This window comes from Myotis lucifugus, unplaced genomic scaffold (genome assembly GCF_000147115.1).
Source record: "Myotis lucifugus unplaced genomic scaffold, Myoluc2.0 scaffold_60, whole genome shotgun sequence".
Classification (NCBI taxonomy): domain Eukaryota; kingdom Metazoa; phylum Chordata; class Mammalia; order Chiroptera; family Vespertilionidae; genus Myotis; species Myotis lucifugus.
Genome location: NW_005871108.1, coordinates 4946253 through 5017783, shown reverse-complemented (window position 1 = coordinate 5017783; position 71531 = coordinate 4946253). Strand labels below are relative to the sequence as shown.

General features: G+C 43.3%; 2 protein-coding genes and 2 pseudogenes across 2 annotated transcripts; 3 read left to right on the top strand and 1 right to left on the bottom strand.

Annotated features, from left to right (window-relative positions):
• Positions 1-6305: 6305 nt before the first annotated feature.
• On the bottom strand, positions 6306-12738 carry PROCR (protein C receptor). Its single transcript, XM_006089449.3, has 4 exons — positions 12470-12738; positions 9617-9868; positions 9004-9282; positions 6306-8760 (listed from the first exon to the last, which is right to left on the bottom strand). Exons 1-4 carry the CDS (start codon positions 12546-12548, stop codon positions 8645-8647), a joined length of 726 nt encoding a protein of 241 aa, XP_006089511.1. The 5' UTR covers positions 12549-12738; the 3' UTR covers positions 6306-8644.
• Positions 12739-19080: 6342 nt separating this feature from the next.
• Positions 19081-27839, top strand: LOC102422677 (annotated as a pseudogene).
• Positions 27840-36072: 8233 nt separating this feature from the next.
• Positions 36073-66436, top strand: EDEM2 (ER degradation enhancing alpha-mannosidase like protein 2). Its single transcript, XM_006089447.3, has 11 exons — positions 36073-36272; positions 36493-36603; positions 38676-38715; positions 42098-42203; positions 47546-47671; positions 53249-53460; positions 55326-55467; positions 56975-57099; positions 61159-61303; positions 63708-63829; positions 65871-66436. The coding sequence occupies exons 1-11, from the start codon at positions 36166-36168 to the stop codon at positions 66369-66371; spliced, it is 1737 nt and encodes a 578-aa protein (XP_006089509.1). The 5' UTR covers positions 36073-36165; the 3' UTR covers positions 66372-66436.
• Positions 66437-70009: 3573 nt separating this feature from the next.
• Positions 70010-71234, top strand: LOC102434606 (annotated as a pseudogene).
• Positions 71235-71531: the final 297 nt, after the last annotated feature.

Sequence of the window (71531 nt, the reverse complement as noted above, 5' to 3'; positions counted from 1 at the left end):
AAAACTACAACTAAGCCGAAACCGGTTTGGCTCAGTGGATAGAGCGTTGGCCTGCGGACTGAAAGGTCCCAGGTTCGATTCCGGTCAAGGGCATGTACCTGGGTTGCGGGCACATCCCCAGTAGGAGATGTGCAGGAGGAGGCAGCTGATTGATGTTTCTCTCTCATCGATGTTTCTAACTCTCTATCTCTCTCCCTTCCTCTCTGTAAAAAATCAATAAAATATATTTAAAAAACAACAACAACAAAACAAACAAACAAACAAAAAACTACAACTAAAAGACAAAATGGTTATCATCCAGAACCACGGGAAGGCTGGCTGAGTGGAAATTCTACAAGGAAAGAGAAAAGCACATTGAAACTGGTAGGAGGTTCAGAGGTGCGGAAGTGCGGAGGTACAGAAGCGCGAGAAAGGGGCTGGCAGCTGGGCACGCTGTTGTCTTTTTCAATCAGGAGGGAAATACAAGCTCACAATTGCTCTGAACTCCAGTTCCAGGCGAGACTCTGGGGAACCAGACACATACGGGGTGAAACTGGACTGTCTGGCATCGGGACAGGAATGCGAGGGCGGCTTTCTCGCAGAGGTGCTTGCAGCGATCACTGTTCCTGCACAGGGCCGCGGGAAACAGAGACCCCGGGACCTCTCCCAGGCAGAGCAGACTGGCAGTCATTGCGGTTTGCTCTGCCCTGATGATTCCCTGAAACCCTGCCCCACCCAATTTACAACCCCACCCACGCTGTGAGCAGAGGCTTTTGCATATGAATGGCCTGTTCTTTTGCAATCTAAAATCTAACAAACTGCAGCTGGGGTCAAAGAGCGCCAAGCGCCAAAGCTTCCAAATGAAGACTTAGACAGCAGCCTTCATTGCCTCACAGCTGCGCCTCATCTGGGCACTTCAAACCCCAAACAAAGAGGAGGAACTTGCAGATCTCTCTGTAGCTACTGCTGGGTGGCCTCAGGCAGTAGCTGACTTTGCACCTCCTTGGAGATCCAAGAGCCAGTGGTCAGTGTGAGACCATACCAGAGTACAACTCTTCACATCCATAAGCGACACACTCAAGGGGCAGACTCAGTGAGCATCAAAGCCCCACTGAAGCAAGGCCTGCTCCATAAGGGTGTCTCCAGCACAGCAGTTCTCCCATTGTAGACACAGCTGGTCCTCACAGCCAATTGGCCTGGTGGTCAATTCCTCCCAGTGATACCAACAGCAATCAAGACTTAACTACAACAAGAATGTGGACACAGCCCACAAAGGGGTGCACCAAGAGTGTCAGGTAATTAGGGAGGCTGAGCCACTGGGCCCTATAGGACACCTAGCACACAAAGTCACTCTATCAACACAGGGAAGCAGCCAAAATGCAGAGACAAAGAAACATGTCACAAACTAAAGAAATGGAGGAAAGCAAACTACTGGATATAGAGTTCAAAACTACAGTTATAAGGTTACTCAAGAATCTTCTAGAAACCTCCAAGAAATTTAGTGAGACTCTCAAGGATATGAAAAACGACCAATTAGAAATTAAGCATACACTTACTGAAATAAAGAATAATATACAGAGATCCAACAGCAGACTAGAGCAGAGGTCGGCAAACTGCGGCTCGCGAGCCACATGCGGCTCTTTGGCCCCTTGAGTGTGGCCACGAAGTTTCAATCGCACTGGACGTGCGCACCCGCAAGTGGTATTTTGTGGAAGAGCCACACTCAAGGGGCCACAGTTTGCCGACCACTGGACTAGAGGATTCCAAGAATCAAGTCAAAGATTTGAAATACGAAGAAGCAAAAAACACCCACTGGAAAAGCAAAAGGAAAAAAGAATACAAAAATATGAAGATAGTGCAAGGAGCCTCTGGGACACTTCAAGCGTACCAACATCCGAATTATAGGGGTGCCCGAAGAAGAGAGAGAGCAAGATATTGAAACCTATTTGAAGAAATAATGACAGAAAACTTCCCCTACCTGGTGAAAGAAATAGACTTACAAGTCTAGGAAGTGCAAAGAACCCCAAATAAGAGGAATCCAAAGAGGACCACAGCAAGACACATCATAATTAAAATGCCAAGGGCAAAAGATAAAGAGAGAATCTTAAAAGCAGCAAGAGAAAAACAGTTAGTTACCTACAAGGGAGTACCCATATGACTGTCAGCTGATTTCTCAACAGAAACCATGCAGGCCAGAAGGGATTGGCAAGAAATATTCAAAGTGATGAATAGCAAGAACCTACAACCAAGATTACTCTACCCAGCAAAGCTATCATTTAGAATTGAAGGTCAGATAAAGAACTTCACAGATAAGAAAAAGCTAAAGGAGTTCATCACCACCAAACAAGTATTTTATGAAATGCTGAAGGGTATTCTTTAAGAAAGGGAAGAAAGCCCTAACCAGTTTGGCTCAGTGGATAGAGCATCAGCCTGCGGACTCAAGAGTCCCAGGTTTGATTCCAGTCAAGGGCATGTACCTTGGTTGCGGGCACATCCCCGGTGGGGAGTGTGCAGGAGGCAGCTGATCGATGTTTCTCTCTCATCAATGTTTCTAACTATCTATCCCTCTCCCTTCCTCTCTGTAAAAAATCAATAAAATATATTTTTAAAAAAAGAAAGGGAAGAAGAAGAAAAAGGTAAAGATAAAAATTATGAACGACAAAGTGACAACAAATACATATCTGTCAACAAGTGAATCTAAAAATCAAGTGAATAAAAAATCTGATGAACAGAATAAACTGGTGAATATAATAGAATCAGGGGTATAGAAAGGGAGTGGACTGACAATTCTTGGGGGGAAGAGGGTGTGGGGGGAGGGAAGAGACTGGACAAAAATCGTACACCTATGGACAAGGACGGGGGGGTAAGGGCATGGGGTGGGGTAGGAACCGGGTGGAAGGGAGCTATGGGGGGGAAAAGAGGAACAACTGTAATAATCTGAACAATAAAGATTTATTAATTAAAAATGTTTATTTTATTTATTTACTTACTTATTTGATACTAGAGGCCCAGTGCACAGATTCGTGCACTGGGGGGGTCCCTTGGCCTGGCCTGCGCCCTCTCAAAATCCGGGACCCCTCAGGGATGTTGGACTGCCAGTTTTGGCCCGATCCCTGCAGACCAGGCCGAGGGACCCCACCAGTGCACGAATCTGTGCGGGGTCTGATGGATTAAAAACTTTGGGGATATTTTCTTGGTTTTCCCTCTTTCTTTTTCTTTTTAGAATTTAACAAACTGTTTTCAATGTTTTCATGCCTGTTCATTGGACCATCTTCCCCCCCTGGGGGCCAGGGGTGCATCATAGCCTACAGGTGGAATGGGCCAAATGGTCAACTTAAGGCTTTTTATATTTTATTCTAAAAGGGCCCGGGGGGACAAAAAAATTTTTGTCCTTTGGGGGGGGGGGGGGGGCCCCCTGACCCGCCCGTGGTCCCCTTTTGGGGGGGGGGCCCACCAGCAGGGGGGCAACCCCCTGGCTTAGGAACGCTCCCCTCCCGGGTGGGCCTAAGAAGGAAATCAAAAATACCTCTTGCCACCTGGCAGCCCTCGGGGGAGGGCAACTTTCCCTGTGGGGAGGAGGGCTAAACTGCAGATGGACATTCTTTAGCGCTGCTGAGGAGGCAGGAGAGGCTCCCACCACCACTGCTGTACTGGCAGCCATCAGCCTGGCTTGTGGCTGAGCAGAGGCTCCCCCTGTGGGAGGTGCACTGACCACCAGGGGACAGCTCCTGCATTGAGCATCTGTCCCCTGGTGGTCAGTGTGTGTCATAGTGACCAGTCATTCCCAGTCGTTCTGCTGTTAGGGTCAATTTGCATATTACCCTTTTATTATATAGGTAATAAGGCCTGGTGCACAGGTGGGGGCCGGCTGGTTTGCCTGAAGGGTGTCCAGGATCAGGGTGGGGGTCCCGCTTGGGTGCTTGGCCAGCCTGGATGAGGGGATGATGGCTGTTTGCAGCTGGTTACACCCCCTTCAGGGTAGGGGTCCCCACTGGGGTGCCTGGCCAGTCTGGGTGAGGGGCTGAGGGCAGTTTTCAGGCTGGCAGGTGACTGAAGCTCCCAACCTCTCCTTTTTTTCTTTTTTTTTTTATTCTGGGATTTATTTACCTTCTATGGCTATCACTGGAGCTGAGAGTCGGCTTTAGCTCTGAGGCTCGGCTCCAGCTCTGAGACCTCGGCTGCTGAAAGCGGGTATTTGGGTTTATTTGGCTTCTATAATTGAAATACTGTTGCAGCTCCTGCTCCGAGGCTGGCTGGCTGAAAGCAGGTTTCTGGGGTTTGTTTACCTTCTATAATTGCAACATTGTTTCTTAGAGTGCAGCTCAGAGGCCGGCAGCGGCAGGCGGGGAACGTTGGCTTCCTCCATCACTGGAGCAAGCAAGCCTCCTGTTTGCTTCAGCTGCCTGGCTGCTGGCTGCCATCTTGGTTGGCAGTTAATTTGCATACCTTGATGATTAGCCAATGGGAAGGGTAGCGAAGTTACGGTTAATTACCATGTTTCTCTATTATTAGATAGGATATATATAGAGAGAGATGTTTTTATTAATTTTTTAGGGGGAGGAGAAGGGAGAGCAATAGAGAGATAGAAATATCGATGAGAGAGCAACATCATTGATCTGTTTCCTCCTGCATTCCCCCCACAGGAGATTGAGCCCACAACCTGGGTATATGTCCTGACTGGGAATTGAACCTGTGGCCTCTTGGTTCCTGGGTTGATGCTCAACTGCTGAGCTACACCACCAGGCAATATGTTTATTTTAATTGATTTTGAGAGCAAGGGAGAGGAATAGAGAGAAACATCGATGAGAGAGAAACATCAACCAGCTGCCTTCTACATGCCCCCTACTGGGGATTGAGCCTGCAACCTGGGAATGTGCCCTGTCCAGGAACCAAACCTCTTGGTTCATGGGTTGACACTCAACCACTGGGCCATACCCACTGGGCATACTTTGTAGTATTCTTATTTGTGTATGATTCATCTTCCCAAGTAAACAATGAGCTCCTCAAGAAGCATGTCTTAATCATTTTGTATCTACAAAAGTACACAGTATAAAACCTTGTATATGGAAGTTACTGGTAAACATATACTGAATGAATAGAAAATAAACTGATAGTCAGAGACTTAGTGAAAATTTAGGATTTGCTTTTGTTTTTTGTCTTCCCAAGATCTGAAACCTCTTCCTTTGTGTGAATCTTAATGGGAGACAGGGTTCCACAATCCACAAGAAAAGCCAAAGACGCCTTAACCGGTTTGGCTCAGTGGATAGAGCATCAGCCTGCAGACTGAAGGGTCCCGGGTTCGATTCCGGTCAAGGGCATGTACCTTGGTTGCAGGCACATCCCCAGTTGGGGGTGTGCAGGAGGCAGCTGATCAATGTTTCTCTCTCATCGATGTTTCTAACTCTCTATCTCTCTCCCTTCCTCTCTGTAAAAAAAAAAATAAATCAATAAAATATATTAAAAAAAAAAAAAGAAAAGCCAAAGATACCTGAAGTTTCCCTCCCACTCTCCTTGCAGCAAAGGCAAATGGCTTGGCCATTTGAATCCTCCCACCAGGACTCTGAGTCTTAAACAAAGAGTGTAAAGATACTAGAACAGAGTAGAATTCATTTGAGATGGCAGCCTACAGTGGTGATTGAGGTATAGTTCCAGCTGTGGTATCCTTCCCTAGACCATTCCTATGTTGTGACTTTGGCTGTGATCCCTGGTTTTATTTTCTGAGTTTGATTAGCTGGCCTTCCCATCAATTCTGAGGATTTCAAATATTTATTTCCCCTTTAGTTGGCAGAGTTGGTTTCTGTTGCTTGCAACTACAAATCTTAGCATAACTTTAAGTTATGGGTTTAGAGAGATGGCAAAAGCACAGGTCTTTCACTTTTTTCTTTGTGAATTTCTGTATTGGTACTGTTGTGGTATTACTTCTGTCATTTAAAAATATGCTTTTAAAATCAATAACCCAAAGCACAGTTGGGCAAAAAGAACTACTAAGAAATAAAATTTGAAAATTAGGATGGAACCAGATTGCACAAATTCTTAAATATCATTTTGAAGATTCTGAATTTAGCTCAATAAATGTGGGAAATTTATAAAACAGAATAATGAGCCCAGCTGGCATGGCTCAGTGGTTGAGCATTGACCTACGAACCAGGAGGTCACGGTTCAATTCCTAGTCAGGGTACATGCCTAAGTTGCGGGCTTGATCCCCAATAGGGGATGTGCAGGAGGCAGCCACAATGATTCTCTTTCATCATTGATGTTTCTGTCCCTCTCTCTGATATCAATATAAATAAATAAATAAATAAATAAATAAATAAATAAAACAATAATATGATCAAATCAATGGTTTTTTATTGTTATATAGAAGGTGAAACAGAACTCAGAGAAATTAGAGACCAGGAGAACAATTAGGAGGAGGCTATTGCCATGGTCCAGACAAAATATTGAGAACATTTCTCAGTTTGTAGACAGAGTGAGGTTGTCAATCACAGGTTGGGTGTTTTGGAGGCAGATGCTGAGATAGAGTTTGAGGTGCAAGATATTAACTAGGGGGAGGAAGCAGGATTGAATAGAGGGAAAAGTTAAACTGCAATATAGATCAGACATAGACCCAGTCAACTTGACAAGGAGCTCTGGAGTGACTATGGCTCATCAGAATTGTCCTGCAGTAGGCCAGAACGGCTGCACCTTTACATCCCTGCTTTGCTCAGTCAACAAATGAGGATGGCCCTTGTGTAGGACTGTTCTCTGTAGGTGAGGCATACCCTGAAGGAACTGAAACAGCAAGAAGCTATCTCCCTGTAACTGAACAGCAAGTTCCTTGAAGGTAGAACTGGGTGGCACACTTCCATGCCTACCACAAAGAAAGAGATGAATTATAATACCTGAAACAAAAGCAATGGAGTGGAAAGGAGGGAATGGATTCTACAGATATTGTATTTTGTAGGTGGGGGATGAAGAGGGAGTAAACATAAGTTAACTCTGAGTCTTTACATTGATATGATTTGATGGTAATTCTGTTTAATTGATAGTAAACCACAGGAGAAAAAGAATAGGTTTGGGGAGAAATATGTTTATTTTGAATATGCTGACTCTAAAATGTCTACAGAATATTATGGTAGAGATGATTTTCAAGAATGAATGCATTTGGGGATGGTCTGGAGATCAACAACAAGTGCTATACAGGGTGGGGCAAAATTAGGTTTACAATTGTTCATATGAAAAATAATACAATAATTAATAAATAATAATATAAGAATAAACTCTGCTTTACATACTCATAATTGTAAACTTACTTTTGCCCCACCCTGTATTTGAGTATACATATATCATATATATTCTTATTTAATATGCATAATGCCTCTATGAAGTAGGTATCTTTATTATACCCTTTTTGTATATTTTATCATACCTTTTGTTTATGAAGAAATTGAGACTTTAAGAAGTTAAAATGCCTGGTGAAAGAAGTAAAACTCAAGTCTGTCTGATGACAAAACACATGCTCTCAGAAACAAGATTATATTGCTTCCCCATAGAAATCACCACAGATAGATGGTATTTGAAGCCATGCAAGTTAATAGGTTGCCCAGAAAGATACAGTTTAAAGGGAAACACAAGGAGCCCAAAAATGGAATTCTAAGGGAGCTAAAATTTCCAAGATAAATGGAGTAAGATGGTATAGGCAAAGGGATTGAACAGTTTTTAAAAATTAGAAGTATGGTATTTCAGAAGTTGGGGTAAAAATAGCTCTAGTCCACAAAGTGAAATGTACAGATATCATGGAGGATGCAGTTTCCACAATTAGAGGTCATTGATGAGTTTGGAGCAGTTTATTGAGATGTCAGACTGCAATGGCTGAAGAGCGCATCTATAATAATAAAAGTGTAATATGCAAATTGACCAAACGGCCGAACAGTGGAACGACCGTCCGGACGACTGTCTGGATTACCTTCCGGACAAAGCCGGGGCTGCGAGGGCTGAGGCAGCCGGGCCTGCGAAGGCCTACTCTTGCATGAACTTCATGTATTGGGCCTCTAGTAGGAGATAAGGACATAGAAGCAAGGGATATAGGGTACTTTTCTAGAAAATTTTCAAAGTAGAGGAAATAATAATGCCTTATACATAAATAAGGAATTTATTACTATTATTGACTGATTATTTAGTAACTCCTTGTTCCCATATTACTTGGATTTTACACTCCTACCATTTCTCTTGTTATTTCTTTCTACCTCCTTCATAGCATTGTCTCTTCCTATGGCTGACACAGCTGCAGGCATTGAATGTTATTTATTTTGGTTTTGTGATGACTTGTTTTACTTGGTTATGTGATTCTGTCTGTCTTTGGAGGATGGGCCATAGACCCCACCATCACCACCACAACTCCATCATCTGTTTTTCACAAAGATAGACAAGCATTCACTTCTCAAACCAATGCAATGAAGCATGCAAGTTCTTAGTTTCCTAGTCAACCAAGTACTCCGTCTATCTAGCCTTCTCCCCTTCCCTCGCCCCAACTCTTGGTGGGCAGATCTGGAAGAAGAAAGCCGGTACTCCAAACATGGGATATCATGTCCCAAATGGGGAATATGTTTGGCTTTTCAGTGAGCTGAGGTTTTTCTTTGTCAGCCCCCATCAGTCCAGCCCTTCTCCAGAGCGGACTGGAGAGTAATTAACACAGCCGTCCACCTGTGCACAGGAAGATGCCTCCAGCCACACCACCGATGATGAAAGTGCCCAGCAGGATGCCCAGGACCAGCGAAGTGTAGGAGCGGCTTGTTTGGCTCCCTGGAGAACATGCAGAAAGTTAGCCTTAAGAACATACCCCCAAGGAATCTATGGTTTGAATCAAACCCCAAGGGATTTCTGCCCCAAAGGTAGGGGACTAGTGCACCAAGTGACTTAAGCTGTGTGACTCTGTCCCAAACTCCCAGCCCTGGGAGTCCTGTTGCTCAAGGTCTCCATCCTTCAGGTCCATCCATTTGCCTGGAACCTACCCAACATACAGGCCCATGGCCAATCCCACCGTACCTTTCAAGGTTTTCGTGGTGAGGTGTTCTTTCACGTACTGCACACAGGTGTTCTGCAGGAAATCCTGCAGGTCATACCGAGTACGATTGTAGGCGTTGAGCTGACGCAGGGTGTAGGTGACCACTGTAGAGCTGACCTGGGACCCTGCCACCCATAAGGCAGCTTCTGGCTGGAAACTCACAAAAGAGCTCCCATTCACAGCCACTTCAAAGAAGGTACGGGCCCTAGAGCCCTCAGGAGGCAGCTCACAGCCCAGGAAGCAGCGAACGGTCAGAGGAACTGTGGAGGGGGATTCAGGGTCAAGGGGATGTGTGGAGAGGGTGCCAGGTGTAGGGATGTTCACCTGGGGGAAGTGAACTTTAGGGTTTCAGGGTGGGTCTACCTCAAGATCATGCCAGCAGGAGGAAGGCCTGACAGAAGGCTCGGACTCCTCTCCAGCCTCAAGCTCTTACCCAGCAATCAGTAAATGCCGGTGCCAGGGCACCACTGGGCTCCTGAGAGCCTCCCGTCCCCACAGGACCACGCCCATGTGTGCCAGGTCCATCCACAAGACCCCTCTGGGAACCCACAGGTCCCCTCCCCAGGCCACGCCCCCCAAGCGTGACCCACTCACAGGCCACGCCCCGCTCCTGGTGTACTAGCTGCACTATGCCTTGGAAGTTGCTCAGGTAGAGCCGCACGCTTCCCTCTGTGTGCGCCCAGCTCTGGGGCTCCTGCAAGGGGTGCAGCTGAAGAATCGTGATGTTGGAGTCCTGGCCTTCCAGCAAGTGCGTCAGCTGCCCCCCCAGCGACGCGTTGCCTTGGTACAACACTTGACCAGGGTGTGGGAAGTAGGAGATCTGGAGCATGTGGAGGTTCTGAGCACCTGGGGGCGGAAGTCAGTGCGTTGGTCCCTGGCTGGCCTGAGAGGGGCTGGCGTGGAATGGGTCGGCGAGTAGCCGGAGTTAATAACCCCGTCTCCAGAAGCCGGCCGCCCACCTTCTCGGCCCTTCATAAACTACAAAGTGTCCGCCCACCCTTCCTCCCATTTAATGCTCACAGTAACCCTGCCAGGAGGGGAGGACAGGGATTATTATCTTCATTTTACAGAAGAGGAAACTGAGGCCAGAAGAGGAGAAGCCACTTGCCTGAGGGTAAGCCAGGCAGTCAGTGGAAGACCCACTCTGATCTCCCTTCTCTCTCTCACCCCCGCCCCCTCATTTCCAGCTGGTCAACAATTCCTGACCTACAATAAGAACCCCGATTCTGTCCCCTCTGCCACTGCCCTACTTCAGGCCTCATTGGTTCTCATCGGGACTGGGGTAGTAACTTCTTTCCTCATGCCCCTGCCCCTCATTTTTCAGTTTCATCCCTCTTAATCTGATCTCCACCTGACCCGGAAATAAGATTATGTCCTTCTGCTTAAAATCCTCCAGTGAAGCCCAACCTGGTTTGGCTCAGTGGATAGAGCGTCATCCCGCGGACTGAGGGTCCTAGGTTCGATTCCTGTCAGGGGCATGTACCTCGTTGCAGGCTCAATACCCAGCCCTGGTCAGGAAGCATGCGGGAGGCACCCAATTGCTGTGTCTCGCTCACATCGATGTTTCTCTCTCTCTGTCTCTCCCCCTCCCTTCCACTCTCTCTAAAAAAAAGCAATGGAAAAAACATCCTCAGGTGAGGATTAACAAAAAAATAAAAAAATGTAAAGTCCTCCAGGGACACACTCCCCTATCAATAACAACAACTACGGCCCACGGGCCACATGCAAATATAAATATTGTATTTGTTCCCGTTTTGTTTTTTTACTTCAAAATAAGATATGTGCAGTGTGCATAGGAATTTGTTCATAGTTTTTTTTTAAACTATAGTCCGGCCCTCCAACGGTCTGAGGGACAGTGAACTGGCCCCCTGTTTAAAAAGTTTGAGGACCCCTGAACAACAACAACAATAATAATAGCTATTGGGCTTATAATGACCTGGGCACTGTACACACATTATTATGTTATTTGTGCCTTCCTTCCTTTAACTTAATACAGGAGCTACTATTATTAACCCCAGTCCATACGGGAAACAGGCTAAAATGGTATAACAGAGCCAAGATTTGAATGCAAGCAGTCTGCGTCTAGCATTCTTCGTCAGCCAGCTATACTGACTCCTTATAGGATATCTGTCCACAGAATCAAGTCCAAAGTCTTTAGCAAGGATTTTAAGGGGACCAGGCCCCTGCTGCCTTTTTCAGTCTCTGCCCAGTGCTTGGCTGAATCAAACTCCTCATGCTGCCTTTTGACTGACATGTAAATAACATGTCCGGGTTGCTCTGCTTCCTGGCAAACTTCTATTCATGCTTCAAGACCCAACATGGTTGTTCTCTCCTTGGAGGAGTTTTCCTGATGCCTCTTCTCTTTATCCTTCCAGACAGTGGACCGGTTTCAATGACCCGAGATTCCACATACCTGTCTGTAAACACACAGGCTACCATGGGCTCCTCTAGGCTACAGGTTCATATGGTTATCTCTACCTCCTACGCCTAGTAGGGGCCTGGCACAGATTTGGTGCCTAGAAAATGTCTGAGGAGGGAATGAGTCTGGGGTTGCAAATCTGTGCTGTGACCACGTTTGCATTTGAGAAGTGCTCTGTGTCTGCAGGTGTGAATAAGTACATCTGTGTGGATAACCTTAGACAGGTTCTTCACTGCTGTGTGCCCCCGTCTCCTCCTCTGTGAAATGGAGATATTACATCCCTTGTAGAGAGTTTGTGGGGGTTAAATGAGGCAACACATGCTTTAACCATAGTGAACACTCATTGAATTCTGGTTATTATTCACTCCCTCTCAGAAGGGGAGACTAAAGCTATAGAGATTGTGGGAGAAAGAAGAGGCCCTGTGCAATTGCAATGAAGGGCAATCACCCCCCTTCTGTGCTTCCCTCACTTCAGGCAGCTGATCTCCTGAGTTCTCCCGCTGACAACAGCTTCTTTTTCCCCAGCTTCACCTCACCCACTGTCCCCAGTTTTCCTCCACCTTCTCTATTCTCCTTTTCTGCCTCACATACCTCAGCCCCAATCTTTCCCCAAGTATTCCCTCAGTTCTCCGTGTCCTCCAATTCCTTTCATTTCTCATCTCATCTCTGGGTGTCTTCCCATCGTCCCTAGATTCACCCCCATCCACCATCACCCTCAGCTCTCCTTCTCCAGATTTTACTCCATCCCCTCTCCCTGAGGCTAATTCCCTCAACGCTTCTACCAGTCCCTTTCCCATCTTTCCGGTGTTGTCCACCCCCACCACCAGCCTGCTCCGTCTTCCCCTCTCTCACCTGGCTTTGGAACACACACCAGTCCCCGGAGCCCTGCCTGCCCTATAGAGAGACCCAGCAGGCCACAATACAGACACGGTGAATAAGCTCTCCTCTGGTCTAGCCCACATACCCGAAGAGCCATCCTGAGGCAGGAGATGTGACCTCCCTTCCCCTCCACCTCGGCCCCCACTCACCATCGGAAGTTTCCTGGATACAAAGGGCCCTGCCGGGCAGAATCAGTAGAAGCAGCAGTGGCAGCAATGTTCTCAACATCCTGGGACCTTGATCCCACCTGTACTCCTGGCTTTGGCAGGCTGGGGGCTCCCACTGACTGCAGCCTGGGGGAGTGAGGACCGCCTGGGAGGGGAGAAAGCTGAACGGAGGAGCTGGGAGGTGACCAGGGGGTGGGAGGAGGAAGAGGGCGTCAGGCCTTTAAAGTGTTATTCCAACCCCGGCTCATTTCCTACTAGGGGGCCGGCCTCCTCTTGCCCGCCCCCGGCCCCGCCCTGCATCGGATTCTCCTGCTCAGACCTGCCTTTTCCCTTTTCCCTAAACCGCTTCTGAGGAACAGGGAGAGGCGGAAAAGGGGGAGCAGGGGCTTCCAGAAGTCCTGCCCTCGCTGAGTCAGGGGGTGGGGCATCTGTTTTCAATCAACTTAGAGCAGACTCTAGGGTGTAGGGACCAGCAGGTGACTGTTGAGGAGACCGAGGTCCAGAGAGGTTCAGGGACTTGCCCAAAGTTTATGCCTCATGGTGGTCACAGATCGGGAATTAGAATTGTTTTCCTGCATGCTGGCTACATTTTTATAAGAATTTGAAGAAAATAGTAATTACACAATCAGGGATCTTGCACTCAGAAATAGTCACGAGATGAGTATAGAGGAGCTCATTTATTTGTAATAGGAGATAATTATGACCAATATAATTCTCAATAGAGGATTGATTATTTAAAGCAATAGTTTTTAAACTGAAGTCACAATCTTATTAGTGTAATATGCTAATTAGACCAGTCATCCTTCTGGATGTCCTTCCAGACCACGCCAGGGCTTCGAGGGAAGCCTGGGTCCTGGGCGCCAGAAGGAAGCCGGTGCTGGCAGCCAGGGGGAAGGAAGGCCTACTATTGCACAAATTTTGTGCATCAGGCCTATTGTATTATAATTAATATCAGCTAATGGATGACTGAATGAGATAGTTATGATGTGCATAAATCTCCAAGAGTAAGTTGCAGGACGTTATGTTCAGTTTGGAACTATTTATATGTCAACTACACACACAGCAACTAAACAACCTATTTCTTTATGGGAGTAAGTGAATCTGGAAGGACGTACTGTAAATATAGCAGTGGTTTACCTCCAGGGAGGGGCCTGAGACTAAGAATGTGTGTGTGTGTGTGTTAGGGGTGGCAATCTTGTGAAAGGCTTTACACTCTAATTTGTGAAGGGTTTTATCACTCTATTGTTGGAGAATTTTGCATCTAGAATGTGATCATATGTCTCTTGTTGAATTAAAAATAGATTTTAAGTAATAAATTATTGCAGAAGAGAGTAGCAGATCATTATGAGCTGATGTACTGAAATGAGCCATTGATAAGTAAATAAAGGAAGTGTGGCAAATACATATAGTGTAATTCCATCTATTTTTACTTTAAAATTTTTCACAGATGTGTATATGTCTGGAAGGATTCTGTCAATAGAAATGATCTCTGGGGATGGGATTAGAGAGAAAGTGCTTGGGGGAGATTTTAACTTTTTATTCTATGCACTGTTTCTTAGAGGGAAAGTTGATGTCATAGTAGAATCGGGGCAAACCCTGGACACATACCAGGTTCCTAGTCTCTAAATTGATTATATGTAAGAATGTCCATGCTCACCTCCTAGTTGTTGCAACATCACAGTCCTTTTCCAGCTTACCAAAATAGTCTACTCAGAAGAACTGGGGCCTTGTTTTCCTGGTCTCAAGAAAAGTGGAAGAACTTAAATCAATCAATGCGAATTATAGTCTTGAATTTTTTAAAAAAACTAGTGGCCCGGTGCACGAAATCCTTGCACGTTAAAAGGGAACTAGAGGAAATATTTTAATATTGCTATTTGCCCTTTCTCTGTAATAGAAGTGTCAGAGATGAAAGAAAATTAGTAAAATGTGTATGAAAATCTTCTTCCTGTCAGAGTCTGGGGCACTCCGTGGGACCCAGAGTCAAGTCCCTGCCCACCCATGTGCACCTCAAAATCACGCGAGACCCAGACCCGGATGGCCCCACCCCCACTGGGCAAGATCCAGACCCAGCCAGCCCCACCCCCGTCAAGCCCCGCCAGGCTAGGGGCGCAGTTTCAGGTCCCCTGGTCCGGCGCCGGGTATGGGGCACAGCCTCAGGGCCCCCGTCAAGCCCCACTGGGTGGGGGGCACAGCCTCAGGTCCCCCAGCACAGCCTCAGGTCCCCTGGCCTGGTGCTGGGGCGGGGGTGCGGCCTGAGGTCCCCCATCAAGCCCTGCCGGGTGGGGGGACACGGCCTCAGGTCCCTGCTGATTGCTCATTATGGCTCGTTACAGGAACCCTGACTCTGCTGTGGGCGCAGCCATCTTGTGTTACAGGAACCCTGCCTCCACTGTGGGTGCAGCCATCTTGTGGTGGTGTGATGGAGTGAGGGTCAATTTGCATATCACCTCTTTATTATATAGGATATTATGAAATATTTTATATGTGACGAATTATTTCATGCTTGAAGAATTTTATTACAAACATACACATCCCCACCACCCAGCATAAGAAATGAAATATTATCATTGAAACCTCCTGTGTACTCCTCCTCAATTGCACATCTCTCCCCTCTATCATCAAAGTAACCACTAATCATAAATTGCTATTTTTCATCCCCTTACATTTCTATATACTTATACTACACGTATATATCTCTCTAAGTAACATATAGTATTTTGCATATTTTGAATTTTCTATAAATGGTATTGAAGTGCACAAATTCCTATGTAACTTGCTTCACCTAACATATAATAAAATTCATCCTGTCATTATGTGTAGCTCCATTAATCTCCACTGCTTTATAGTATGCCTTTTTATAAGTATGCCACAATTCATTCATTCTCCTACTGTTAATCATTCAAGTTTTTTCCCAGTTTTTTGCTATTACAAACAAGCATGTCAAACTCAAAGGCTAACATGGGCCAAATAAACAAGATTTAAGTTTATGTGGGCTGTAATAAAACAAAAGCTTCAATTGTCATAAAAATGTAGGTTTATTTCGATGGAGACATGCTGAATACAATGGGCTGAAATAAACGAGTAATCGTTAACAAATAATAGAACATTTTGCCCTGGCTGGTTTGGCTCAGTGGATAGAGCATCAGCCTGTGGACTGAAGGGTCCGGGTTTGATTCTGGTCAGGGGCACATGCCTGGGTTGCGGGCTTGATCCCCAGTGGGGGATGTGCAGGAGGCAGCCGGTCAGTGATTCTCTCTCATCATTGATGTTTCTGTCTCTCTCTTCCTCTCTGAAATCAACAAAGATATCTCTGTATATAAAATATATATAGCTAATATGCAAAGTGTCCCTGCGGGAGTTCAACTGGGAGACTGGGAGTTCGATTGCTCACTATGATGTGTGCTGACCACTAGGGTGTGGTGCGGAATGAAGGAAGGCCCTGGCCTGCAGCCGGCAGCCAGGGAAGGGAGGCCCTGGCTGGCAATCAGAAGGAAGGCCCCAGCTGGCAGCCAGAAGGCCCCAATTGGCCCTGATCGCTGGCCAGGCCTAGGGACCCTACCTGTGCACGAATTTCATGCACCAGGCCTCTAATATATATAAAATAGAACATTTTAATAAAAATTAATATATATACACACATATATATTTTATGTCAGAGAGGAATGAAGAGGGAGAGAGAGATAGAAACATCCATGATGAGAGAGAATCATGGATCGGCTGCCTCCTGCAAGTCCCCCACTAGGGATTGAGCCCGCAACCCGGACATGTGCCCTTGACCGGAATCGAACCTGGGACCTTTCAATTCACAGGCCGACACTCTATCCACTGAGCCAAACCGGCTAGGGCTTAATATTTTTTCTTGAACGTTAACTTACCAGACACTGAATAAATGCACAAATTAATAAGAATAATGCAGGTTTTGGGTTTTTTTGTTCTCCGAAAGTGAAATATTTCCTGTTGCGCACACCAAACAAGTCAGTCAAAGACTAATGATGTGGCAATCGGCTGCTAAAATATTTGCTGCTAGTATTAGTGGAGAGAAATGGTGCACAGTAAGGCATGTAAGGGAAATGAATGCAACACGATTATAGCAATCAGTCATTAGCGAACGTTGTAGTTTGTTATTAATAATTATGTATAACAGGATATTATAAAAATAAAGTTACAAAATTTTTATTAAAACCTTTCTTACATACCATTATATAGGCTGGGCCACAAAAATATTGGTTGTGGGCTGCATGCAGCCCGCGGGCCGCGAGTTTGACATACTTGTTGTACATGTTTTCTTGTGTATTTGTGGGAGAATCTTTGTAGGTATAAACTTGGAAGTGGAATAGCTGAGTGTTGGGGTCCTGCCCCATCAGGTCCAGGGGTTCCCAAAGGTGTGGACGGAGTCAGCGAAGGAATGACATGGAGACAGCGTTCAGTTGATCAGTTCTCTTTTTTATTGTCCTGTTACATCTATATTTATACTATTTGATCCCATAAGCATGCCTCTATAATTACATCATGGTATGTTTTGGGTAACGTTCTACAGTTCCTTGTTTCTTATCTGACCTTTGCCAAAAATCCTGTCTCTAGTTCTGTTGATTTTAATCTTGTCTAGGTTAATCTCTGTGTTCCATTACAAGGGCTATTCCAAGGTCACTGCTCTACTGATAGGCTACAAGGAAGTGACTGAAGGAGATTATTCTACCCAGTAAAGATTATGTCCTCCCAGCCTCACTGCTTGCCTTCCCTGGGACTGCCCTGTGTCGGTGGATCTCCAGGAGTATAGGCTTTGGTGCTTTCCCTGGTAGGCAGACCCCTGGGGATGTGGGCCCAACAAGTCCCAAATTTATTGCCAACAGTCTTAGTCCAAGTTCTTCATAAGTAGTACATGGTATTTCTGTAACACTAGGGAGATTTACTGATTTATTCTCTTCCTTAGTCCTGTTAATCCCTAACCTGGGGAAACAACCTTTCTCAGGGAGGTGGTCCTGTTTAAAACACATAGCACTAAGAGGGGGAGCAAACATATGTCATATACGCCAGGTCCCTTGAAACATAAGCTGTGCAGATGTTTCTTCCCTGCAGCGACTATGTCAAGCAGCAAGGGTGGACCGGCTTCCGGCAGCTGAATCATGGGGTATCTGCATCTTCAAGTTTACTAGATACTGCCAAACTATTTTACAAAATGTTTCGGCCAATTTACATTTCCAGTAATGCACATGCATGGCCTTGCTCCAAACCCTTGCCAACTCTTGGTATTGTCAGATGGCTGGGTGCAAAATGGCACTTCATTTTGGTTTTGCTGATTCCTAGTTTGTGCATCTTTTTGCTTTGCCTTTTTTCTTCCTTGAGTGCTTGAAAGGTGCTTTGGGACAGAGGGTGATAAAGTATATGATTGAACCAATTTGAAATTCAGTGTTGTGAGTCTTTGATCTATGCAGGTAGGGCCTGGTTAACGGGTTAAATAGGGGCCACACCACCATCCACAGAGCTAGTTACAGAGAAGTATCTCAAAAATTTTGGGGGATCACAATCCATTAATATATTTTTGAATATATACATCCAACATGCTTGAGTATTTATGTTATGCATAATATAAAACATGCCCGCCATAACCGGTTTGGCTCAGTGGATAGAGCGTCAGCCTGCGGACTGAAAGGTCCCAGGTTCGATTCCAGTCAAGGGCATGTACCTTGGTTGTGGGCACATCCCCAATAGGGGGTGTGCAGGAGGCAGCTGATCGATGTTTCTCTCTCATTGATGTTTCTAACTCTCTATCCCTCTCCCTTCCTCTCTGTAAAAAAATCAATAAAATATATTTTTAAAAAAATGCCCAATATTCATGCTAGTCCTTTCTCAATTCCTCTGGGGCAGAGAGCACAAGGATCATTTTTTCCATGTTACAGATGAGGTCATTAAAGCCCACAAAGTTTAAGTAACTTGCCTAACTCAGAGAGGAAGGGGATATGGGATTGGGTACAGGGAGTGTGAAGAGAGTACTGGGGATAGGGAAGCTGGTGAGAGGGGGCAACTTGAAGGGTGTCCCCCTTTCTTCTTCTATCCCCAGGGTTGGGGATAAGGAAGAGAAGAGAAATGCTGCAATTGGAGCCAGAGCCTATGCTGCAACTTGGAGGGGCAGATATCCACAGAGCAGAGTGGGAACAGGGCCAGCAGCTGAGATTTGACAGAGAGCTAAAGAATGAAGGTCCCACTGAGCAAAGGGAAGGAAGCAAGTGGTGGCATTTCCCACACCAGAGAGCACATGCTGAGGGAAGATAAGGGAGACAGGAAGCTGAGCAGGGCCAGTGGCTCGCAGCACCAATGAGTGAGGAGAGAGGCCTTATCGGGGAGCCAAGCTGAGCCAGGGACTGGCAATGAGCCCAGCTGAACTTCAGAGGACCAGCCCTCTCCCTCTCCTGCTAGCTAGTGAAGATACACAGTTTAGCCAAGCAGGGCCCAACTCAGATACCAACAAAGTGTGGTCCACAGATCACCTCCCCCTTAGGATGTGGAATAACAATAACGCGTATTGAGAATTTACAATGTGCAGGCCACAGTATTAAGTAAGCAGAGTGCATGTGTTTTATTCTCACTTGCGCCCTATGGAAAGTATGAAAAACAGCCATTATTCCCATGTTACAGATGAGAACACAGAGGCACAGAACACTGAACTGACCCAACTAGTAAAAAACACAGTTGGGCCTCAAACCCAGGTGAGTGGACTCCAAAATATGCTTTCTTAATTCTTAGACCATCTTTTGAGGATAGATGAGATGACTCATACAAAGTGACAGAACACAGTACACATTTGGTGTGTGAGAGAGATAAGAAAGGAATTTGGCTTTGGGGCAGCAAACAGAACTGATCCTGCAGCAGGAAGAATGGAGGGTAGACACTAAGTACAAGTTTAATCTTACTCAAGATTTTCCCCTGTGGACACTAACACAGCCCAAGTTAAGAAACTTGACAAGAAGCCTCATAAAGTTGGGATGATTCCAGCTCTTGCCTGTCCAGCACATAGTGGGAGCCTGGTACTCCAGACTTGACTTCTGCCTATCTTTCCAGACTTATCTTCTCATGTATTGCAGTCTCAGCCAATTCTGTTCCTCCTGGTTTCCTGGGCACAGAGCACATAAATGTTATCTCTTCACTTTATTTATCTTGTTTTTAGGCATGGCACACAGAGGTTCCTAATTTAAGAAGTTCCCAATTTTATCAGTCTTTTCCATTAGTTCATGCTTTTTGTACCTTGTTGTGGATGAAAGGGGCCACATGCTAACCTGACAAGCTCAGGGAAGGCCTGCATGGCAGTCTTGCAAATTCAGAGACCTACAGTAACCACAAAGGATGGTCTGAAATTAAACTGTAACTAAAAGCAGTTAAGGTGGGTAGTTTCATCCTAGGCTGGTATCTTCACTGACGAGGTCAACCTTTACCTTTACGTTAGCCTGTCTTTTTGTATCTATGATAATATATCCTTGAAATGTCTGGGTAAGTTGTAACTTCCCTATTTCAGGACCCCTTGGGGCACAATCTAATGTGTCTGGGTGCCAGGACAGACATCACAAATTCCTCCATTGTTATTGTTATCACTAGAGGCCCAGTGCATGAATTCATGCACCAGTGGGGTCCCTCGGCCTGGCCTGCACCCTCTCACAATCCGGGACCCCTTGGGGGATGTCGGAGAGCTGGTTTTGGCCCGATCCCCACAGGCCAGGCTGAGGGACCCCACTGGTGTAGGAATCTGTGCACTGGGCCTCTAGTATGCATATAAGATCTTTGGTTAATCTCTTCCTGCCTTTCCCCCTCCCCACTTCCTTCTTACGATTCATCAGTCTGTCCCATGTTTCCATGCCTGTGGTTTCCACTCCTGCATTGAGCATCTGCTCCCTGGTGGTCAGTGAGCATCATAGCTACTGGATGGTCGGCTAAAATTAGATGAAAAACTGCCATTCTCTGGAGCATTATCCCAATCCATTGAGATACTGCTTCTGGGCAATTGTCTACAGTTTGGCTCAAATAAACTCACAAAAATTCTTTACAGGTTTGAATGTTTTTATGTTAACATTGTTTAAGAAATCTCTCTCTACCCTGGGATCCCCCTGCGACCATGTGTTGTGCATTGGCTTTCCCTTAATCACATCAAAGTTCATAGTATTCAAGGCCCACTCAGCATCAGTGGCTGGAAGCTGACTAGGTGTAACCCATGGAGCGACGAGAAGACATTCTCCTATTTATCTTCAAAAGCTTTATAGTTTTGTCTTTCACCTTTAAGTGTATGGTGTGAGGTAGAGGTCATGATTAGTTTCTCTTACGTGGATATCCAGTTGTCCCAGCACTGCTTATGGAAAGTCTGCTCCTCTTTCATGATCTCAGTGGCATCTCTGACTTACAGTGAACGTGTTTATTCTGCTTCAATGGCCTGGTTGTCCCTCCCTGCACCAATGCCACATTATCGCAATTAGTATAGGTATATAATTCATCTTCAAATCTTACGGATCACGTCTTCCCACTTTGTTCTTAAAGAGTGTTTTGGCTGGCTCTCTCCGCTCAGGGTTGCCACAGCCTCTGCCACTTTGGCTCAGTAGCCTAAAGAGGAAAAAGATAAAAAAAATAAAAGAAAGAAAGAGAAAAAGAGAGAGAGAAGGAAGGAAGGAAGGGAGGGAGGGAGGGAGGGAGGGAGGGAGGAAAGAAAAGAAAAGAAGAGAGAGAGAGAGAGAGAGAGAGAGAGAGAGAGAGAGAGAATCCTCCTCAGAGAGCCCGCGGGGAAAGTCACTTTTGCAGCCTGCCCGCGCCTGCTGCAGCCACCGCCCACCCTGGGCGTTCCGCCTGTCTGTCGTTCCCATCGTCTGTCTGTGGTCCCCATCGTCTGTGGTGAGCTCGCCTGTCCACGTGCCTCTGCCCGCCCCCGCCCGGCGCTGCCCTCCCCGCGGCCACGTGTCCGCGCCGCCCTTGGTGGCCCTGCGTGGAGGTGGCTGCGTGTGGCCCAGGCTGGCCGAGCCGGCACCCACTAATATTTTGTGTCTCTCTTCACTGGCTGCTTTCATCTTAAGCCGCCAAAAGCCTGTATTTGAAGAGAAACCCATGTCCTGAAGGCCGCGTGGGCACCGTTTGGTTGGCTCTTTAAGATTTTTTTGTAATTTAGAGGGAAGTCCCCATTTTCATACATTTGTTTTGGAAATTTGGCGCTTCAGACCAGGACAGCTGAAAATTACAAACTCCCGCGGGAGGGGGCCGGGGGGTTCCGGGGGGTGCCGGGGAGGAGGGAGGCCGTATTGTCTCTGCGAGCCTCTTGTCTGCGGCCCTGCAGCCTGGAGCCAGCTGCGCCGAGCTCCGAGCTCCGAGTGCCCTCCTGTTGCCGAGCCTGCGCCAGCTTCTGTCCCCTTTTGTCCGGTGTGGTCCTGTAAGAAGTCCTCCTGGCGGGCCTTGGGGTGGTGGGGGCTGGGGAGATGAACGCTGCGGCCGCAGCTACTCCCTGGCCTCCCTGTACGTGGCTGCCTGCACTCCGAGGTCACCGAGGCCGGGCTGTATGCACAGTTCAGCCCGGCGGGCCCTGTGCTGTCCATCCAGGTCTGCTGCCCTCAGGGTTACACCTACGTCAGCTTCCAGCCCCTGACGCTGAGCACCCGCGTCAGCTTCCAGCCCCTGACGCTGAGCGGGCCTTGAATACTATGAACTTGGATATGGTTACGGGAAAGCCAGTCCGCAACATGAGGGATTCCTCTTAGAGAAAATCTGGTGTGGGAAAGATCTTCATCAAGAACTTGGACAAATCGATAGACGGCAAGGCACTTGTGGTACTTGTTCTGCTTTTGGACATTGTTAGGGTGAACTACCCCGAATCTCTCCTGCTTGGACATGCTTTCTGGAATACGGACGGTTATAAGCCTTTTCCCCTAGCTTGGGGCAGAGGGCCTGCATCTGCAGAAGCAAGATAAGAATCCTCTCCGCCTGACTGACCAGTGCACTCTCCTCCCTTGACTGACCGGTGCCCTCCCTTCCACTTGACCAACTTGCGCACTCACAGCCTGACCCTACAAGGCATACTTTTACCCTATATAAGAGAACCTAGCCATCCCCTTGGGGCTGACACCAACGCGCTGGTCTCAGCCCCGCTGTGAGAGTGGGCAATGAAATTTCTTAAACTCTCACGTCTCTTGGCCTGGCTCCTTTCAGAGCGGACCTAACAAAAACATTCTGTCCTGCAAGGTGATGTGTGATGTGGAGACCCGCTCCCAAGGGGTCCCGCAGGGTAGAGGTGGCGTGGGATGAAAGAAATGCAAGAGACCGGGGTTAGGAGGACTGGCACAAGGCACCAGCACCAGCAACTTTATTTTTTACACACACTGTTTTATAGCTAAGCTGTGGCTGGTCATGCTCATAGATCACTGCTAGGGCTTGGCCTATCATAGGGAAGTAGCAGATCGTTACAGACTGGGCAAGACTGGGCAAGCTTTGTCTAGTTCCATCTATGTTTGACAGTTGCTATGACAAACAGTTGCTATGACAAACAGTTGCTATGACAAAATGTCTGCTTGCCTAGATCACAAGAACTGGGGTGCAAGCCAAGTTCACGTTCTTCACATGACTTGGAGTGGGGTCAGGCCTTTCCTGGACCCTCACTGTCTCTTACATCTCCCCCTTCTTTGTGTCTTAGGCACAATTCATGCACAGGGGTTTGCAAGGATTGGAGGCTTCCTCCAATGGCTCGGATGCAGACTGGAAGTAGACAAAGCAGAATGGTTATGCATATAAGTAGCATAATCCCGGAACCCAATCACGAGGTCCACCGGGTAGAAGAAAACCAACTTTCAATCTCATTAAAAATTTTTGCTGCTACTTCCGCAGGCGGAAGCCAAGGTCCCTTTGTACTTATTATAGCCTGAATTTTCTTTAAAGTTATACAATTAATCATTGTTGCTAAGTGCAGTTACTAAAACATAAATGAATTATATAAAACCATAATTAATTAATGATGCCCCGTTACCACGGTACTTATTAATCAACTTTGCCCTATTGCTTTAGCTACTAATATAAACTTGCCCCGTTTCCTAGTTAGAGGCGAGGTTGTGTAATCCACTATCTACTTGTTGGGCTGTAAGGATAGAGGTTTTTAAAGCAAATCCTGATGTCATAGCAGAAGAGATAATTACCATAGTAGACATAATAAAAGCTATTAAGGAATATACAGAAGAACAGTGGGTACATTCCAGGTGAGGGTTTGGTTAAACAATGCTTGAAAATGAGAGTCTCCCAAATGTCCATTAGGCCTCACCCAAGTCCCTTGAGTATAGTACGAGTCCTTGGTAGTTAAAGGAGGATCAGGATTAGTCCAAGTCTGCAGAGTGAAGGTTGGTGGATTAATCATATGAGTCCACCGAACCTCAGCCGAAGTCACTGGCAAAAGTCCAGTCAAGGCGATCAAAGCCAAAATTAACTCCTAGGAAGAGTTCCGAGTGAATGCTTTGAGCTTCCGTATCCAGCCTCTTCAAAGAGCCCCAGGTGAGGAGGGGCCACCTCCGTCCGAAGGGTCTGCTAAGAACGCCTCCGCTGGAGCGTGTCCTGCCTCTTTCTGCATCTGGAACTTAAACACAGCATACCCTCTTCCCCAAGTTAGCAACTCCACCAGGCCTTTCGACCTGATCCCGGTACATTACTTTAGGATTAGACTTATGTTCTTGAGGAATAGAGTGTTTTTCAGCAGCCATTTCCTCATGCTGCTGATTTTAAAAAATTTAAATACTGAATGTTGTAATATTTGGTGAGGAGAGTAGGGACCCCCTAGCTCCCCCTTCTTTGTGTTTTAGGATCTGATTTTTTAGGGCAACGATGTGCCCTTTTAACTATGTTTTGTCCTTGGGGATTATAGGGGATGCCAGTAATATGAGTGAAGAATTTACTTTACTAGGATTTAATTGCTTATAAAGATACTGGCTTCTTATGTTAGGTATCTTTATTAATAAAGTTAGTAAATTTAGTAAAGTTTTATGTCTGATTTATGAGGTGTAAATACTGCCTATCTCTAGCCTAATTTAAAATGTAGTAGCGAGGAGCTTTTGTTATTTTAAATTATATCCTAAAATTCTATTGCTGTATTTTAAGAAATTTTAAATAAAATAACTTGTTTTGCTCTTTCTTAGAGGCAAAAACGTAAAATATATATTTATTAATTTTTATTTGATAAAGCTTTCTATGTGATTTTAAGTATATTAAATTGGCTTTATTAAAAAATCCTTTAAGAAGAGAGAATAAACTTTTGAAAAACATTTCAGGGCCCATGAAATGTCCCAAAGTCATTCCTTGGTTATAGTTTTGAAATCTAACTTGAAAGACTATTAAATATATATGTGTATATATGATTTAAAGATTATATATTTTTATAATTATTAAGAGATATTAATTATTACATTTGGCTTACTGGCCTGTACTATTTGATTAATTTCCTTTTAATATCTCTCTTCTCCTTCTTATAATTTCTTATTCTTAGAAACTTCAATCCTTTACCCCTAGTATTTCTTAGATTATTAAGAGCAGGTGCTTCCTTCCTTATGCAATTTTTAATATTTCTCTTCTCCTTCTTTTCTGGCTTAAGAGATGGTTGATTATGGTTATGCTTGGGATCTAAACAATCCCGTATTAAATTCCATAAGGAAAATGCATTAACCGGTGTCTGAGTGGGAGTTGCAGAATGAAAATCACGTAATCTTTGTCCGACCTTCTGCCAAACTCCTATATTTACCGTCCCTTCCTCAGGGAACCATGGGCAGACTTCCTGTACAAAATTTAAAAAATGCTCTAGCTGTGAAGTTGTTACACGAGCCCCTCTTGCTTGCAGCATGTTCTTTAACATCTGCGCATACAGAGAGCACTCTTTGGTCTCTAATTGCCCTATGTTTTACTCCTAATTAACACAAATGACTTATTACTTGATTGATTGCCCCAAAACTTACTTATTACTTGGTTGATTGATTGATTGATTGACTCGGCCGACTGTGACTCCGGGGTCCTCACGAAGCCCACCTTCAGTCCCTGTTCGGGCGCCAATTGTGGAGAGCCACTCCCAAGGGGTCCCGCAGGGTAGAGGTGGCGTGGGATGAAAGAAATGCAAGAGACCTGGGTTAGGAGGACTGGCACAAGGCACCAGCACCAGCAACTTTATTTTTTACACACACTGTTTTATAGCTAAGCTGTGGCTGGTCATGCTCATAGATCACTGCTAGGGCTTGGCCTATCATAGGGAAGTAGCAGATCATTACAGACTGGGCAAGACTGGGCAAGCTTTGTCTAGTTCCATCTATGTTTGACAGTTGCTATGACAAACAGTTGCTATGACAAAATGTCTGCTTGCCTAGATCACAAGAACTGGGGTGCAAGCCAAGTTCATGTCCTTCACATGACTTGGAGTGGGGTCAGGCCTTTCCTGGACCCTCACTGTCTCTTACAGTGTGATGAGAATGGCTTATGAGAAGGGTTATGTCTTTGTTCACTTTGAGACCCAAGAGGCTGCAGACAAAGCCATCAACAAGATGAACGGCATGCGCCCAATGACCGCCCAAGTGTTTGTGGGCAGATGCAAGTCTGGAAAAGAGCAGGAAGGCGAGCTTGAAGCCAAAGCCAAGTTCACCAATGTGTATATCAAAAACTTTGGGGAAGGAGTGGATGAAGAGAGTATGAAAGAGCTGTTCAGCCAGTTTGGTAAGACCCTAAGTGTCAAGGTGATGAGAGATTCCAGTGGGAAATCCAAAGGCTTTGTGAATTACAGAAAACATGAGGATGCCAATAAGGCTGTAGAAGAAATGAATGGAAAAGAAATAAGTGGGAAAGTCATTTCTGTAGGCTGTGCACAGAAGACAGTGCAACAGCAGGCTGAGTTAAAATGGAAATTTGAACAGCTGAAGCAAGAGAGAATTAGTCGATATCAGGGGGTGAATCTCTATATTAAGAACTTGGGCCAAAACCGGTTTGGCTCAGTGGATAGAGCGTCAGCCTGCGGACTGAAAGGTCCCAGGTTCGATTCCGGTCAAGGGCATGTACCTTGGTTGCGGGCACATCCCCAGTAGGAGGTGTGCAGGAGGCAGCTGGTCGATGTTTCTCTCTCATTGATGTTTCTAACTCTCTATCCCTCTCCCTTCCTCTCTGTAAAAAATCAATAAAATATATTTAAAAAAAAAAAGAACTTGGATGACACCATTGGCGATGAGAAGTTAAGGAAAGAGTTTTCTCCTTTCAGATCCATCACCAGTGCTAAGGTAATGCTGGAGGATGGGAGAAGCAAAGGGTTTGGCTCTGTCTGCTTCTCATCTCCTGAGGAGGCAACCAAAGCAGTCACTTAGATGAACGGAGGCATCATGGGCTCCAAACCACTGTATGTCACCCTGGCCCAGAAGAAGGAAGAGCAAAAGGCTCACCTGACCAACCAGTATATGCTGCGGGTGGCCGGAATGAGGGCACTTCCTGCTGATGCCGTCTTAAATCAGTTCCGTCTGCACCTGGTGGCTACTTTCTGCCAGCAATTCCACAGACTCAGGGAAGACCTCCATATTACACACCTAACCAGTTAGCACAGAGGAGACCTAATCCACACTGGCAGCAAGGTGGGAGACCTCAAGGCTTCAAGGTATGCCAGGTGCTACCAGAATATGCCAGCCTGGCCCTCGTCCAACTCTTGCCATCTGGCTCCAACTGCTCAGAGAGTTGGACCACTTGGCTATGGACTTTGGTGGTGCTGGTGCCGCCCAGCAAGGGCTGACTGACAGGTGCCAGTCTGGAGGTGTTCCCAAAGCTGTACAGAACTTAGCACTTCACGCTGCTGTGGCTACTGCTGCTCCTCAGACTATGGCATCTTATAAGTATGCCTCCCGTTTCTGCAGCCCTCACCTTGCCATATTGCCTCTGCAGGCACCCCAGCCTGGGGTCCATGTGGAGGGGCAGTAGCCCCTGACCGCCTCCATGCTGGCCGCAGCATCCCCCCAGGACAAAAGCAGATGCTGGGAGAATGTCTGTTCCCACTCATCGTTTGAATCTGGCTGGAGAGATTACCGGAGTACTTCTAGAGATCGGCAACTCCGAGCTGCTGCACCAGGGGGATGAAGCTGTGACGGTTCTACAGGCTCATCATGCCAAGAAAGAAGCTGCCCGGAAGTTGGGCACTGTTGCTGCTGCTACCTCCTAAGCAAGGAAAACATGATTCAAACGCCAAATAAACCCTCATGGAATTCAGCTCAAGATTTGAAGACTTCCTAGCTTGTCCTATGAACCTCAACACCAAGAACCACAAATTGCAAATTTAATGGGTCATTTTATATCAAAAGGTCAATTATGAAGCACCTAGAATTTTTCAATTGAAAGAATATATTATCTGGGTTCAGCTATGGCCCAGTGTTAAGTTGTTTTTTTTTCCATTGTGGGTTTGATTCCCCACGCCCCCTCCCCCCCGCAAAAAAAAAATGGTTTTATTTGATGTACCCAAGTCTTAAGCTTCTCAATAAAGAAAAATATCTCCATAAGAAAAAGGAGTGGCTCTGCTGTTTTTGTATATTGAACTTTTACACATGAACTTTAGAATTATTTTATCAGGTTGAAGAGACTGACATCTTCACAATACTGAATCATCCAATTCATGATAGACAAATATCTTTTTATTTATGTACATCTTCTTTAGTGTCTGTCAGAATTTTATATATTTTTCTCTAGAAATCTTGCACAGCCTGGCCGGCATGGCTCAGTGGTTGAGTGTCGACCTATGAACCAGGAGGTCACGGTTTGATTCTGGTCAGGGCAGATGCCCGGGTTGTGGGCTCCATCCCCAGTGGGGGGCATGCAGGAGGCAGACAATTGATGATTTTCTCTCATCATTGATATTTCTATCTCCCTGATTCTCTGAAATCAATAAAAATATATATATTAAAAAAAATCTTGCCCAGCCTTTGTTATATTTTCCCCAGGTCCTTCATATTTTGAAATAGTATTTAAAATTGTATTTAAAAGACATTTCACGTGCTAACTCAGTGGTCAGCAAACTCATTAGTCAACAGAGCCAAATATCAACAGTACAACAATTGAAATTTCTTTTGAGAGCCAAATTTTTTTAAACTTAATTAGGGTACTCCTAAGTCTTAGGAACAGCCACACTCAAGGGGCCAAAGAGCTGCATGTGGCTCGGGAACCACAGTTTGCCGACCACGGTGCTAACTGATTATTGCTGGTATATAGAAATGCTGATAATTTTGTTGCATTGACTTTTTATCTAGAAGCCTTAACAAACATTCATTCTAATAATTATTTAGAGACTAAAAGCTTGGTGCATGAATTTGTGCATGGATGGGGTCCAGCCGGCCCGCCCTGATGGGGGCCCATTGGGCTGGGCCGGCCAGGGAGAGGGGCCACGGGAAGTTTGCTGGTTGGCCCTGTCCCCAGTTGGGGTGTTGAGGGCCAATCAGGGGTGAGGTTGGCCGGGGTGCAGGTCAATTGGGGTCCGGATCAGGCTGGTTGCCTGCCGCAGTGCACATCATAGCCACCGGTTGTTCCAGTCATTCTGGTTGTTCCGCCATTCCAGTCACTGGGCTTTTATATATATAGATTCTGTTGGATTTCCTATATGCATGGTCATATTGCTAGTAGATAGTGACAGTTTTATTTCTTCCTTTCTAATTTTTATAGTTTTTTCGTAACTATTGTTATCACTACAACCTCTAGAACAATGTTGAAGAGAAATGATAGAAAATATAGAGTATTCTTATCATTTTCCTTGTTTAAAAAGGAAAGCTTTCAGTTTTTTACCATTAAATATGATGTTTTCTGTATGTTTTTAAAATAGATACCCTTTATAAGCCTTTTTTCAGATTAAGGAGGATTCCTTTTATTCTTAGTTTCCTGAGTCTTAAAAAAATTAATTTATTTTCTAATCACAGATGATATCTATTAGCTTCCAGTATACAACACAGTGATTAGACATGTATATACCTTATGAAGTGATTACCCCAATAAGGCTAGTATCCATCTGACACCATACATGGTTACTACAATATTATTGACTATATTCCTTATAGTTTGCTAAGCTTTTATAGTAAATGTTTTGAGTTTTTCAATTCTTTATCATTATCTAATGAAATTATATGATTTTCCATATTTAATTTGTTAATGTGGCAAATGCATTAAGTTTCTAGTGTTAAGCTCACTGTGGAGATAAAACAAACTTCTTATGAGTTATTACATATATTTTACTCTTCTGCTGTTTTTCTCTAGACCTCTCCAAATCCTTCCCACTCCTTCAAAGCCCTGCTTAGATACCACCTCCTTCTGAAAGCCTTCCCTGATGCACCCAACTAGAAGTGACCGCTCACTGTTTTCACAAAACCAATAAAATTTTGTCTCCCATGGTAGCTACATTGTCACATTCTATCCCCGTATCTTCTCTTCTGGACTATAAACTCCTTCAGGGCATCGTTGTGCTGTCTACTCAGCCCACTCCCTCCTCCCAGGCCCCAGAGTAGAAGTGGTATAGGCCAGGGCCATGGGCTCTGGGGTACAGCTGTCCCAGTTCACATCTCAGCTCTGCCATGTGCTAGTTGTGGATTTAGAGCATGCCACTTGGCCTCTCTGAGCCCATCAGACCAGACTATGAGACTATCTGTGGTCACTTCTTGATTCTATACTTTTGCCTGAATATACCCAGGCTGGCTAAGTTTCTCTAGGCAGATGTGGCCACAGATCCAAGTTCACTTGGAACGTGAGCATTATAATACATGTTCTGGGGCTCTGACCAAGGAATCAGTGCTCTAAATGTTTACATAAGCTGTGGTCAGGGGAAATGAACGCATTTCTACAAAGCAGTAGAGGGGAAGTTTCTCATGGATAAACTAGTTATTTTTTGGCAGTCCCAAAATATGTAGCATGCAAACTTGGCTCTGGGAGTTGGGGGAATCCACTTGAACCGCACGATCCCCAGATGCTAGGAAAGGAATTCTCAGATATTTCCCTGCTGGAAGTAGTCAAGAGTACTCAGTTAAAGGGGAACTACTAGTAAAGTGCCTTGGCTTCCAGCTTCAGTGAATTCAACTTTCTGCTCTGACTTTCCAGCGAAAAAGAAAGAAGGGGATATTGAATGTAGAATCATGAGAAGGTAGAGCTAGAAGGCATTGCAGAAGTCAGATTTCCACCTCTTTTAAAATTCTGTATTTGACTTTTATTCACACTTGTCATTAATTTCATCAATGCAGTCGTTATAGATTGGGTCCAAATCTTGGCTCTACCACTTATTCAGTGTGAGATGCTGGTTATTACTAAGCCTCCCTTCAGTTTTTAAAATCTGGGCTTCAATTTTTTAAATCTGTAAAATGCTGTCTCATAAAGTTTTGGAAAGGATTAATGGTGTTGATATATGTGAAGTACTAAGAACAGTGCCTAGAACAGCCGTGGGCAAACTATGGCCCGCGAGCCGGATCCGGCCCGTTTGAAATGAATAAAACTAAAAAAAAAACCAAAAAAACCGTACCCTTTTATGTAATGATGTTTACTTTGAATTTATATTAGTTCACACAAACACTCCATCCATGCTTTTGTTCCAGCCCTCCGGTCCAGTTTAAGAACCCATTGTGGCCCTCGAGTCAAAAAGTTTGCCCACCCCTGGCCTAGAACATAGTAAATGCTATATAAATGCTTGCTATTATTGATACATTTTGGCCATTTCCTTATTAGCATTACTGATATGATTCATTTGGAAATAGTCAAACTTCACTTGTAATGTTGTCCGACCATTTTGTTCTGCTTTATGATTGTTTCTAGGGGAAAATTTCTGCAGTGAATGTATGTTGAATTCTGTTTTCTGATTTTATTTTGCAATAATTCTGTTAATATTTTCCTTGTGCTGAGAGATAGTCCCATGCTCTCATTTTCCAGATATGGAAACTGAAACCTCCAAAAGGAAAGTGACTCCTAAAATCACACAGAGAAAGTGGCTAAACCTATAACAGAACCTAGGGCTTCTGACCACTAGTCCAAGGCTTGTTCCACTCAGCACAGAGTCCAAGAGTATTGACCTTGGGTATTGATACAATCTGTGCATCCTCCAAACCGTATTGACCCATAGGAAGACTTGAACGCTCTGATTCCAAGTATTCACCAATAGATGTCTTTCTATCAAAATTTCAAGCACTTCCAAGGAAAAGACTGTGGCTTGACTACTTTGGAATCTTTGCTGTGTGTTCAGCACTATGTATCAAATTCTGAGGGCAGGAATTATTGCCCATAAAACCTTGGATTTCTAGGGGAAGATGCTCAGTAAATAGAAGTAATAAATGCACCCCCCCCCATTTTTTAAAAATAAGAATAAATGGGCAGGGAAGAGAATATTTGTCAAGAACTTAATATGTGCCAGTCACAGTACTGAGAATTTTGACTACTGTCCCATTTAATCCCCAGAAAACTTTTATGTTATTGTCAACGTCCACATCTCAAATCAGGAAATTAAGGTGTAGAGAGGCAATTGACGCTGAGTCTCTTCATAAGTAAATGTTCAAGTCTGACTCTTCTCTGGTGGACTACAACCTTCTAGAATCCAATATAGTAAACAGAGTGAGAGGTGAAGTCAGGAAGAAAGAGTCCTAATGCTTTCCAGAGGGTAAAACAATATTTTTTTCTCATGAGGTAACTATGAAACAAACCACATAAACTGTGAAAATGTAAGTCATGGTTGTATTTGTTCTGTGAAGTTTGAAAAGTGCATATTTTCATCAAGCTAGAAAAAGAAAAATAATGAGTATTTCAATCTTGCACATAAAAAGAGACCTGTCATTACCAAGCAACCTGGCTCCACTCTCCTGGCAAAAATCTTATCCATACTAGAGTTTTGAATGGGAGACAAAAAGACAAGCTAAGGACTCATATGGAGAACCATTAGGCCCGGGTGAGTTTCACAGCAGGGAAAGGCCCAGACCTGAAACCTGTGCTAGGCTGAACAATGGCTCCCTAAAGATAACGAGGTCCTAATCCCTAGACACTGTGAATGTTACCTTATTTGGAAAAGGGGTCTTTCCAGAGGTGATTAAGGATCTTGAGGAGAGATTGTCCTATATTATCCATGTGGGCCCAAAATGCAATCACAGGTGTCCTTATAAGAGAGGGGCAGAGGGAGATGTGACACCCATACCCACAGAGGAGAAGGTGGACATTGGAGCGATGCACCCTGAACAGGCCAGGGGATGCCAGCAGCATTTCCTTCTCCAGGAGGAGCTGGCGAGGCCGGGCCAGATTCTCCCCTGGAATCTCCAAAGGGAGTGTGGCCCTGCCAGCATCTCGAATGTGGCCAGTGAAACAGATTTTAGACTTCTGGTCTCCAAAACTATGAAAAAATAAATTTCTGTTGTTTAAGCCACCAAGTTTGTGGTAATTTGTTACAGTAGCACAGGAAACTAATACAGTGCCCGGTGTTATCTAAGTCTCAGTTTCCCATCCATTTGGCACCTTCAAGAAGAGTTCCCAAAAACATCCTAATATTTTTTTAGTACCTCTTCTGGCAGGCACTATGACAAACACTTCACATGAAATAGCTAACTAACTAAATCCTCATAATACCATTAGGTAGATAATAGTATTATTCCTATTTCACAAATAGGAATGAGGCTCCGAAGAAAAACTGGTGGGGCCACACTCCTAATAGGTGATGGAGCTAGTATTCTGTTGTACTGTACCCCGCGAATCACACAAGGACTCCTCAAGAAGTCGAATTAAGGAGTCACATTTATTTCAAAGCTGGGACTATGAGGGGGCTATGCTCTCCAAATCTCGTAGTGCTAAGATGGCCGCAACACCAGATTTATATAGGCAAAAATCACAAAGGTATTGATTACATCTTGGGGTTTGGAATGAGGAACCTGGTTTGCAAAAAAGCAGTTTGTTACAGAAGCTAGATTGAGCCGATTAGTTATCTACAAAGATTAATTATAGTTTCGGGTCTTGGGACCTCTGAGTCAAAGGAAACACATTATCTGGAGCCATCGGGTCTTGGGACCACTGAGTCAACGGAAACACATTATCTGGAGCCATGGGGTCTTGGGACCACTGAGTCAACGGAAACACATTATCTGGAGCCATCGGGTCAATTTAGAATAATTGGTCAGTCCTGGTCTCCAGGTACAGAGGAATGTGTTTTCTAAAACCAGTATGACCACAACCAATGGGGTATTCAAATTACAATCAATAGGGTATTTAATCAGATGGGATGATTCATATAATTCAGAAAATCAAAATAACTTTTCTATTATTTTAGCAAGCAAATAATGACAGAAGCCAAGTCAGCGGGATTAAAATATTAAACATTTACCCAAACATGGTTGCTACCATGCTTCAATTCCAACTCAGGTCTGCTCAAATTTAAAGCCCACACTTTTAATACTGTACTGCACTACCTTAAGCTCTCTGGGTTAAGTCAGGGTTTTAATTCTCATATCAACTGATGGCATTTAGGGATATTTTCAAGGATGCTTGACCAAAGGACATTTGTCTGCATTCCAGTTCAAGGAACTGAGTGCCACTTCCATCTGACCTTTTCACCAAAGAGGGAGGATGGCCAATCCTAGTGTTAGCGGTGGAAAAACAGGTGTTAGGTCCTTTGGAGTCAGACCCAACCTTGGTTCAGCAACCTAGGTACTTGAGTTCTGGCTAAGAAAGAATTCATAGCCAAGACTCAAACTGTAAAAGAAAGTTTATTTAGAATGTCACAGAAGTAGAGAGAGTTGTAGAAGAAATGGATTCAGGAAACAAATTGGGAGGGGGGGAAAGAGCATGTGTGTGGGGGGGGGGGGAGAGGGAGGAGAAGAGGGTGGGGAAAGACATGCTCCATAGAGAAAGAGCAGGGTCCTCAGTTCTGAGGGCTTTTATCTGGAAGTCACAGGGGAGGATCTCAATAAAATATTCATCAGCTTTCCCAGTGTCTCCTGAGGGTGTGGTCTTCACTAATTGGTTGGTCGCCAGGGGGTCATTAATCATTGCAGCTGGTCCTGATGTCAGCCATTATGTTGCTTTGCCTTGTTTTGCTACTCCTAAGGGCCTGGGGCTGAAACACAGCTGAGGCCTATAAGTCATTTCCAGGCGTTAATGCTTAAGGGAGTGGTCTGCAAGGGCTTGTAGTTTTGCCTGTTGCTAGGCAACTGAGGCTCTCTGCCCTGGTGACCCTCAGCATCTGGCCTATCAGTTCTTGCTCTGCTCATACCTAACTGCCTGCGAGTTCAAGGACCTCAGAGGTTCATTTGTTCAAACCTCTCATTTTGTTTTATTTTATTTTAAATATATTTTCATTGACTTTTTACAGAGAGGAAGGGATAGGGATAGAGAGTTAGAAACATTGATGAGAGAGAAACATCGATCAGCTGCCTCCTGCACACTCCCCACTGGGTATGTGCCCGCAACCAAGGTACATGCCTTTGACCGGAATCGAACCTGGGACCCTAGAGTCCACAGGCCAATGCTCTATTCACTGAGCCAAACCGGCCAGGGCTCAAACCTCTCATTTTATAGATGAGGAAGCTGGGTCCAGGGAGGGAGAGGCAATGTTCAAGGTCACACTTAGAGGCTTTGCATGGACTTGAAGTTAGAATTGAAGTCCAGGTCTCACTTAAAATCCAGGGTTGATTTTACTGCACATCACACTGCTCAAAGTCATGAGTGTTGCTATAGTCTAAAAGGATGACCAAACTCTGGGAACTTGCAAGAAGGAAAATGGAAAAATGTGCTCCAAACCTTCTGAACGCTATAGTGCCCCAGGGTCTTCATTCTCACCTGGGATACTCTACAGGGCTGCAGCCACTGAGATGGTCCAGTGGATTGGATGGGAAAACTTCTGCACTGGGCTGGAGACGGAAGAGACCATTAGAATGTAACCACATCCCAAATGGCAGGAGAGAGAGCCCTGGCCTCTGGCTCAGTTGGTTGGAGTGTCATCCCATACACCAAAAGGTTGCTGGTTTGATTTTCGGTCAGTGCACATGCCTAGGTTGTGGGTTGGATCTTGGGTCCAGGCACATACAGGAGGCAACCGATGGTTGTTTCTCTCTTACATCCATCTCTTTCTCTCTCTTTCATCAATTAACATTCTCAGCTGAGAATTAAAAAAATAACAACAATCCAAAATTCATGAATTTTTAGAAATGGTAAGATTTCTGGAAATCTCGAGAGTGGCAGCTTTGGACAAATAAATGGAAGTAAGTTGTACCTTACACAACGAGCAGGGAACTGGTCTGGGAAACTCAGTATGCCTAATGGTAAAGGCTGAACATTCTTCATCCATCTTTATATATAAATACATACACTCAACAAATGTTGAGTCCCTGCCTTCACGTTTAATAAGGTGATTTTTAAAAATGATAATGTATTTAAGTGCTCTATACAGTCTTAGTACACAATAAGTGCTCAATAAATGCTGTTACTAAAACATTAATTAATTACAGTAGTTGTAATAGCCACTGTCTTTAAGACACGTGGACCTGCGTCCCAGACTACATATATTTCAGGATGCTCTTTGCCTCGGTTCCGCTACCAGTTGCATTCTGGGGCTTGTAGTTCGGAAGTGAGTGACTGAGTCATCAGCACGCAGGCGCAGTGACGCGGATTCCGGAAGAACCCCGGAGGCTCGCAGGATGAGCAGCTGGTGGTGGCTGCTGCCGCGGCGGCGGTGTTGACAGGACACGAGCTCTATGCCTTTCCGGCTGCTGGCCCCGCTCGGCCTCTTGTGCTTGCTGCTGCCACTGCACCGTGGTGCGCCGGGCCCCGATGGCTCCGCGCCCGACCCCGCCCACTACAGGTGAAGCGGTCAGGCTCCCCGCCCTGACGCAGTCGGGGAATGGAAAGCACGGAGCGGGTTCCTTCCTTTCCCTCTGCCCCAGGACCCCCACCCTCATTTGCTCGGAATCCGCCTCTGGGCTCCCGGCAGAATCGGGGTGATTTCCACTTTCCGCCTATTTCTTGTCCTTTCCCCTGCTTGATTTGGTTTTCTGCCCCTTATTTCTCCTAATCCTCACCAGGGAGCGAGTCAAGGCCATGTTCTACCACGCTTACGACAGCTACCTGGAGAATGCATTTCCCTACGACGAGCTGCGGCCTCTCACCTGTGACGGGCATGACACCTGGGGCAGGTAGTGCGAAGGGCTGGCCGGGGTCTGGCAGTCCGGTTCTAGACGGGTGGGACTCTGGGAGTGGTGGCTTGATGGCTTCCTTGCCGGATCCGGAAAAGCTCCTAGCCAGGGCGAGGCCGTGACCCCCCCCCCCCTTCCTCCCCACCCCCATTCAGGCCAGCACCATCTGGATCCCGGAGTAGAGTAGCCTGGGTTAGCCTGGTGGGCTGAACCTTTGGGCTCCAGCCACAAGAGTAACAGGCACTGGTCATGGGGGCTTGGGCAAATCTCTGGAGTTGTGGAATACCATGGAAAGGCTCCAGGAAGTCAGAAGACCCAACCCCTTCATTTTATAAGTGGACCAACAAACCAGGAGGGGATGTAACTCACCCAGCCATGACACTTCAGAGCCTTTGTTGTTAGTGAAACTGAAACACACTTCCCCCATTATCCTCACACACTGACTGCTTCTGGAGATTTCAGCCCAAAATGTCACCGCAGCATCAGCTTCCCTGACGACCCACTCCTTCCAGGTCACTCTCACAAATCACTTATTCTTCTTAGCACTTCTCACTCTCTGATACTATCATTTTCACTTGGCTGCTAGGTTGTCTTTCTCACACTAGAATAAAAATCAGAGATGGAATTCTCTGTCTTGTTCTTTTTGAGTAAAGAAATCATTGCATTTAATTGAAGCTGACATTGATGAAACACTGTGCTAAGCATTTTACCTTTGTCATCTCATTTAATTCTCTTAACACTTATCTCCATTTTACAAATGCGTATGCTAAGGACTGGTCAAGTTAAGTAAAATCAACAAAATTTGTGTTGGTTTTTGTATTTTAGTTGAAAAAAAGTAGTACAAGCAAATGGTAAATTCAAGCAGCACAAAATCATATAAATAAAGGAAATAATCTTTCTTGAGTATCCTTCCGTAAATATTTTCCGTTTATATAATCATATAGACATCTTTTAAAATTAACTTTTTAAAAACATGTTTTTTAAAAATTTATTTTAGAGAGAGAGAAAGGGAGAGGGAGAGAGGATGGAAACATCCATGATGAGAATCATTGATCCACTGCCTCCTGCACACCACTTACTGGGGATGAAGCATGTGCCCTGACTAGGAATCGAACCTCAAACCAGGGACCTCTTGGTTCATGGGTCGATACTCAACCACTGAGCAACATCAGCAGGGCTCAAATTAACTTTTTAAAGGCATAACTTACACATGATAAAATACACCCATTTTAAGTATATAGTAACCATTATCACAGTCAACAAGTAGAACATTTCTGAGGTTCTGATATCACAGTCAAGTTATAGAATACCCTAAAAAGTTCCCTTGTGCCCCTTTATAGTTAATCCGTCTACCACCAGCAGCCCAAACAACTAATCTGCTTTCTGTCTATATGTCTCTTTTTGACAATGCAGATATACTAGTAAACATATCACACTGCCTATTCCATACCTCGTCTTTTTCATTTAACAATTAGAGTACCTTAACATTAGCCAATAGAACTCTTTTTGTTAAAGATCTCGATAACAACCTCTATAGTTTTGTGTTCTTTGAGTGTACTACAGTATAATCACTTTTCAACTGGTGTGCATTTGGGTTATTTCTAGCTTTTTGCTGTTCTGAACTGACATGAGCATTCTCAGGCATACAGTTCTGTGTACTGAGAGATAAGTTTTTAGGTGTGGAAAAGCCCTTACTCTTAGCTGCAATCTCATCCTGTCTACCTATGGCAGAGAAGAATGCCAGAGAATATAGGCAAGTGTGTAACACGTTAAGTGCCCGGCCTGTTTTGTCTTCCGGACGGAAAGTATAATGTCAGTCACCGGTGACTGACTGGGCACTTAACGTGTTTGTTAACGACAGTTGGGCTTATATCAGTCCCTTATCCCAGGTGCATTAAATGGGTCAGAGGTTCCTGGCAATTTTCACTATGGCTTTTCTGTTGTGACTGAAAGTGGGATAGGCAGAGGCATTGCTGTGCCTCATGTATTAGGTTTTTGGGTACTGATCTGGGGCAGTTTTGACATGTGGTGTTTGATTTTCTTACTAAGCTGGGATTTCTGTCCTTTCACAGCTTTTCTCTGACTCTAATTGATGCTCTGGATACTTTGCTGGTAAGTGTCTCCTCTATTCCTTTTCCTCTTGGCAGTTTGACTATTGGTGAAAAATGAATTCTTCACCTAGGTCTTTTATTTTCAACTCATGATTCTGAACCATCAGTTTCTGGTTACCTATCTAGATAGAGGAAAATGATGAATTTCGAGTTTACTCAGGCTCATTTATTCAGCACATGTTTGTAGAACACAGAACTATGATAGGCCTGTAGAACTCTATTTAGTGGGGGATACAGAGACCTTGATGCCCTCCTTATTTTCAGAGGCTTACATTCTGATGGATATGTTCAGTGGTAAAAATAATAGCAGTAATTAGTTAGTGTGTTATGTATGTGCTAAGCACTTTACATGTATTATCCTGTTTAATCCTTCCAGCAACCCTTTGAGGTAAGTACCTTTACTCCTTAACCACTGGGAGAGCTGATGCTTAAAGAGATAAAATGACTTGGCCAGTGTACATAGCTCTGAAATGGAAGAGCAAGGACCTGAACCCAATTCTGTACGATTCCAGGCCTTAACTGTCATCCTCAAAGAAGCCACAAGAGAGGATTTAACCACTTTCCCCTATTTCACTATTTCTGGTTCTTTGTCAACACCTTTCATTTTTATAAATTAATAATATTTACATGATTGTGATTACCTTGTAGATATAATTTAGCTTTTTTTCACCTTAATGTTAATTTGTATGTACTCCTCCATTTAATGGCCAACTGTAGCCAAGCATAGTACTAAGCTCTGAAGTTACAATAGTGAGTTTTTAAAAAAGTATTTTTTTTATTGATTTCAAAGAGGAAGAGGAGAAAACAAAAAAATTAAGAACAACAACAAACAAACAAACAAAAACAAAGAGGAAGGGAGAGGGAGAGAGAGATAGAAACATCAATGATGAGAGAGAATCATTGATTGACTGCCTCCTGCACACCCCCATTGGGGATCGAGCCCGCAAACCCAAAATTGAATCGTGACCTTATGGTGCATAGGTCGATGCTCAACCACTGAGCCACACAGTTGGCCACAGTAGTGAGTTTAAATAGACACAGTCCCTGCTTTCCTGGAGTTTCTGATTTTAGTGAGAGGGACAAAGAATAAAAGACTAACCCGAAAGGATGTGTAATTACAAATTGAGGAGAGTGCACTGTGGGAAAGGAACATGGTTCTTTGAGTGGTGATAACTAAGAGAAGTTGACCTAGACTGAGGAGGTCACAGGGGACTTCCCTAAGGTAATGAACTGATACTTAAGTTGGGATCTGAAGGAGAAGCAAGTTTTGACTTGGGAAGTGGGAGGTGGAAGGAGTATTCCAGGCAGAGAGAACAGCCTGTGCAAAGGCCTTATGGCAAAAGAGAGAGTATGGCAAGTGCAGTGAACTATCGGAAGGCCAGTGTGTATGAGATGTTGGAAGGAAAAGGGAGAAGCAAATGGGGCTGGAGGGATAGATGGGGACCGGATGAGGTTCACAATGTTAAGGGTTTTGATCTTTAATTTGAAATAATGGAAAGTCACTGAAATTTCTTAAGTAGAGGGCAGGAAATGATGAAATATCTGTTTTGAGCAGATCACTAGCTTCAGTGTGGAGAAAGATTCATGTAATCATTCAACAAACATTTCTTGAGTAATTCCTTCATGGGCCATGTGCAGCACTCTGGGGGAATGTAGGAATGAGTGAGGCTCCTGTCCAGTCAAAGATACTCTTAATGTGGAGAGACACAGACGCCTAGAGAGTTGTGTGGATGAAGTTACTGGAGTCTTTTAAAGGAAGAACCAAAGGCTTCCTAGAGAAGGTGGCATTTACTTCTCCATATAATGGCCAACTGTATGCCAAACACAGTACTGAGCTCTGGAGTTACAATAGTGCGTTTTGGGTTTTTTTAAATATATTTTTATTGATGTCAGAGAGGAAGGAGAGGGAAAGAGAGAGATAGAAACATCAATGATGAGAGAGAATCACTGATTGGCTGTCTCCTGCACACCCCGTACTGGGGATCGGAATTGGGCCCACAACCCAGGCATGTGCTCTTGACTGGAATCGAACTTGGGACCCTTCAGTCTGCAGGCCAAGGATCTATCCACTGAACCAAACCAGCTAGGGCAGTGAGTTTTTTTAAAAATGTATATTTTTATTGATTTCAGAGAGGAAGGGAGAGGGAGAGAGAGATACAAACATCAATGATGAGAGAGAATCATTGATTGGCTGCCTCCTGCACCCTCCCCCACCCCCCACTGGGGATCGAGCCCACAACCTGAGCATATGTCCTGACTGGGAATTGAACAGTGACCTCCTGGTTCCTAGGTTGACGCTCAACCACCAAGCCACACTGGCTGGGTCTCCCTTTTTGTTAGGAAAACAGAAGCTTTCCTAGAAGTACCCTCAGTGGTCTTCTCAAGGCTCCGAATTGGCTGGGTAACACAATCACCTCTAGCAGCAAGAGTCTAAGACAGCAAGTATCTGGATTTCCAGCCTCTATGGTGGGAGGCTAAAAGGGTAAAGAAGATTGGGAATGATTGTTGGGCCAACCAACCTGCAGTATTTTCTACAAGCATGAATGTGAAGAAAAGGTTAAAAGCAACAGACATTCACTGCAAATAGCAAACTAAGATGTCCTTAATGTGCTCTATAGTCTATATTGTTTTTATACAGTTTCACATTGTTTAAATGGGTACTCTTGAATTGGTACCTAAGAATTTACCTAGCCCTAGCCAGTTTGGCTCAGTGGATTGAGCATCGGCCTGCAGACTGAAGGGTCCCAGGTTCGATTCCAGTCAAGGGCACATGCCCAGGGTGTGGGTTCAATCCCCAGTGGCGGGTGTGTAGGAGGCAGATTCTCTCTCATTGATGTTTCTATCTCCCTCTCCCTTCCTCTCTGAAATCGATAAAAATAAATAAAAAAAAAAAGGATTTACCTAACCAGTCTCTTGATGTTGGGTCTTTGTGAATTTTAGCTCTCCGTGTTTTTTCACCTGTCATCAGTCCTAGAACAGAAACTGCAGGCCTTCAGTTGAATAAGTGAGGGCCACTCTGGCATAGGATCTCAGACTCTTTCTTTTTGTTAATCCTCCCTCACCTGAGGATATTTTCCCATTGATTTTTAGAGAGAGTGGAAGGGAGAGGGAGAGACACAGAGAGAGAAACATCCATGCTAGAAAGACACATCAATTGGTTGCCTCCTGCACACGCCCTGACTAGGGCTGGGGATCTGGGGATCGGGTCTGCAACTGAGGTACATGCCCTTGACCAGAATCGAACCCGAGACCCCTTAGTCTCCAGATTGAGGCTCTAGCTATTGAGCCAAACCAGTTAGGGCAGATCCTAGACGCTTATTCCAACATTTTCAATGCCTTCAATCCTGAGATATCTTCATTGTCATGTCTCTCTTTCCTCCTAGATTTTGGGGAATGTCTCAGAATTCCAAAGGGTGGTTGAAGTGCTCCAGGACAACTTGGACTTTGATATTGATGTGAATGCATCTGTGTTTGAAACCAACATCCGAGGTAAGGGCTGTCTTCTATGGCCTTTGGAAGAAAACAGAGTGTGGATTCTTTGCCTCTGTATAAACCAGAAGGTGGTAAAGCGGATCTTAAGGGCTGGCCCTACCACTTGGCCCAAACCAGTGACTGACAGCTCTTCTTCCCTCTTGGAGGGTAGGGTGGGAAGGCCTCAGGATTCCTCATCAGTTTCAGACATGAGCAGGGGACAGAGAAAAGAATGGAAAGAAATGTGCCAGGTTTACTCACATAGTTAACATATATTTGGTGCTAGGCATATATATATATATATATATATATACACATACACTAGTGGCCTGGTGCACAAAATTTGTGCACATTAAAAGGGAATTAATTAGAGGAAATATTTTAATATTGCTATTTGCCCTTTCTCTATAATAGAAGTGTCAGAGATGAAAGAAAATTAGTAAAATGTATATGCAAATATCCCTCCTATCAAAGTCTGGGGCATGCCGCAGACCCAGAGTCAAGTCCCTGCCCACCTGCGTGGGCCTCGAAATCGCACAAGACTGAGACCGGACTACCCCACCCCTGTCAAGTCCCACAAGGCGGGGGGCACAGCCTCAGGTCCCCCGGCCCCGGCGTGAGGGTGCGAGGGCATGATGACCATTTGCATATTAGCTCTTTATTATATAGGATATAGTCATGAGCAAGAAAGATGTAATCCTTTGTTGCTTTCTTGGAGTTTATTATCTAGGAAGCACTACCGATATCTGTGATGATGGAAATGTTTTGTCTCTATGTTGTCCAGTGCGGTAGCCCCGAGCCACATGTGGCTATTGAACATTTGAAATGTGCCTACTGCAACTGAAGAGCTGAATCTTTAATTTAATTTTAATGAATTTAAATTTCAATAGTGACACCTGGTTAATGATTACTGTATTATACAGTGCAAGTCTCAAGTATTAAGTTCCAAACCTGGTAGTCCATCATAACCACTTGGGACCTTTAAAAAGTTCAGATGTCTTGGCTCCACTTTAAACCAATGAATTGTGATCTCTGGGTTGAGTCCTAGAATCAATTATTTAGCAGGTTTCCAATGACTCTTATGAAGCTAGCACAGTCCTTATTTCCAGTGAACTTCTGGACCTCCAGTGGCTCAACAGCTGTCACCTCTGGATGGCAGTTATGTTTTTTGCCCCTTATTGTGCTCATCTTTATTTTGGATCTTTTTTTTTACAATGAAATTATAGAAAGGTGATAAATAAATTTTTTAAAAGATCAGGTTGCAGAGGGACAGCATGGTATAAAATCCTGATTTAGGAATCAGTCCTGAGGCCATATTCATTGCTGTATCACACAATTCTGAGCCTGATTTGTCATCTGGAAATTAAGGTTGTCCTCATACCTTTGTTTCAGACATGAATATAATTATACCAGCTTTTTTTTGCTTGGCATTTGCCCTATATATGTTTTTCTACCCTCTTACTTTCGATCTTTCTGTTTTTATTATTAGCTATATCTTTTGTAAATTATCTTATATAATAAGAGGGTAATATGCAAATTGACCCTAACAGCAGAACTACCAGGAATGACCAATCGCTATGATGCACACTGACCACCAGGGGGCAGACGCTCAACACAGAAGCTGCCCCTTGTGGTCAGTGCCCTCCCACAGGGGGAGTGCCACTCAGCCACAAGCTGGGCTGATGGTTGCGAGTGCAGAGGCAGTGGCAGGAGCCTCTCCCGCCTCCTGGGCAGTGCTAAGGATGTCTGACTGCCAGCTTAGGCCTGATCCTCAGGGGAGCGGGCGTAAGCTGGCAGGTGGACATCCCCCGAGGGCTCCCGGACTGCGAGAGGGCACAGGCCAGGCTGAGGGACTTCCCGCCCCCCCAAGTGCACGAATTTTCATGCACCAGGCCTCTAGTGTATTATATTTTGTTTATCCATTCTGAGAGTCTCTTAACTGAAATGTTTAATCCATTTATATTTACAATAATTACTGATATATTTACATTCATTTCTGTGGTATTAATTTTGTGCTATTTGTCATTTTCCTTTTACTAATTTAGATATTATGCATGATATCTAGCTTTTTTTTAAAATATATTTTATTGATTTTTTACAGAGAGGAAGGGAGAGAGATAGAGAGTCAGAAACATCGATGAGAGAGAAACATCGATCAGCTGCCTCCTGCACACTCCCCACTGGGGATGTGCCCGCAACCCAGGTACATGCCCTTGACCGGAATCGAACCCGGGACCCTTCAGTCCGCAGGCCGACGCTCTATCCACTGAGCCAAACCGGTTTCAGCGTCCCTTTTTTATTATTATGAACATATTTTTATTAATTTCAAAGAGGAAGGGAAAGAGAGATAGAAACATCAATGATGAGAGAGAATCATCGATTGGCTGCCTCCTGCATGCCCTGCCCTGGGAATCGAGCCTGTAGCCTGGCCATGTGCCCTGACCAGGAATTGAACCGTGACCTCCTGGTTCATAGGTCAATGCTCAACCACTGAGCTACAGCAGCTGGGTGTGTGGGTGTATTCTTGGAAAACTTTCTCAGCTTTTGTCGATGTCTTTCTCACTGCATTTGTTTGGCCTTTGGGGGGTATTTTTGTAGGACATATGGTTCTAGGTTGATAGTTATTTTCTGTTAGCACCTTGAAGAAAATTTTGTCTTCTGGTTTCATTCCCATTGTTAAAAAGTAATTTTCCAATCTAATTATTATGTCATTATAGATAACTGGTTTTATTTATGCTGGCAGCCCCTTTTAAATAATTTTATTATGGGAATTTTCAAACATACATAAAAGTAGAGAAAATAGTATAATGAACTAGATGTACTCGTCACTGAGCTTTAACAATCATGTTTACATGGACTCTGCTTTTGAGATATTTTTTTTCCTTTGGTGTTCTGTAATTTTACTGTGATATGTATAAATATAGATTTCTTGGAGGGAGGGTTTGTTTGTTAATATTTTTCCATTGATTTTTAGAGAGAGTGGAAAGGAAGGAGAGAGACAGAGCAAGAAACATCGATGTGAGAGAGACACATCAATTGGTTGCCTTCCACACACACCCCTGAGCGGGGCCAGGTATTGAACCTGCAACTGATATACATGCCCTTGATTGTAATTGAACTCTGGATTCTTTAGTCCAAGGGCCAACACTCTATCCACTGAGCCAACCAGCTAGGGCTCTTTTATTTATTTATTTATTTATTTATTTATTTATTTATTTATTTAAAATATATATTTTATTGATTTTTTACAGAGAGGAAGGGAGAGGGATAGAGAGTTAGAAACATCGATGAGAGAGAAACATCGATCAGCTGCCTCCTGCACACCCCCTACTGGGGATGTGCCCGCAATCGAGGTACATGCCCTTGACCGGAATCGAACCTGGGACCCTTCAGTCCGCAGGCCGACACTCTATCCATGGAGCCAAACCGTTTAGGGCCAGCTAGGGCTCTTTAAAAAAAAAAAAAAAAAGAAAAAAAAATATATATTTGTATTGATTTCAGAGAGAGGAAGTTAGAAGGAGAGAGATACTAGTAGAAACATCAGTGATGAGAGAGAATCATTGATCGGCTGCCTCCTGCACACCCTCCACTGGGGATTGAGTCTGCAACCTGGGCATGTGCCCTGACTGTGAATCAACGATGACCTCCTGGTTCGTAGGTTGATGCTCAACCAGTGAGCCGCACTGGCCGAGCAATGTGGATTTCTTTTTATTATCTTGCTTGAGATTCCTGGATCTGAAAATTGGTGTCGTTCATTAATTTTATAAAGTTTGTAACTATTTTTCTCCTCGAAGATTGTCTCTCTTCTCTTTTTAGAACTCCAACCAGATATATATACCTTCTTAATGTATCCTCTAAATCCCTTCTGTATTTTTTAAAATCATTTTGTCTCATTATGTTGCTTTTTGGATAATTTTTGTGAGTTTGTCTTTAAGTCCACTAATTCTTCAGATAAATCATATCTGCTATTAGACCTATCTATGTAATTTTAAACTTCAATTATTATGTTTTTTCATTTTTAGGAATTCTACTTTGTTCTTTTATAAATAGGATTGCTTATTTTTATAATTTCTGCTACTTGTTCATATGTTCTAACCTTTTATTTCTTTAAACATGCAAGGTGGGGCAAAAGTAGGCTTACAGTTGTTTACATGGAAAATAATACAACAATTAATAAATAATAATACAAGAGTAACTCTGTGTTTCACATACTCACACTGTAAATCTCCTTTGGCCCAACCCTGTACTACACACAACAATTTCATATTCTGTGTCTGATAATTCCATTATCTGAAGTGTTGGTAAGTCTTGTTCTACTGTCATTTCTGCTAACTCTTACTCATAACACTTTGTTTCTTTGTATGTTTTGTGATTTATGTACTTTTTAAAATGTATACTCATTCCTTAGATTTCACCTGTGGGATTCTTTGAGGCCTGGGTGATGGTGGGTTCTTCCAGATACATTTGTTCACTTCTGCCATGTAGCTGGAGGTACTATCTTCCAAAAACCACTTTATGCCAAAGATTTGAAGTTTTCTAGACTACCTGGTTAGTATAAATTCAGGCTATAAAACTTAGTGAGTACCAGCTTGTAGTTACTAATTCTTAGGAGAAATATTTTTTCTTTTACTTGGCATCAAGAGTTGAGGCATGAACAGTATGGGAGGTGTGCAGAGTTTGTTTCTAATTTTTCCTTACACAGAGTATATAGTTCTTTCAGATCCCAACTTTATGGAGGGATCTTTTATCACCCTCCCCACTTTGGGTAGTTCAATTCGTTGTCTTTTACTCCCCCTCTACCAGAAGAGGGGAAAACTGAAGCTCAAGGTCACCAGGTTTTGTCACTGAGCCATTTAGGCTACCTATCTAGCCATATTTCCAAATACAGAATGTTTGTGTCTTTTTATAGGTCCTAAAATGTTATGTTATAAATTGATATAGATAAATTGATACTACTCCCCCCTTCCCCCCCTTTAGGTCTTGGTGGGGGATTGGGAGACAGAGCAACCAAGTGGAGTCAGACAGACCTGGCCCTACCACCTACTAGATTTTCCAGGGAAAGTCTCTTTGCTTCTCTTACCCTCAGTATCTTTATCTAAAGAGGGGACAGTAGTACCTAGTGTTTGGTAAATAGTAGGTACTAAAAAAACACCAGATAGCCATTGTCTTTTGTGGCCCACCAAGAGAACAAAACTCTGTAAACTTAACCCTGTACCAATATGTGGGATTAAGGAACTCGTCTTTCACGATGGCTCTAGCCCCTTCCCAGTGAGTCAGCAGTGAGAGTGTTTAGGTTTAATTTGCACAAGGGAAACACTGGTCCTTGGGACTCTGACATTTACTTTTTGTGCCATCGGTAGTGGTAGGGGGACTTCTGTCTGCTCACCTGCTGTCGAAGAAGGCTGGGGTGGAAGTGGAGGCCGGATGGCCCTGCGCTGGACCTCTCCTGAGTATGGCTGAGGAGGCAGCCCGAAAACTCCTCCCAGGTAAGACCCACACTGACATGGGGAAAGATGAAGTCCTGCTTCCCTTGCTGGAAATGATGTATCATTGGCGAATGTGTTCTCCCATTCAGTGGGTTGTTTTTTCATTTTGTTGATGACTTCCTTTGCTGTGCAAAAACTTTTTAGTTTGATGTAGTCCCATTTGTTTATTTTTTTGTTTGTTTGTTTTCCTTGCCTGAGGAGATATATCAGAAAAAATATTGCTCTGAGAAATGTCTAAGATTTTATTGCCTATGTTTTCTTCTAGGATTTTTATGGTTTCAAGTCTAACATTTAGTCTTTCATACATTTTGAATTTATTCTTGTGTATGGTGTAAGAAGGTGGTCTAGTTTCATTTTTTTTGCATGTATCTAATTTTCCCAACACCATTTATTGATAATTTATTGATAGACTGTCTTGACACATTGTATGTTCCTTCCACCTTTGTCAAATACTAATTGACCATAAAGGCATGGGTTTATTTTTGGGCTCTCTGTTCTCTTCCATATATATATATCTTTTTATGCCAGTACCATACTGTTTTGATTACTGTGGCCTTGTAGTATAGTTTTATATCAGGTAGCATGATTCTTCCAACTTTGTTTTTCTTTCTCAAGATCACTGTGGCTACTCAGGGTATTTTGTGGTTCCACATAAATATTTGGAATATTTATTCTAGTATTGTGATAAATGCCATTGGTATATTGATAGGGAATACATTGAATCTATAGATTGCTTTGGGTAGATGGACATTTTAATGATACTAATTCTTTCTATACATGAAAGTGGTATATGCTTCCACTTATTTGCATCTTCTTTAGTTTCTTTGGTGTCTTCTGAGTACAGATCTTTTACATTCTTGGTTAAATTTTTTCCTAGGAACTTTTTTTAAATGCAATTGAAATTGTTTTCTTACTTTCCCTTTCTGATAGTTTCATTATTGGTGTATACAAATGCAACCTTCTTTTGTATGTCATTTGGGTTGTTGTGATTTCTGGGTACTTATTCTATATCCTGCTACTTTACTGAAATCATTTATCAGTTCTAATAGTTTTTAGGTAGAATCTTTAGGTTTCTCTATATACAGTATCATGTCATCTGCAAAAAATGGTTTTACTTCTTCCTTTCCAATTTGGATGCCTTTTATTTCTTCTTCTTTCTGATTGTTGCTGCTAGGACTTCCCGTATTATGTTGAATAAGAGTGCTGAAAGTGGACATCCCTGTCTTGTTCCCAATCCTAAGGAAAACAGTTTTAGTTTTTGCCCATTGAGTATGATGTTGCCTATGGATTTGTCATATATGGTCTTTATTACATTGAGGTATGTGTTCCCTTTATTCCCACATTGTTGAGAGTTGTTGTTTTTTTTAAATTATAAATGGGTGCTGGATTTTATAAAATGTTTTTTTCTGCCTCTATTGATATGATTATATGGTTTTTATTCTTCATTTTGTTTATGTAGTGTATCACATTTATTGATTTGTGGATATTGTACCAACCTTGCATCCCTGGAATAAATCCCATTTCATCATGGTTCATGGTCTTTTAATGTATTACTGGATCTGGTTTGCTGATATTTTGTTGAGGATTTTAGCATTTATGTTCATCAGGGATATTGGCATATCATTTTCTTTCTTTGTAGTATCTTTATCAGATTTTGGAATTAGGATAATAGTGGTCTTATAATGAATGTGGGAGTTTTCCCTCCTCTTGAATAGTTTGAGGAGGATAGGTTCTTCTTTGATTGTAAAATTCAACTGTGAAACCATCTGGTTTAGGACTATTGTTTGTTGGAATTTTTTTTTATTACTGCTTCAGTTTCATTAGTTGTAACCTGTCTATTCAGAGTCTCTGATTCTTCCTGATTCAGTTTTGGGAGATTGTATGTTTCTAGAAATTTATCCATTTTATCCAGATTATCCAGTTTGTTGGCATATGTTTGTTTGCAATATATATTTTTTTACAATTCTTTGTATTTTTTTGATGTCAATTATTCTTCACTTCTGATTTTATTTGGGTTTTCTCTATTTTTTTAAAAATTCTTCATTGCTTAAAGTATTACATATGAATCCTTTTTCCCCCGTTGACCTCTCCCTGCTTGTTCCCACCCTTCCCCGGCCCCCCCAGCCCCCCCCCCCCCCCCCGCATAAGCCCTCACCCCCCCTTACTGACTGTGCCCATGGGTTATGCTTATATGCATGCATACAAGTCTTTTGGTTGATTTCTCCCCCGACTCCCCCCTCTCTCCTCTCCCCTTGATGAGTCTCGTTAAAGCTTTGTCAAACTTGTTTATCTTTCCAAAGAAACCAGCTCTTGGTTTCATTGATCTTTGTTTAAACTTTAAAAATATATATCTTTTTATCATTTATTTATTTATTTTAAAATCTTTATTGTTGAAAGTATTACAGATGTTACCTTTGTTTGTTTCTCTCCGCCCCCCCCCCCCCCCCCCATTGTCCCCCTCCACCCCAAACACACCTCTCCCAAGCCTTCACTATTGTCTGGGTCCATGGGCTATGCATTTAAATTCCCTGGTTAATCACTTCCCAAACCGGAACCTCACCCCCAACTTCCCTCTGGATTGTGATTATATTCTACACTCTATGTCTCTGGATCTATTTTGTTCATCAATTTATTTTTTTCATTAGATCCCACATGTAAGTGAGATCATGTGTTACTTATCTTTCTATGACTGGCTTATTTAGCTTAGCATAATACTATTTTTCTTGAGGAAGGGAATGGGAGAGAGAGCTAGAAACATCAATGATGAGAGAGCATCATTAATCGACTGCCTCCTGCACACTCCCCACTGGGAATCAAGCCTGCAACCCTGGCATGTGCCCTGACCAGGAATCAAAGAACTTCTAGCTCATAGGTCAACACTCAACCACTGAGCAACACTGACCAGGCTCATTGATCTTTTGTGTTGTTTTTATAGACTGTATTTTGTTTATTCCCTTTCTTCTACTTTGGGCTTTGTTGGTTGTTCTTTTTCAAGTTCCTATAAGTGTGAAGTTAGATTCTTTATTTGAGATTTTTCTTGTTTCTTGAGATAGACTTGTAATGCTATGAATTTCCCTCTTAGGACTGCTTTCGCTGTGTCCCATAGATTTTGGGTTGTGTTCTCATTTTCATTTGTTTCAAGGTACCTTTTGATTTCTTCCTTGGTCTCATTACTAACCCATTCATTGTTTAGTAACATTGGGTTTTGGGGAGGCATGAAACAGGGTCAGAAAGGAGAAAGTGCTTGGAATGAGAGGGACTTGTTTTTAGCTAAGCTGTGTGCAGGGCTGCAAGCCAAGCCTCAGTGTGTTTGTTTGGCAGGGCAGTAGCTGGCCTCGGCAGCATCAGCCGGACACTGTGTTCCCTTCAGGGTGTGGCAGAGGCTTAGGGCTAGTCATATCCAAGCACATCACGCTGTGCTTCTCATCAGCCTCTTGGCCATCTCACTTCTCCCTTTCACACAGTGCTTGCCTCTCATCCCCAGGGAAGAGCTGAGGAGAGTGAGTGATCTGGGCTCAGGTCTCACTCATGACTGATGGCCTGAGTGTCTCCTTACAAACATCATGTCCAGTGTGATTCATCCCTAGAGGAAACTCTGCCTGGTTGCTCCCTTCTCTTGTATGTCATTTAAGAAAATTTGGTATTGAGAAATATCCATATTGAAAAGTACATATTGGAACAAGTACCAGTGTATCTACCATTCAGGTCATGAAATAGGGTTTTGTCACTCCCCCTGTGTTTCACATTGCCTGATTTTTCTGAAATATTCCTTTACGCCCTTCTTGCTCTCATTCTCCTTGCTTGCCACTCATGCCTGTCAGATGGCCAGTTTCTCATCTACAGCAAAGTTGCTGAACCTTGTAGTTCTTGGAAGTTTTAACGTCTTTGTTAATGTTTTGGTGACGCACAGGTTGCTCTGGGTTGTTTGACCTTTTGGTCTGGAGAGGAAATCTCTGCCTCTGGCTGCCTGTCTTGCCTTAAATCGGAAAGTACTAGGGTGGGATGGGCAGAGCATAGGGCTTGTGGGGAGAGAGAAAGGGAATGGGACCATGGCAGACATTCCCATCCCAGCTCTGTTCAGCTCTGTGTGTGACCTGTGAGTCACTTCTTTGCAAGCATGACTTTTCCTACCTGTAAATTGAGGGTTGGACCACCTCATCAGTTTAGTGGTTTATGTCCATTAAAAAAAATAATTTGGCCCGTAAACTATGTAAACTTAGGATCTTAAATTGGCTCCTGTGTTTAGATCTGCAGATGTGTTTCATTTGCTCAAAATAGTGTTTAAAAAGTATATGAGGGGAATCAGAAGATACAAACTTCCAGTTACAAGATAAATAAGAATTGGGGATGTAATATACAACATGATGACAACAGTTAACACTGCTCTATGATGTATTTGTAAGTTGCTAAGAGAGTAGATCCTAAAAATTCTCATCACAAGGAAAAAACAAATTTTTTTTCTTTTTGTATTTATATGAGATCATGGAGGTTAACTAATCTTTTTTTTTTTTTAATTTCACATGAGTCCAGGTGATTTTAGAGTACATTTATTTATTTATTTATAATATATTTTTATTTATTTCAGAGAAGAAGGGAGAGGGAGAGAAAGAGAGAAATATCAATGATGAGAGAGAATCCTCGATCGGCTGCCTCCTGCCTGCCCCACACTAGGGATCAAGCCTGCAACCCGGGCACATGCCCTGACCGGGAATCGAACCATGACCTCCTGGTCTATAGGTTGATGCTCAACCACTGAGCCGCGCTGGCCGGGCTTAACTAATCTTATTGTGGTAATTATTTCACAATATATGTAAGTCAAGTTATGCTATATACCTTAAAATTATACAATGCTGTATGTCAATTATATCTCAATAAAACTGAAAGAAAAAATTAAAAAGTATCTCAATGGCTTCTAATGGGGCATGCTCTTTAGGGTGCCACAAGCCCCCCCACTCCCCATGGCCTAAGCCAGTGATGGCGAACCTTTTGAGCTCGGTGTGTCAGCATTTTGAAAAACCCTAACTTAACTCTGGTGCCGTGTCACATATAGAAATTTTTTGATATTTGCAACCATAGTAAAACAAAGATTTATATTTTTGATATTTATTTTATATATTTAAATGCCATTTAACAAAGAAAAATCAACCAAAAATATGAGTTCACGTGTCACCTCTGACATGCGTGTCATAGGTTCGCCATCACTGGCCTAAGCTGTGCCTACTTCACACTAAGTTGCCTGCCTGGCCTCGGAAGGCAAAGTGTAAAATAAGTAAAAATAGTGCTGCTGTATCTAAAGTGAGCATGTGTGGCGTGTGACAACCTAGAGGGGCAGCCCCTGCTTTCCTCCTCATCACGGGCGAGAGCCCGAGGGTCATGTGGAGCAGTGTTGGCCAGCATCTGGCTTAGGCGGCCACTAAGGGTCCTCCAGTGACATGTTTCCTTCTCTGGCTCAGTCTCTAGTAGGTCGCCCAGGAAATAAAGAGGGAAGTGCTGGCCAAGGCCTCAGGCTTCAAGACTGTATCCAACCATCCCTACCTCTCTGCTCCTGACTGGGGTCATAATTTTGTGATTGTTCAGCCTTTCAGACTCCCACCGGCATGCCATATGGAACAGTGAACCTGCTTCATGGTGTGAACCCGGGAGAGACCCCCGTCACCTGTACGGCAGGGATCGGGACCTTCATTGTGGAATTCGCCACCCTGAGCAGCCTCACTGGTGATCCTGTGTTTGAAGACGTGGCCAGAGTGGCCCTGATGCGTCTCTGGGAGAGCCGGTCGGATATTGGGCTGGTAGGTTGGCTGCACCCTTCCTGTTTGAGTCAAGTCACCACCTTGGCCCCTGCTTGCAAGGGTCAGGGCTCTGGGCAACAAGTTGCAATCCAGCCAAAGGCAACTTGAGGTGACCTCAGGAGTGGACCAGGACTTAGGCCAGTGATGGCGAACCTTTTGAGCTCGGCGTGTCAGCATTTTGAAAAACCCTAACTTAACTCGGGTGCCGTGTCACATATAGAAATTTTTTGATATTTGCAACCATAGTAAAACAAAGATTTATATTTTTGATATTTATTTTATATATTTAAATGCCATTTAACAAAGAAAAATCAACCAAAAAATGAGTTCGCGTGTCATAGGTTCGCCATCACTGACTTAGGCTCATGACACTGAAAGTAGACCAAGCATCCAATTCATATTCTGGCACAGAGGGAAAGAGAGCATGAGTGAACAAACTCTGTGGGGAAAAGGGGCTGTGTGTTAAGCAATGACTTTTTGAATTTCTCCAATTGCTAAGGAGTGGGTTATATGCTTTATGCCCCTGACTCATTTGGTGACCTTAGATTGTCAGGTCTGAGAGATTATGAATGGTTATTCCATGAAAAAATGATTACCAGTCAATTAAGTTTGGGAATTCTATATATAGTATTTTTTTTTTTTTGGAGAGTCATAATGAACATGAGCAGGTTAAAGGTTATTAAATCCTATGATAAATAAATCTATTAACTTTGCTTAACTCAACATTTACCAAACCATATGACCCCAGAGCTTCCCTTTCCTGTCTAATACCTATTAACCCATGGAAACTTAACACAGTTGGGCCAGTTGATCTCTAAGGTCAGTTTCAGCTCCTAAAGTGGATAATCCAGTGAAACTTACAGTAATTGAGCCAAAGCTGTCCAGGAAATAGCATTAGCTTTAGTCAGAACTTGGTTTGAGCACAGACCTTGCTTCATCAAAACTGTGTGGCCCTGAGCAAGTCACTCAACCTGTCTGATCCTCAGTTGCTTCAGCAGTGATGATGTATTAATATCTCCTTTGCTGAATTGTTGTAACTTATAAAGACTATTGACTGAAAGTGATTCAGGTAGAGGCACATTTTTATGCAAAGTCTAGTTCTAAGTCAGCTTGAAAAGTGAAACTTGCTCAGCCAGCATGGCTCAGTGGTTGAGCGTCAACCTATGAAACAGGAGGTCATAGTTCAATTCCCAGTCAGGGCACATGCTCGGGTTGTGGGCTTGATCCCCAGTGGGGGGATGCAAGAGGCAGCCGGTCAATGATTCTCTCTCATCATTGATGTTTCTGTCTCTCTTTCCTTTTCCCTTCCTCTCTGAAATCAATAAAAAAATATATTTTTAAAAAGAAATATGATTTAAAAAAGAAAAATAATTTATATTTTATTTTAAAATGGTTTTACGAGTCACATGGTGTACAAGTCAAAGGATACAAAAAAGGTACCCAGTGATATCTGTGAAGTCTCCTCTGAATCCTGTCCCTTTCCTCTCCTTACAAGCAATCACTCCATCAGTTTCTTGGTTGTATTCCCTGAGTTGACTTATGGAAATATGTAAAGTATGTCTTGTGTATTTAGACACTGTAATCACATGCAGAGTTCTGAGAAATCTGAGACAGATTGTGGGAACAACAAGTTCTTATCTCCCAGCTCACACTCACTCTAGATAGGGCATAAACCTCCAAATCATTGTTCTTTTTCATTGTGGATATTAAGTCCTCATAAATATGCATGACATGCACCTCCACTGTACAGATATGGAGGAAAGCTGGCCATGGTCCAGCCTTGCATCTCACTAGGCAGTAAGGGGTGTGGGGAGATGCTTGTTTTGTTTTGGCCCCTCTCTTGGTACTATCTGTCTCTCTCCTAGGTTGGCAACCACATCGACGTGCTCACTGGCAAGTGGGTGGCCCAGGACGCAGGCATCGGGGCTGGTGTGGACTCCTACTTTGAGTACCTGGTGAAAGGAGCCATCCTGCTGCAGGATAAGAAGCTCATGGCTATGTTCCTAGGTAAAGGCAGGATAAGGGGGCTTTCCCCATGATTGTTCCTATTGACATGTGGTTTATTTATAAACCTTCAGTTGCTCCCAAGTGCCTAGAGAATCAGTCCTGAATACCTGAGTCTGCATTCAAAGCCGTCATGGACGTGCACTGTCCACGCAGTGCCCACTACACCTCTTGTCACCTTCTTGCCCGGAGCCAGCTGAACCGTACTGCGTTCTCTGTGTATGGCCCTGGAGATCTTATTTCTTGGCCATTGCGCATGTGTTTCCTTTGCCTGGAATACCTTTTTTCCTGTCTTCATGTGCGAAAGTTCTATTTACCCTTCAGGGCCCAGCTTAAATGTCACCTTGCCAAGAAGTAGCTTAATCCTTCCTCAGAATTTATGGCTTTCAGCCTCTCTCTTACAGTCAACTGTCATCCACAGTTCCAGCATCCATGCCATATTCATCTTTGTATTTCCCACAATGCTTTGCATGAGGTAGGGCATAGATTAATGCCTGTTGAATATAAACATTTTACCCTCCAGGCTCTTAGACACTAATAATAATGATATTGAGGAATTGTTGGACACCTAATAATTGTTACTATAGCTACCATTAATTTGTTCAGCAAATATTTGAGTACCATTGATATGCCAAGCACTGTGCCAAGCACTGAACATAGACTATTTTATTTATTCCTTACAACACTATTTGAGATTTTTATTTATTTGCATGTGTATTTGATGCTTCATTCATTCAGATAGTATTATGCATATTTATTATGACTATCGCCCTGACCGATGTGGCTCAGTTGGTTGAGTGTCCTCCCATGCACTAAAAGGTTGCCAATTCAATTCCTGGTCAGGGCACATACTCAGGTGTCGGGTTCGATTCCTGGTCAGGTGCCTGTGGGAGGCAATTGATTGATGTTTCTCTCTTACATCAATGTTTCTCTTTTTTTCTCTCTCCCTCTGCCTTCCTCTCTCTCTCTTTAATATATATCAATGTCAATATTATATACTATCTTAGTGTTGGGGATTCTGAAACCAATAAAAAAAAAAGTCCTGGCCCTCATGGATTTACAATTTAGGGGGAGGTGTAAGTTAAAGTTCCCAGTAGAATGTAAGCTCCCTGAGGGCTGAGAGCTTTCTTAGTCTTGTTTGCCAGCTCTGGGTTCCTGGCATATAGAAGGTGCTCAGTGAATATTGTTGGATGAATAACTGACTGAACAACCCTATGAGGTATATAACATTACTCTCCCTACTTTACAGATAGTGAACCTGAGGGTTAAGAGGGAAAAACTTGCCTAAAGTCACAGCTAGCAAGTGGTAAAGCTGGAGCTAAAATTTGAGCCTGGAAGTTTGACTCTAGACCCCATGCTTCTTCCTCTCTGCCTCATTACATCCGAGCCTGCTTTGAGGCTAGACCATCATATATAATTCTTCGAAAGTTTAAGACCATGCTTCTGTTGCCAAGGGCTGCCTGTTGTCTCCCTAATCACTGACATATCCATTATTCCATCTCCACTGCAGAATACAACAAAGCCATTCGGAATTATACCCGCTTTGATGACTGGTACCTGTGGGTGCAGATGTACAAGGGGACTGTGTCCATGCCAGTCTTCCAGTCCTTGGAGGCCTACTGGCCTGGTCTTCAGGTAGGAATGATCAGAGAGGGTGGTCATTTTCCTATGGAACTGGCAAAGCAAGCTCATGCTGATGTAAAAGTCAAAGAAGATAGCTTAGTTGCTTGAGTACTTTTTTTGGAGGGATGGCTTGGGAATGGAAGAGAGGTTTAAGATTCTGTCTCACTAAATTTTCCAAGGGGAGCTTTAAGGTTTCAGGAACCTAACTTCCAGTTTGCTATGGATTGTTGTTAATATAAGGTAGAGAGTGTCTTTCCAGGCGGGGCAGTAACAGACATTGGCCACAGCTGTTTCTCCACTGGACATATCTGTCACAACCTCCTCATTCTTGACAGCGGGCCTGAGAAAGGGCGTGAAAACAGCTGGGACTGCTGTGTCTGACATCATTTTGTTTTTCTATTACACGGTCTGAGACTTGTAGCTGGAAGGGATTTTTAAAAAAATATATTTTATTGATTTTTTACAGAGAGGAAGGGAGAGGGATAGAAAGTTAGAAACATCGATCAGCTGCCTCCTGCACACCTCCCACTGGGGATGTGCCCGCAACCAAGGTACATGCCCTTGATGGAATCGAACCCGGGACCTTTCAGTCCGCAGGCTGACGCTCTATCTACTGAGCCAAACAGGTCACGGCTGTAGCTGGAAGGGATTTTAGAGCCCATCTAATCAAACCCCTAGATGTACCAAAATATTTTTATAAATTAGTGTGTTTTTTTTTAATTTAAAGAAAAGGTAATAACATGGATGTAGTGGTAAATTTGAAAAGTGCAATAGGGAATACCTTGTAAAGTAAGTCTTAAGCACCCACCTTCAGACTCTTTCCCTAATCCAGCCCCTATTATCTGTGTTCTGTATATCTTTCCAAAAATCTATATCCATAAATATATGAATATTTATATCCCTCTTTTTTCTTTCTATATATAGGACATATACATATTCTTTTTTCACTGATTATATCTTAGAGATCATCCTTTATTGATATCGCATATTTAGTTTTACCTTTTTTTGCTATTGTTGTTAATCCTCACCCAATGATATTTTTCCCCATTGATATTTAAAGAGAGGGGGAGGGAGAGAAACATCAATGTGAGAGAGACACATCAATTGGTTGCCCCAAAACCTGCAATCCAGGCATGTCCCCTTGACCGGGAATCAAACCCTCAACCTTTTGGTGTGTGTGCTGATGCTCCAACAGTGTGCCATTACGGCCAAGGCTAGTTTTACCTTTTTGAAACAGCTGCATATATTCCATTGAATAGGGAGACTGTAATTTATTTAACTAGTCCCCCATTATGTACTTTTAGCCAGCCCTCTTATTAAACAGATAGGGTAACAGGCTCAGAGAGAACTTATCTATATATATAAAAGACTAATATGCAAAGTGTCCCCTCGGGAGTTTGACCAGGAGATCGGGAATTCGATTGCTCGCTATGACATGTGCTGACCGTCAGGGGGCGGCACAGAATGAAGGAAGGCCCTGGCTAGCAGCCAGGGAAGGAAGGCCCCGATCAGCTCTGATCGCCGGCCAGGCCTAGGGACCCTACCCATGCATTAATTTTGTGCATCGGGCCTCTAGTTGATAATATTAAATATTGGTCAGTTCTCTTAGGATCCTCAAATTTTATTGCTTAAGTGCCCCTCTAGAAGACTTTTGAAAAACTAAAGTGCCCCTTGGATATTTGTTATCTTACGTGTTTGAATAGTTGTATACCATCCATTCCCTTTTCTCCTTGAACTCATATTTCCACTCTAGGCCCCAACAGAATTTAATCCTAATTATTATAGTTTATGCTGAAAAATTTTATTGATACTCTATCATATGTCTCTGTAACAAAATTTGAATATAGTACATAGAAATTAAAAACATTAAAAAATTCCCTGTGACCATAGGCTCTGAGTATTCAATTTGTTTTCTTCTGGATTTAGTTATTATTAATTTATAAATGATTAAAATATCATTAATAGCTTACAATATTTTAATAAATAATTATAAAACCTAAAAGCAATTTTGTTGGAAAGGTATTTCTTAATGAGTTTTGGGGGCTCTCTTATTTTTAAGTAGTACATAATATGTATGAAAAAATGATGTATGTGTCAGGCGCTTTACTCAGAATCATCACAACATACTGAGCTAAGTATTGATTCACAAATGAAGAAAGGAGACTTAGAGATGTTAAATTTGTTCATTCGCTTACTTATCAAATATTTGAATACCTTCTGTGTTCCAGGCCCTGCTGCCCTGATGAAGTTTATGGGGGCGAGACACAAAGAAAAACTTAAAACAGATAAATAGATAAAATAATAAAACTGCAAATGAAGGAAACAAATTAGAGGCTAAAATAGAATATTGGATGGGGACCAACTTTAGACAAGAAAGCTTCTCAGATGTGATGATATTAAAGTCTATACTTGAAGAATTAGGGGCGGGAAGTGATGTTTCAGGGGGAGGAAATATCTTGTGTGAAGGTCCTGAGGCAGGAAAGAGTTGGGTGTTATCAGAAACAAAGAAAAGCAATGTGGCCATAGTCCAGGGAAGGAAAAGATCAATGGATGGAAGGTCAGCAGTGACCAGATTGTGTAGGGCCTTGAGGACCACGGTGAGTCATCTCAATTCTATGTTGCTCCTGTAGGAAGCCCTGAGGTCTGGAGTGTGTAGTAAGACAGTTACTCTGGCTGTCTTGGGGACAGTGGGTTGGAGAGGGCAAGAGGACAAGTGGTGGGAGGGGGCTTTTGAGGTCATCACAGTCTGGTTTGCTAGTGACCAGACCAAGTGGTGGCTCTAGAGATAAAGAGAAAAATCTTGATGTTTTGGGAGATGGAATTGACAAGAATTGCTGATGGAATGGATGTGGGGTGGGGATGAGGAGGAGTCAAGGTCAACCACTAGGTTTCTGGCTGGAGTAACTCAGTAGACGCTGGTGCCATTAACTAGAAAGAAAAGAGGCAGGAGTAGGAAGACAACTTTGTGGAAAAGTGAGGGAACCAAGAATCTTGCTTGGGAAAAGTCAAGTTTGTCCTATCCCTGAGATATCCAGTGGAGATGTCAAGAAGGTCAGCTGGCCTACTCAGCATGACTCAGTGGTTGAGCATCGATCTCTGAACCAGGAGGTCATGGTTCAATTCCTGGTCAGGGTATAGGCCTGGGTTTTGGGCTTGATCCCCAGTGTGGGCCGTGCAGGAAGCAGTCAATCAATGATTTTTCTCTCATCATTGATGTTTCTATTTCTCTCCCCCTCTCCTTTCCTCTCTGAAATCAATTAAATATATATATATAAATTTCAAAAACTGCATATTTAGAAAGGTCAGCTGTTTCCCTGTGAGCTTATGTGAATATTAATATCTACTTAGTAACAGCTAGTAAAATTACACATGCATATGTTCCCTGATCCAGCAATCCTAATTCTGGAAGTTTATCTTACAGATACACTTTGCATATGTTTGAGGTGACATATGTTCAAAGTTATTTATTGCAACGTTGATAGAGCAAAAGATTATAACCAAGCCAACTGCCTATTCATAAGGAGCTAATTAAATTATGGTCCAAGCAATGGAATTCTATGCAATAGGAAGAGGGAGCTTTTATGTACTCATGTGGAAAAGATCAAGATATGTTAAATGAATAAAGGGAACTGCAGAACAGTCTAATTAATCAGCTATATTAAATGTGGGGGAAATAATATATACTCTTATGTTTACAAACTAATACAAAACGGTTATATGCTGGGGTATAGGGTGGGACTGAGACTTTTTCCTATTCTTAAGATTTTGAACCGAATAGCTGACTTACCTATTTAAAAACTGTTAGAGTCCAGCATTGAGTTAGCACGTACTGGCAGTCAGGGACTTTGTGTACAACCTCTGTCCCTCCCCACAATGTATGAGATATATTACATTTTGTATCTTATAGATTAAGCTCAGAGAAGGTAAGTATCTGGTTGGAGTGAGTAAATGGCCAGCCCAGGGTTTGATTGCAGGCCTTTTTAGCTCTAAAGCTTTTACTTTTCTTTTCCCTGAGGTTGTGGGGTTTTATACCTGGTGGCTGTCTGCCTGACAACCAGTTCTCTCCTACAGAGCCTCATCGGGGACATTGACAATGCCATGAGGACCTTCCTTAACTACTACACTGTGTGGAAGCAGTTTGGGGGGCTCCCAGAATTCTACAACATTCCTCAGGGATACACAGTGGAGAAGCGAGAGGGTTACCCACTTCGGCCGGGTAAGCAGCATCTCTGGCCGTTGGGTTTGGCTCTCAGGACCCCATATCCTCATGTCTTTAGAAGTTAACATGCCTCACAAGTGTTCACAAGTCCATTTCCCCCTCAGAGCCCCCCATCTGATTCTTCCAGTGGCTCTGGGTGGTTTTCTTGCTAGGAATTATTTATCCTCATCTTTTTGCATAAGAAGACTGAGGCCCGGGGGTTTGAAATGGATTGCCCAAGGCTGTAAGTATAGGAGCTAGGACTGGAATCCAGGTCTCCTAACTAAATCTTAGTGATCTTTCAAACTGGAGCAAGTGAGTGAGATGGGCAAAGCCAGGTTGACTCCTTTTGAGTTCCTGCCATCAAGATTTCAGAAGTGTAGGCAAACTTCCCAAGTCAGTGGGTCAGATACACTGTGCTTCCATAGTAAGAAATGGGATGGACTTTAGGTAGGAATGAATCATCTGGGTTCTTCCACCTCCTCACTTGCAGCTCAGAAATCAAGATGAAGCAGAGAAGGAAGGGACTGCACACTAGATAAAACTCGTAAGTTCCTGTCCAGCTCTGATTCTCTGAGTCACTGCAGGAAAATTCAACGCCATGAGGAGGAAAAGGGAATGGGGGACAGAGGAAGGAAGCTTAGTCAGCACACATTGTCATCCCCACCCCAGAATAGGTTACCTACCACGGTCCTAGACTTCACACACCTTCCCCCTTGAATGCCTTTTAGCCGTGGGACAGGCCTTCTAGTGACTTCTGCCCATTCTGCCCTTCTCTACGCCATTGGGATTGTTATGGGAGTTGTGGAGAGAGAACAGAAGAGGGAGTAAAACAGCCAGTGGGAAGAGTAAATTGGCCGCTTTGACTCCATAGCGCAATGGTTCTCAACCTTCTGGCCCTTTAAATACAGTTCCTCATGTTGTGACCCAACCATAAAATTATTTTCGTTGCTACTTCATAACTGTAATGTTGCTACTGTTATGAATCGTAATGTAAATATCTGATATGCAGGATGGTCTTAGGCAACCCCTGTGAAAGGGTCGTTTGACTGCCAAAGGGGTCGCGACCCACAGGTTGAGAACCGCTGTTCTAGAGAGTTGGCTGCGTATACAGGAAATTAAAGCAATTACTAGCAAATGTAGGCCCATGTGTGAGGAAGAGAAAACCATTGGCTGGCCTGGGAGCACTGACCCAGCCAGCTGCTAGAAACAGACGGGAGGACTTCCCAGAACAGCACTGGTTTCTTTCCTTGAACACACATATTGTGTTCACCTACCAGTGGACACAGTCTGTCGTAAAATGAGCAATTAGATTAGCAATTGTCTAGAGGCCTTTGGGGTAAAGGAGGGAAAAGGAGGAGAAAACTGGGGAGATAGGCAGAGATCTTTTCTCTGAAAAAAAGAAAAAGAAAAGAAATAGAGTTTGTAGTAATAAATCAAAAGAGAGGAAAGTGCTGATCAAGGAGGAAACGGAAGGGCATAATCAGGAAGAGAGGTTGGTATAGGAAGGAGAGAGTTCTTTCCTCTCTGAGAAAAGGCAGGTAAAGAAGTAGAACAACCTACCGAATGGTAGTTTCCACCCACTGGGGCCACCCTAGAAGTCATTTCCATAATAGCTCTCCAGATATTTGAAAGCAATAAGCACATTTTCCTGGGTTTTCTTTCCTCCAGAATAAATATTCTCATTTGGACCAACTCCTGTTGGTTAATAATTATCTTCAGATGGGGCCCATGTGTGATCATCAAATTCCAGTTGTATAGACTAGGGCAAGACTGTTGCCTTGTTCTGAGCATGTGAACTGATAGCTGCATCCTCACTAGATTGAAGATTGGCTCTTGAATATGTTGGCCTTTGTGTTTTATTCCATCCCATCTCAGAAAGGGCCTTATAATGATAAGCCCATACTCTTTAAGTTTTAGGATTAGGTTGGGGTATGAGTGACAGAAAAAACAAACAAACACGTAGTAGCTTCATTAAGATAGAAATATTTCTCTTTCATGTTCTGGCCTTATCTATGGCTTTCTATGGTATCAGGAGCCCTAACCCCACACCTGGCTGCTGGGAATGGTTGTTAGTCTTGGCAGCCATGTACTTGGCAGAAATTAGGGATTCTATTACTAAGGAAGGCGCCACAGATACTAAGTAAGGGAACAGACACTGGGAGAGAGGCAGCTGTCTCTGCCACTTCCTCTGTCCCGGAGACTGGCTGCCTGTTTCTTCCTTTGTCTGGTCTCCACTAAGCTTCAGGCTTTTGGGCCAATAGGCTCTGAAAACTCAGCATTGAGTGAGTTCTCCCATGTTCCTCCTACTGGGGGCCCTCTAGACAAGGTATGGAGGGGACAAGTCTCTCACTACCCTACGTGGGCTCGAACCTTCCTTGATCAGCCACTGGCTAAGGAGGGTTTGCATCGGATTTTGCAGAACTCATTGAGAGCGCCATGTACCTCTACCGTGCTACGGGGGATCCCACCCTCTTAGAACTTGGAAGAGATGCTGTGGAGTCCATTGAAAAAATCAGCAAGGTGGAATGTGGATTTGCAACAGTAAGTGTTTTCATGGTTTCAAGAATTGGGAAATGTCTCCCTGCTATTAAAGAGCCTCTTTAAGGGTGGAACATTGGGAGTTCTGGAATATTAGCGCTGGAAAGGGGCCTTAGAGATGTACATGGAGATGTCCTTTATCTTATGGAGGGGGAGACTGAGGAACAGAAGCTCAGAGCCTTGCTAAAGGTCACATAGTTAGTAGAAGTGGAACTAGTATTAGTTCCTGGAGTCTTGACTCCATGACCTTGGCATTCTATCTGTATCAGAGATTCTTTAGCTATTGGAATAGGCTTGCAAGGGTGAGTTTTGTGAAAGGTCTATAAAATGGATTCTAGAAGGGAAATTCAGAGGCCCGTAGCCTTATATTTAAACCTGGGGATCCTTAATGAAACAGCCTTACTAGTCTCACAGATATTTATTGAATGTCTTTTCACGGGCCAGGCACTGTGCTAGGCTGAGGATTATAGTGAAAAAGAAAGACCAAGCCCTGGACTAACATTTTATAGGGAAAACCATGAATGAGTATCTGGGAGACAGAAAGAAGGCCAGTGTGGCTGGACTGGAGTGAGCAAGGAAGAAAGTGGGAGGAGGTCGTGTCCCAGAGGTAGGCAGGGCCTGGATCACGATGGGCTTTGTATAAGCCACGGGAGGAGTTCGGCTTTTGTTTTGCCTGGAATGGAAAGCCTTGGTAGAATTTACTGCACAGCAGTGACATAATCCGATGTTATTTTAGAACGATCACTGTGGAGAATGCATTGAAAGGGTCAAGAGTGAGAGCCATGTCACATCCTTAGAGGACCCAGCAGGCAAGATGTAAATAGTCATGACAGATATTTGAAAACCAGATGTGTAAGAAAATAGTCTGGAAGAAAACTCACCAAAAAGCCTACAGATGTTTTGTTTTTTGTTTTTTTTAGGGTAAGGGGTTAAAAACAAACAAAAAAACTCCCTTTTCAAAATTGTATGTGATTATATTCTATAAGTAGAACATAAATACATATGTTTAAAAACAAGACATATATATTTAGGGGGGAAGTAAAGCAATGGATATGTTTTAGTTTCCAATATGTTGTATCGTGTGAAAAGCCAAAGTGGATAAACCCACTGGGGCCTTTTAGGAATGCTCAACTTATTTCCATGAAAATGAAGCCCTTTGGAGGTCTTCCAAAGCGAATGATGTGAACAGGCATCTGACTCCTTGGCCTTTGTCAAACAGACAAGAGAATAATAATTCTTGGTACATTAAGTTCGTATTTTAGTTACATTTTTTTGTTTAAAAATGTATTACGAATTCTGAGAAGCTAGAAATAAATGTTTGCAGCAAGTAAACTTACTCATCTATGGCATAAACTCAGTATGAAATTTTCTTTATAAGACTCCTAATTAGTTGTTTACAATAGCAAAAACCTGGTGGCCACTCTAATGCCATCAAGAAGATTAGCTAAGTAAATGATGCTATGTTTTTACAATGTCATTAAAGAGGATGATTAGATCTGTGTTTTTAGTCACAAAAGGGTACGATAAAGGGAATAGGAATTGTCAGGTCAGGTAGGGATCAAGGAAGACCTTTCTGAAGAGGGAGCATTTGAGCGGAGACTGGGAAGAAGTGAGGGAGCAAGCTATGAGGATGTCTGAAGGAAGAGTACTCCAGACTGAAAGAACCTGGGTTGGGAGTGTGCTTGTTGGCTCACAGAACAGAAAGGCCTTGTGGCTGGACTTGCAAGAGCAAGGGACAGAGTGGTCAGGGAGGGAGGGGCCAGACCACCAAGGACCTGTTAGGCCCTGTCCTTTGGTTTTTAATCTCTGTGAAATGAGGGATCAACTGGAGGTTTTCTGTGGATGAGTGATAGGTAAGACTTGTGATAGAAATATACTTTAGGGTAAGAATGGAAGCAGGAAGCCCAGTTGGAAGTTGTGGTAATAATTTGCCCAAAGGCCCTCAGCTGCTTAGTGGCAGGCCAGGAATTCCTAACGAGGTCCCCTGACCCTTTCTGCTACACTGGGATATTCTTCTGACTTGCTCTCCTCTCCCTTGTGGCAGATCAAAGATCTGCGAGACCACAAGCTTGACAACCGCATGGAGTCTTTCTTCCTGGCCGAGACTGTGAAATACCTCTACCTTCTGTTTGACCCAACCAACTTTATTCACAACAACGGCTCCACCTTCGATGCAGTGATCACCCCCTATGGGGAGTGCATCCTGGGGGCTGGGGGATACATCTTCAACACAGAAGCACACCCCATTGACCCTGCTGCCCTGCACTGTTGCCGGAGGCTGAAGGAAGAGCAGTGGGAAGTGGAGGGCTTGATGAAGGAATTCTACTCTCTCAAACAGGGTAGATCAAGATTTCAGAAAACAACGATAAGCTCAGGGCCATGGAAACCCCCAGCAGGGCCAGGAACATTCTCCTCAGCTGAAAACCATGATGGGGTAAGGGAGAAGAAGCCTACCAAGCAGCGAATCCCACTTCTCAGCTGCCCTAGTCAGCCCTTTACCTCGAAGTTGGCATTACTGGGACAGGTTTTTCTGGATTCCTCATAACCACTGGATGATTTTCTTGTTGTTTTTGAAACTAGACTAGAATAATAAATCTGCTTTTGACTATCCTGTGTTTCTATTTTACATATTGGGTGGTTTCAGGAGATTTCATTCAAAGAAAGGGTTCATGACTAAAAAAAAATCTAGTTTATTTTTCTCATACAGTTGGAGAAACAATTAAACCGGAAGTCTCCTGGCTCCAAAGACCCCAGGGGTTGATAATTGAATCTCCCCTCCCTTCAAGGTTCCCCTTTTCTGGTATTGTTGGTGAGGGTGTTGTTATAAGTGTATTTTTATATTCGTTCTTGCCCCAACCTGTGCTTCTATCCTTTAGTCCTGCCATCTCTCCATCTATCCTTCTGTGCAACAGAGATTTACTGAGCACCGTGTGTGCCAGCCTCAACCCTACAGTTAAGCAGTGAACAAGGCAGAGAGTTTTTATTCTTATGGAAACTAAATTCTAGTGGAAATAAATAAATTAGTAAATATATAAAATACCATCATGATAAATACTATAAAGAAAATAGGATGCTGTGCTAGAAAATCATGGGCAGAGTTAATCCACCTTAGATAGGGTGGTTAAAGAAAGCCTCTGAGGAAGTGAGATTCTAAATCTTTAATTATAGAAAATTTACATTTAGCAAAAGTAGAGACAATAGGATAATAACCCCCATATACTAATCACCTGACTTCAAAGGCAGTCAGTTCATGGCCAACCTTATTTATACCCACACTAGGTCACTTAGAAGGAAACGTGTTTCAAATTAAAAAAAGATTTAAAATAGTTTTACTGCCCTAAAGATCCTCTGGGCTCTACCTGTTTATCCCCTTCTTCTCCCAATCCCTAGAAATCACTTATCTTTTTACTATCCCCATAGTTTCGCCTTTTCCAGAGTATCATACAGTATGTAGCCTGTCAGAGTTCAGAATAATGATGGCAGAGATGCTCAACAGCATGAGAAAAGATATAGTAACTATGAAGAATGACATAGCACTAATAAAGAACACAATGGAAGGAATACACAGCAGAGTATGGGAATCCGAGGATCAGATCGGTGAATTAGAAGACAGTAGAAAAAAGTTCAATCAGAGAACAAAAAAGAAAAAACAAAAAACAGGAGGACAGCTTAAGGGAGCTGTGGGACAACATGAAATGTAACAATATTCGCATAATAGGAGTGCCAGAAGGGGGAGAAAGTGAGCAAGGGATAGAGAACATGTTGGAAGACATAACGGCAGAAAACATCCCTAACCTGGTGAAGGAAAGTCACACAAGTTCAGGAGGCACAGAGAGTCCCAAGCAAGGAGAACCCAAACAGGCCCACTCCTAGACACATCGTAATTAAAATGCCAAAAATTAAAGACAGAGAGAGAATCTTAAAGCAGCAAGAGAAAAGCAAGTTATCTACAAAGGAGTTCCTATAAGGCTTCCAGCTGATTTCTCATCAGAAACTACAGGCCAGTAGGGAATGGCATGAAGTATTCAAAGTAATGAAAAGCAAGGATCTTCCCTGGCTGGTTTGGCTGAGTGGATAGAGCGTCGGCCTGTGGACTGAAGGGTCCCAGGTTCGATTCCGGTCAGGGGCACATGCCTGGGTTGTGGGCTTGATCCCCAATGTGGGGTGTGGAGAAGGCAGCCAATTGATGATAATCTCTCATCATTGATGTTTCTATCTATCTCTCCCTTCCTCTCTGAAATCAATAAAAATATATTAAGAAAAAAAAAAAGAAAAGCAAGGATCTGAAACCAAGATTACTATATCCAGCAAGGCTATCATTCAAAAATAGATGGTTAAAGAGCTTCCCAGACCAAAAAAAAAAAAACAAAAAAAAGGCTAAAGGGGTTTATCACCACCAAACCAGCACTGCAAGAAATGCTAAATGGACTGCTGTAATGGGAAGAAATATATATTGAGAGAAACATAGGCGTAAAGAATTAAAATGGGCCCTAGCCGGTTTGGCTCAGTGGATAGAGCATTGGCCTGCAGACTGAAGGGACCCAGGTTCTATTCTGGTCAAGAGCACATACCCAGGTTGCAGGCTCGATCCCCAGCAGGGGGCGTGTAGGAGGCAGCTGATCAATGGTTCTCTCTCACCATTGATGTTTCTATTTCTCCCCCTGTCTTCCTCTCTGAAATTCATAAAAATATATTTTAAAAAGAATTAAAATGGCAATAATAATAACCTTAAATGTAAATGGATTAAATGCTCCAATCAAAAGACAAGGATAGCTGAATGGATATGAAAACATGACCAAAATATATGCTGTCTACAAGAGACCCACCTCAGAACAAAAGACTCACACAGTATGAGAGTGAAGGCATGGTAAAAAAAAAAAACACACAACATTTTCATGCAAATGGAAATGAAAAAAGAAAAAGCTGGGGTGGCAATACTCATATCTGATGAAATAGACTTCAAAATGAAGGCCATCACAAGGACAATAATGTCACTACATAATACTAAAGGGATCAATCCAACAAGAGGATATAACCCTGGTAAACATATATGCACCCAATATAGGAGCACCTAAATATATATAAAAAAGCTTCTGGAGGACTTAAAGGGTGAGATCGACAGCAATACAGTCATAGTAGGGGACTTTAACACCCTTCTGACTTCACTGAACAAATCTTCCAGATAAAAAAATAACAAGGAGACAGTGACTCTAAAAGACACACTGGATCAGATGGATTTAATTGACATTTATAGAACATTTCACTCCATAGCTACAGAATATACATTCTTCTCAAGTGCACATGGAATTCAATCCAATTCAATGCATTACAAAGGTAGACCACATGTTAGGATACAAAATAAATCTCTGCAAGTTCCAGAAGACTGAAATCATATCAAGCATCTTCTCAGATCACAATGGAATGAAATTAGAAATCAACTACAGTAAAAATACTCAAAAACATTCAAACACATGGAGGCTAAATAGCATGTTGTTAAACAACAAATAGGTTACCAATGAGATCAAGAAAGAAACCAAAATCTTCCTGGAAACATGAAAAAACACACAACAATCCCAAATTTCTGGAACACAGCAAAAGCAGTCCTGAGATAAAATGGACAAATTCTAAAATTTAAAGTTCACTAAAAAATATCTCCCCCTAAAATAGAACCAAACCAAACAAAAATGGTAGCCTAGGGTTGGTTAATAGACTTACATCACACAACAGCTGGGCATAATAGGTCCCTGGAATCAGGCCATTTAGATTTAAATCTAAATTTTGTCACACTACCTGTGAGACCTCAGGCAAGCTATTGAATTTCCTTGGGCCTGATTCTCATGTATAAATTAGGAATTTAACACTCTACCTACCTTATAGGGTTATTTTGAGAATCATATAAGTTAATGCATGTAAGAGACTAACTTTTCCTAGAACATAGTAAGTGCTCAGTAACTATTGGCTCGTTTCATCATAAAGAACACATATAGATATTTAAAAAATTATCTCAGAAAAAGATTGGCAAAAAGATATAAGATTTTAAGTAATTGCAAATAGCTAATAAACATATGGGGAAAATTTGCTCTCACTGGTAATGAATTAAAATTAAAACAAGATAATATTTTTCTTCTTACCAAATATTTGAAATGATAGTGCCCAGCACTGAAAAAGATGCTATAGCGTGGAGCTCCGCGACTCGGAGGCTGTCGGCATGGCGGTCTTTGCGGGCCCGGCGCAGCCGCTCCTGTCGCTGAACCCGCAGGAGGACGACAAGTTTCACAAGGAGGTGGCTCAGGCCCGCCGGCGCGCAACTAAGAAACAGAAGCAAGAAAAAGAAAAACTCACTCCCGGAGTCATTTATGTGGGCCACCTGCCTCCAGCACTGTACGAAACCCAGATCCGAGCGTATTTCTCCAGTTTGGCACTGTGATGAGATTCAGGCTGTCCAGAAGTAAAAAAGAGGTTATGCCTTCGTGGAATTTGAATCTGAAGATGTTGCCAAGATAGTTGCTGAAACAATGAACAACTACCTTTTTGGAGAAAGGCTCTTGAAGTGTCGTTTTATGCCACCTGAGAAAGTACACGAGGAACTTTTTAGAGAGTGGCATCTTCCGTTTAAGAACCCGTCTTTCCCAGCAGTGAAACGGTATAATCAGAACCGGACCCTTCTTGAAAAGCTGCGGATGGAGGAGCGATTTAGAAAGAAAGAAAAATTACTCAGGAAGAGACTAGCTAAAAAGGGAATTAATTATGATTTTCCTTCATTGGTTTTACGTAGTAAAAAGAAGAAAAGCAACGCTCCAAACAGCAACCTTCAGAAATCCACAAATAGACAGGCTTTACCTAAGAAGAAAAAGAAGGCTTCAGCCACTCCTGAAACTCCTGAGAATACTGTGGATAGCCAGGGCCCCACACCAGTTGGTACACCAACATTTTTGGATAAACGAAAATCTGAAGTGGCTGAAATGAATGATGATGAAGATAATGAAATAGTTTTCAAACAGCCCTTATCTGGCATAAAAGAACAAACACAAGAGACTGAAACACCTACACAGTCAAGGAAAAACAGACGAAGAAAAAGCAATCAGTGATTCTGAGTGTATTATGAATAATACTTCTGGAAAATGTGATTTTATTATGAGGGCTATGTATCGGAAGAAACACTGTTGGTTCCAGTCAATAATAACAGGAATTGGTAACTTTGGCTTGCCTGCCCCAGCTGAAATACAGGTGTGCACACCACCCAGCAGGATCCAGGCCTGCTGCCTCTCTGCCCCGGTCTCCCAGTTTCTTCCCAGATTCATACCTGCCTTTAGTGACTGTCTGCATAAAAGGGTCACCATTAACTGCAGGTTTAAATACTAAACTGCAGCATTTGTTAAATAAAGAAAATAAAACCTTAAAAAAAAAAGATGCTACAAACTTGTGGAAAGGATGCTATACTGCTGGGGGGCGGGTACTACTTTTGGGGAATAATTTGATAATATATAGTAATGCATAACAAAATATCCTTTAGAATATTCCCATTCTTTGACCCTGTAATTAAACTGCTAGGAATGTATCCTGTTATTAACCAGAGTTGCAGAAAGAATTATAAAGGTACTTATTAACTGTGTTCTTTAAAAAGAAAAGAAAGAAATGAAAAAATGTTTTCATGCTCATGGATTAGAAGACATAATATTATTAAGATGGTGTTACTACCCAAATT

What these genes read in the sequence shown, in the direction of transcription:
- PROCR (XM_006089449.3), bottom strand. Translation starts at nt 12,548, where the DNA reads ATGTTGAGAACATTGCTGCCACTGCTGCTTCTACTGATTCTGCCCGGC. An exon ending in TATCCAGGAAACTTCCGATG is followed by an intron (nt 9,869 to 12,469) that starts GTGAGTGGGGGC and finishes TTCCGCCCCCAG; the next exon opens with GTGCTCAGAACCTCCACATG. An exon ending in CCAGGAGCGGGGCGTGGCCT is followed by an intron (nt 9,283 to 9,616) that starts GTGAGTGGGTCA and finishes CCCCCTCCACAG; the next exon opens with TTCCTCTGACCGTTCGCTGC.
- EDEM2 (XM_006089447.3), top strand. Translation starts at nt 36,166, where the DNA reads ATGCCTTTCCGGCTGCTGGCCCCGCTCGGCCTCTTGTGCTTGCTGCTG. An exon ending in ATGCTCTGGATACTTTGCTG is followed by an intron (nt 38,716 to 42,097) that starts GTAAGTGTCTCC and finishes CTTTCCTCCTAG; the next exon opens with ATTTTGGGGAATGTCTCAGA. An exon ending in GCCGGTCGGATATTGGGCTG is followed by an intron (nt 53,461 to 55,325) that starts GTAGGTTGGCTG and finishes TCTCTCTCCTAG; the next exon opens with GTTGGCAACCACATCGACGT.